Source organism: Salvelinus alpinus, chromosome 2, assembly GCF_045679555.1.
Source record: "Salvelinus alpinus chromosome 2, SLU_Salpinus.1, whole genome shotgun sequence".
Lineage (NCBI taxonomy): Eukaryota > Metazoa > Chordata > Actinopteri > Salmoniformes > Salmonidae > Salvelinus > Salvelinus alpinus.
The window spans coordinates 117697842-117769930 of NC_092087.1; the positions used below are offsets into that span (position 1 = coordinate 117697842).

General features: G+C 43.9%; 3 protein-coding genes across 6 annotated transcripts; all 3 read right to left on the minus strand.

Annotated features, from left to right (window-relative positions):
• Positions 1 to 2395: 2395 nt before the first annotated feature.
• Positions 2396 to 23550, minus strand: fbxl18 (F-box and leucine-rich repeat protein 18). Of its 4 annotated transcripts, XR_011673608.1 has the most exons (8): positions 23143 to 23313; positions 18987 to 19190; positions 17196 to 17581; positions 17011 to 17110; positions 15149 to 16230; positions 13079 to 13297; positions 3043 to 4033; positions 2396 to 2987 (listed from the first exon to the last, which is right to left on the minus strand). XR_011673608.1 is itself a non-coding variant. In XM_071390267.1 (7 exons), the coding sequence occupies exons 1-7, from the start codon at positions 23200 to 23202 to the stop codon at positions 3823 to 3825; spliced, it is 2262 nt and encodes a 753-aa protein (XP_071246368.1). In that variant the 5' UTR covers positions 23203 to 23313; the 3' UTR covers positions 2396 to 3822. The 4 variants fall into 4 exon arrangements, 3 of the variants coding, with proteins under 3 accessions (XP_071246368.1, XP_071246369.1, XP_071246370.1); XM_071390267.1 differs by having other exon boundaries at positions 2396 to 4033; XM_071390268.1 differs by lacking the exon at positions 13079 to 13297 and having other exon boundaries at positions 2396 to 4033; positions 23143 to 23547.
• A 5366-nt stretch (positions 23551 to 28916) lies between these two features.
• Positions 28917 to 33999, minus strand: LOC139568447 (actin, cytoplasmic 1-like). The gene is made up of 6 exons (XM_071390270.1): positions 33874 to 33999; positions 32007 to 32131; positions 31441 to 31680; positions 30364 to 30802; positions 30076 to 30257; positions 28917 to 29717 (listed from the first exon to the last, which is right to left on the minus strand). The coding sequence occupies exons 2-6, from the start codon at positions 32127 to 32129 to the stop codon at positions 29574 to 29576; spliced, it is 1128 nt and encodes a 375-aa protein (XP_071246371.1). The 5' UTR covers positions 32130 to 32131; positions 33874 to 33999; the 3' UTR covers positions 28917 to 29573.
• A 23774-nt stretch (positions 34000 to 57773) lies between these two features.
• On the minus strand, positions 57774 to 60777 carry LOC139568448 (putative nuclease HARBI1). Its single transcript, XM_071390271.1, has 5 exons — positions 60438 to 60777; positions 60286 to 60347; positions 58978 to 60203; positions 58585 to 58696; positions 57774 to 58490 (listed from the first exon to the last, which is right to left on the minus strand). The coding sequence occupies exons 3-5, from the start codon at positions 59044 to 59046 to the stop codon at positions 58120 to 58122; spliced, it is 552 nt and encodes a 183-aa protein (XP_071246372.1). The 5' UTR covers positions 59047 to 60203; positions 60286 to 60347; positions 60438 to 60777; the 3' UTR covers positions 57774 to 58119.
• Positions 60778 to 72089: the final 11312 nt, after the last annotated feature.

Here is a 72089-nt window from a genome sequence, read left to right on the forward strand (position 1 = left end):
TCAATGCTGAGACCAAGGTGTCTTTATTTAGACAGGGAGTCAATGCTGAGACCAAGGTGTCTTTATTTAGACAGGGAGTCAATGCTGAGACCAAGGTGTCTTTATGGAGACAGGGAGTCAATGCTGAGACCAAGGTGTCTTTATTTAGACAGGGAGTCAATGTAGAGACCAAGGTGTCTTTATTTAGACAGGGAGTCAATGCTGAGACCAAGGTGTCTTTATTTAGACAGGGAGTCAATGCTGAGACCAAGGTGTCTTTATTTAGACAGGGAGTCAATGCTGAGACCAAGGTGTCTTTATTTAGACAGTGAGTCAATGCTGAGACCAAGGTGTCTTTATTTAGACAGGGAGTCAATGCTGAGACCAAGGTGTCTTTATTTAGACAGGGAGTCAATGCTGAGACCAAGGTGTCTTTATTTAGACAGGGAGTCAATGCTGAGACCAAGGTGTCTTTATTTAGACAGGGAGTCAATGCTGAGACCAAGGTGTCTTTATTTAGACAGGGAGTCAATGCTGAGACCAAGGTGTCTTTATTTAGACAGGGAGTCAATGCTGAGACCAAGGTGTCTTTATTTAGACAGGGAGTCAATGCTGAGACCAAGGTGTCTTTATTCAGACAGGGAGTCAATGCCGAGACCAAGGTGTCTTTATTTAGACAGGGAGTCAATGCTGAGACCAAGGTGTCTTTATTTAGACAGGGAGTCAATGCTGAGACCAAGGTGTCTTTATTTAGACAGGGAGTCAATGCCGAGACCAAGGTGTCTTTATTTAGACAGGGAGTCAATGCTGAGACTAAGGTGTCTTTATTTAGACAGGGAGTCAATGCTGAGACCAAGGTGTCTTTATTTAGACAGGGAGTCAATGCTGAGACCAAGGTGTCTTTATTTAGACAGGGAGTCAATGCTGAGACCAAGGAGTCTTTATTTAGACATGGAGTCAATACTGAGACCAAGGTGTCTTTATTTAGACAGGGAGTCAATGCTGAGACCAAGGTGTCTATATTTAGACAGGGAGTCAATGCAGAGACCAAGGTGTCTTTATTTAGACAGGGAGTCAATGCTGAGACCAAGGTGTCTTTATTTAGACAGTGAGTCAATGCTGAGACCAAGGTGTCTTTATTTAGACAGGGAGTCAATGCTGAGACCAAGGTGTCTTTATTTAGACAGGGAGTCAATGCTGAGACCAAGGTGTCTTTATTTAGACAGGGAGTCAATGCTGAGACCAAGGTGTCTTTATTTAGACAGGGAGTCAATGCTGAGACCAAGGTGTCTTTATTTAGACAGGGAGTCAATGCTGAGACCAAGGTGTCTTTATTTAGACAGGGAGTCAATGCTGAGACCAGGGTGTCTTTATTTAGACAGGGAGTCAATGCTGAGACCAAGGTGTCTTTATTTAGACAGGGAGTCAATGCTGAGACCAAGGTGTCTTTATGGAGACAGGGAGTCAATGCTGAGACCAAGGTGTCTTTATTTAGACAGGGAGTCAATGTAGAGACCAAGGTGTCTTTATTTAGACAGGGAGTCAATGCTGAGACCAAGGTGTCTTTATTTAGACAGGGAGTCAATGCTGAGACCAAGGTGTCTTTATTTAGACAGGGAGTCAATGCTGAGACCAAGGTGTCTTTATTTAGACAGTGAGTCAATGCTGAGACCAAGGTGTCTTTATTTAGACAGGGAGTCAATGCTGAGACCAAGGTGTCTTTATTTAGACGGGGAGTCAATGCTGAGACCAAGGTGTCTTTATTTAGACAGGGAGTCAATGCTGAGACCAAGGTGTCTTTATTTAGACAGGGAGTCAATGCTGAGACCAAGGTGTCTTTATTTAGACAGGGAGTCAATGCCGAGACCAAGGTGTCTTTATTTAGACAGGGAGTCAATGCTGAGACCAAGGTGTCTTTATTTAGACAGGGAGTCAATGCTGAGACCAAGGTGTCTTTATTTAGACAGGGAGTCAATGTCAATGCTGAGACCAAGGTGTCTTTATTTAGACAGGGAGTCAATGCTGAGACCAAGGTGTCTTTATTTAGACAGGGAGTCAATGCTGAGACCAAGGTGTCTTTATTTAGACAGGGAGTCAATGCCGAGACCAAGGTGTCTTTATTTAGACAGGGAGTCAATGCAGAGACCAAGGTGTCTTTATTTAGACAGGGAGTCAATGCAGAGACCAAGGTGTCTTTATTTAGACAGGGAGTCAATGCTGAGACCAAGGTGTCTTTATGGAGACGGAGTCAATGCTGAGACCAAGGTGTCTTTATTTAGACAGGGAGTCAATGTCAATGCTGAGACCAAGGTGTCTTTATTTAGACAGGGAGTCAATGCTGAGACCAAGGTGTCTTTATTTAGACAGGGAGTCAATGCCGAGACCAAGGTGTCTTTATTTAGACAGGGAGTCAATGCTGAGACCAAGGAGTCTTTATTTAGACAGGGAGTCAATGCTGAGACCAAGATCTCTGTTCCAGATGAGTCCTGTTCTGCACCACAATAAAACACAACCTACAGATTCATAAACACAATAAAATGCACGTTATTTATACAGATCATGAAAACATTTGTTGTTACACCATGACATATATTGAGGCAAAAATGACAGACTCCAAAAGTTATCTAAATATAACTGAGTTTATTGAACACTAAAATGTACTTCAATATGATTGAATTTACAGGCCGATCCTGTAGGCATCATGTAATGAGATCACATCTCCGCTTTCATTTGAAGTTTCATTTCCTTTTCCCTTCGCATGTTTGGAACAATCACAAAGACATTGGCAACTTTGCATTTGTAGTCAATTTGGTAAAAAACAAGCGTTTCCAGGACAACGTTAATATAATGATGGTTTTGGGAAAACAGCTAAGGAGATTTAATGATGCTCCTAACGAAGGTTTTAACGATGAACTGAGTCTTAAGATGCTCCTGAAAACTAACCAGGAGTTGTAATCATTCGCCAAACACTCTGGCAACTAAAACAAGTGATCAGTAACCATAACAACCTCGATCCGTAACCATAACAAAACACACAAACCTGAGATCAATAACCATAACAACCGTGATCCGTAACCATAACAGAACACACAAACCTAAGATCGGTAACCATAACAACAGAATATACAGATGATATGGAACAGAGACGTGACAACAGACCTAGAACCAGTTGGTTCTGTGTTTGTCTCTCTGGGTCTCCTGTTCTCTCACCCAGAGGATTATGGTTGTATCCTAGGACCAGTTGGTTCTGTGTTTCAGTCTCTCTGGGTCTCCTGTTCTCTCACCCAGAGGATTATGGTTGTATCCTAGGACCAGTTGGTTCTGTGTTTCAGTCTCTCTGGGTCTCCTGTTCTCTCACCCAGAGGATTATGGTTGTATCCTAGAACCAGTTGGTTCTGTGTTTCAGTCTCTCTGGGTCTCCTGTTCTCTCACCCAGAGGATTATGGTTGTATCCTAGGACCAGTTGGTTCTGTGTTTCAGTCTCTCTGGGTCTCCTGTTCTCTCACCCAGAGGATTATGGTTGTATCTGTGTTGGGTTGTATCTGGGTAGGATCTGATATGATTGGTGCCTCTCCCTGCTAGAGGCACCTCTCTCTCCAACCGCTCACATTTCATCAGCTCCGATTAATAAAGTAGTTTTAAAAAATGACTTTTCTGATATTTTTCCCCTCACTCAGATCGGGTCTGGATCCAACCATGTCTATATGGAACGGGTCTAGTTGTCCTCGGATCAGGTCTCTATATTAAACAAAATAATTTATGCACTTCGGGTCTGGGTGGGACCCGTGAAGACCTCTAGTCTGAGGGGCTGTGATTGGCTAGATGCTTCTTCCCTCTCTGGCATCACCACGGTGACGAGGGGCTCTGATTGGATAGTTGCCTCTTTGCTCTCTGGTGTCCCAACTGTGAGGAGGGCGGGGCCTGGGCAACGCGGCTCTGGAAGAGGGTCAGCTGATCGAGCAGTGGGAGGGGCATGTCTCTGATGACCAATGGAAGGTCTTCATGGAGCAGAGGGTAGATGACCACACTGAGGGCTGGACGCTCCACAGAGAAACTAGAGGAAGGAGAGGAACCATCATTACTACTACTACCACTAGGACTACTATAGGAGAGGGACCATCATTACTACTACTACCATTAGGACTACTATAGGAGAGGGACCATCATTACTACTACTACCATTAGGACTACTATAGGAGAGGGACCATCATTACTACTACTACCATTAGGACTACTATAGGAGAGGGACCATCATTACTACTACTACCATTAGGACTACTATAGGAGAGGGCCCATCATTACTACTACTACCATTAGGACTACTATAGGAGAGGGACCATCATTACTACTACTACCATTAGGACTACTATAGGAGAGGGACCATCATTACTACTACTACCATTAGGACTACTATAGGAGAGGGACCATCATTACTACTACTACCACTAGGGCTACTATAGGAGAGGGACCATCATTACTACTACTACCATTAGGACTACTATAGGAGAGGGACCACCATTACTACTACTACCACTAGGACTACTATAGGAGAGGGACCATCATTACTACTACTACCATTAGGACTACTATAGGAGAGGGACCACCATTACTACTACTACCACTAGGACTACTATAGGAGAGGGACCATCATTACTATTACTACCATTAGGACTACTATAGGAGAGGGACCATCATTACTACTACTACCATTAGGACTACTATAGGAGAGGGACCATCATTACTACTACTACCATTAGGACTACTATAGGAGAGGGACCATCATTACTACTACTACCATTAGGACTACTATAGGAGAGGGACCATCATTACTACTACTACCATTAGGACTACTATAGGAGAGGGACCACCATTACTACTACTACCATTAGGATTACTATAGGAGAGGGACCATCATTACTACTACTACCATTAGGACTACTATAGGAGAGGAACCATCATTACTACTACTACCACTAGGACTACTATAGGAGAGGAACCATCATTACTACTACTACCACTAGGACTACTATAGGAGAGGGACCATCATTACTACTACTACCACCATTAGGACTACTATAGGAGAGGGACCATCATTACTACTACTACCACTAGGACTACTATAGGAGAGGGACCATCATTACTACTACTACCATTAGGACTACTATAGGAGAGGGACCATCATTACTACTACTACCATTAGGACTACTATAGGAGAGGGACCATCATTACTACTACTACCATTAGGACTACTATAGGAGAGGGACCATCATTACTACTACTACCACTAGGACTACTATAGGAGAGGGACCACCATTACTACTACTACCATTAGGACTACTATAGGAGAGGGACCACCATTACTACTACTACCATTAGGACTACTATAGGAGAGGGACCATCATTACTACTACTACCATTAGGACTACTATAGGAGAGGGACCATCATTACTACTACTACCACTAGGACTACTATAGGAGAGGGACCATCATTACTACTACTACCACTAGGACTACTATAGGAGAGGGACCATCATTACTACTACTACCATTAGGACTACTATAGGAGAGGGACCATCATTACTACTACTACCATTAGGACTACTATAGGAGAGGGACCATCATTACTACTACTACCATTAGGACTACTATAGGAGAGGGACCATCATTACTACTACTACCATTAGGACTACTATAGGAGAGGGACCATCATTACTACTACTACCATTAGGACTACTATAGGAGAGGGACCATCATTACTACTACTACCACCATTAGGACTACTATAGGAGAGGGACCATCATTACTACTACTACCATTAGGACTACTATAGGAGAGGGACCATCATTACTACTACTACTACCATTAGGACTACTATAGGAGAGGGACCATCATTACTACTACTACTACCATTAGGACTACTATAGGAGAGGGACCATCATTACTACTACTACCATTAGGACTACTATAGGAGAGGGACCATCATTACTACTACTACCATTAGGACTACTATAGGAGAGGGACCATCATTACTACTACTACCATTAGGACTACTATAGGAGAGGGACCACCATTACTACTACTACCATTAGGACTACTATAGGAGAGGGACCATCATTACTACTACTACCATTAGGACTACTATAGGAGAGGGACCATCATTACTACTACTACCATTAGGACTACTATAGGAGAGGGACCATCATTACTACTACTACCATTAGGACTACTATAGGAGAGGGACCATCATTACTACTACTACCATTAGGACTACTATAGGAGAGGGACCATCATTACTACTACTACCATTAGGACTACTATAGGAGAGGGACCATCATTACTACTACTACCATTAGGACTACTATAGGAGAGGGACCATCATTACTACTACTACCATTAGGACTACTATAGGAGAGGGCCGGACGCTCCACAGAGAAACTAGAGGAAGGAGAGGAACCATTAGGAGAGGGACTACCATTACTACCACTACTATCATTACTAGAGGAAGGAGAGGAACCATCATTACTACTACTACCATTAGGACAGGGACTACCACTACTACCACTACTATCATTACTAGAGGAAGGAGAGGAACCATTAGGAGAGGGACTACCATTACTAGAGGAGAGGGACCATTAGGACTACTATAGGAGAGGGACTACCATTAGGACTACTATAGGAGAGGGACTACCATTAGGACTACTATAGGAGAGGGACTACCATTAGGACTACTATAGGAGAGGGACTACCATTAGGACTACTATAGGAGAGGGACTACCATTAGGACTACTATAGGAGAGGGACCACCATTAGGACTACTATAGGAGAGGGACCACCATTAGGACTACTATAGGAGAGGGAGTACCATTAGGATTACTATAGGAGAGGGAGTACCATTAGGACTACTATAGGAGAGGGAGTACCATTAGGACTACTATAGGAGAGGGACTACCATTAGGACTACTATAGGAGAGGGACTACCATTAGGACTACTATAGGAGAGGGACTACCATTAGGACTACTATAGGAGAGGGACCATTAGGACTACTAGAGGAGAGGGACTACCATTAGGACTACTAGAGGAGAGGGACTACCATTAGGACTACTATAGGAGAGGGACCATTAGGACTACTATAGGAGAGGGACCATTAGGACTACTATAGGAGAGGGACTACCATTAGGACTACTATAGGAGAGGGACTACCATTAGGACTACTATAGGAGAGGGACTACCATTAGGACTACTATAGGAGAGGGACTACCATTAGGACTACTAAAGGAGAGGAACCATTAGGACTACTATAGGAGAGGGACCATTAGGACTACTAGAGGAGAGGGACTACCATTAGGACTACTATAGGAGAGGGACTACCATTAGGACTACTATAGGAGAGGGACTACCATTAGGACTACTATAGGAGAGGGACTACCATTAGGACTACTATAGGAGAGGGACTACCATTAGGACTACTATAGGAGAGGGACTACCATTAGGACTACTATAGGAGAGGGACTACCATTAGGACTACTATAGGAGAGGGACTACCATTAGGACTACTATAGGAGAGGGACTACCATTAGGACTACTATAGGAGAGGGACTACCATTAGGACTACTATAGGAGAGGGACCACCATTAGGACTACTATAGGAGAGGGAGTACCATTAGGACTACTATAGGAGAGGGACCATTAGGACTACTATAGGAGAGGGACCACCATTAGGACTACTATAGGAGAGGGACCACCATTAGGACTACTATAGGAGAGGGACTACCATTAGGACTACTATAGGAGAGGGACCATTAGGACTACTATAGGAGAGGGACCATTAGGAATACTATAGGAGAGGGACTACCATTAGGACTACTATAGGAGAGGGACCATTAGGACTACTATAGGAGAGGGACCATTAGGACTACTATAGGAGAGGGACCATTAGGACTACTATAGGAGAGGGACCATTAGGACTACTATAGGAGAGGGACCATTAGGACTACTATAGGAGAGGGACCATTAGGACTACTATAGGAGAGGGACCATTAGGACTACTATAGGAGAGGAACCATTAGGACTACTATAGGAGAGGGACCATTAGGACTACTATAGGAGAGGGACCATTAGGACTACTATAGGGGAGGGACTACCATTAGGACTACTATAGGAGAGGGACCATTAGGACTACTATAGGAGAGGGACCATTAGGACTACTATAGGAGAGGGACTACCATTAGGACTACTATAGGAGAGGGACCATTAGGACTACTATAGGAGAGGGACCATTAGGACTACTATAGGAGAGGAACCATTAGGACTACTATAGGAGAGGGACCATTAGGACAGGGCTTCATTACATAGAACTATCATTATATAGAACTACCATTATATAATCATTATATAGAACTATCATTATATAATCATTATATAGAACTATAATTATATATAACTATCATTACATAGAAATAACATTATATAGAACTATCATTATATAATCATTATATAGAAATAACATTATATAGAACTATCATTATATAATCATTATATGGAACAATCATTATATAGAACAATCCTCATATAGAACTATCCTCATATAGAACTATCATTACATAGAACTATCATTACATAGAACTGTCATTACATAGAACTGTCATTACATAGAACTATCATTATATAGAACAATCATTATATAGAACAATCATTATATAGAACAATCATTACATAGAACTATCATTACATAGAACTATCATTACATAGAACTATCATTACATAGAACTATCATTACATAGAACTATCATTACATAGAACTATCATTACATAGAACTATCATTACATAGAACTATCATTACATAGAACTATCATTATATAGAACTATCCTCATATAGAACTATCCTCATATAGAACTATCCTCATATAGAACTATCCTCATATAGAACTAACATTACATAAAACTATCATTATATAGAACTATCCTAATATAGAACTATCATTATATAGAATCACCATTACATAGAACTATCATTATATAGAACTATCATTATATAGAACTATCATTATATAATCATTACATAGAACTATCCTTATATAGAACTATCCTCATATAGAACTATCATTATATAGAACTATCCTGATATAGAACTATCATTATATAGAACTATCATTATATAGAACTATCATTATATAGAACTATCATTATATTACTATCCTCATATAGAACTATCATTACATAGAACTATCATTACATAAAACTATCATTACATAAAACTATCATTACATAATCATTACATAGAACTATCATTACATAGAACTATCATTATATATTACTATCCTCATATACAACTATCCTCATATAGAACTATCATTATATAGAACTATCATTACATAATCATTACATAGAACTATCATTACATAGAACTATCCTCATATAGAACTATCATTATATAAAACTATCCTCATATAGAACTATCATTATATAGAACTATCATTATATATTAGTATCCTCATATAGAGCTATCATTATATAGAACTATCCTCATATATAACTATCATTATATAATCATTATATAGAACTATCATTGTATAGAACTATCATTGTATAGAACTATCATTATATAGAACTATCATTATATAGAACTATCATTATATAATCATTATATAGAACTATCATTATATAGAACTATCATGACATAGAACTGTCATTATATAGAACTATCCTCATATAGAACTATCATTATATATTAGTATCATCATATAGAGCTATCATTATATAGAACTATCCTCATATAGAACTATCATTACATAGAACTATCATTATATAATCATTATATAGAACTATCATTATATAGAACTATCCTCATATAGAACTATCATTACATAGAACTATCATTATATAGAACTATCATTATATAGAACTATCATTATATAATCATTATATAGAACTATCATTATATAATCACTATATAGAACTATCATTATATAATCATTATATAGAACTATAATTATATAGAACTATCATTATATAGAACTATCATTATATAATCATTATATAGAACTATCATTATATAGAACTATCATTATATAGTCATTATATAGAACTATCATTATATAATCATTATATAGAACTATCATTATATAGAACTATCATTATATAATCATTATATAGAACTATCATTATATAATCATTACATAGAACTATCATTATATAGAACTATCCTCATATAGAACGATCCTTATATAGAACTATCATTATATAGAACTATCATTACATAGAACTATCATTACATAGAACTATCATTACATAGAACTATCCTCATATAGAACTATCATTATATAGAAATATCATTATATAATCACTATATAGAACTATCATTATATAATCATTATATAGAACTATAATTATATAGAACTATCATTATATAGAACTATCATTATATAGAACTATCATTATATAATCATTATATAGAACTATCATTATATAGAACTATCATTATATAATCATTACATAGAACTATCATTATATAGAACGATCCTTATATAGAACTATCATTATATAGAACTATCATTATATAGAACTATCATTATATAGAACTATCATTACATAGAACTATCCTCATATAGAACTATCATTATATAATCATTAAATAATCATTATATAGAAATATCCTCATATAGAACTATCATTATATAGAACTATCATTACATAATCATTATATAGAACTATCATTATATAGAACTATCATTATATAGAACTATCATCATATTATCATTATATAGAACTATCCTCATATAGAACTACCATTATATAGAACTACCATTATATAGAACTATCATTACATAATCATTATATAGAACTATCATTATATAGAACTATCATTATATAGAACTATCATTATATAATCATTAAATAGAACTATCATTATATAGAACTATCATTATATAATCATTATATAGAGCTATCATTATATAGAACTATCATTATTATATAGAACTATCATTATATAGAACTATCATTATATAGAACTATCATTATATAATCATTATATAGAACTATCATTATATAGAACTATCATGACATAGAACTGTCATTATATAGAACTATCCTCATATAGAACTATCATTATATATTAGTATCATCATATAGAGCTATCATTATATAGAACTATCCTCATATAGAACTATCATTACATAGAACTATCATTATATAATCATTATATAGAACTATCATTATATAGAACTATCCTCATATAGAACTATCATTACATAGAACTATCATTATATAGAACTATCATTATATAGAACTATCATTATATAATCATTATATAGAACTATCATTATATAATCACTATATAGAACTATCATTATATAATCATTATATAGAACTATAATTATATAGAACTATCATTATATAATCATTATATAGAACTATCATTATATAGAACTATCATTATATAGTCATTATATAGAACTATCATTATATAATCATTATATAGAACTATCATTATATAGAACTATCATTATATAGAACTATCATTATATAATCATTATATAGAACTATCATTATATAATCATTACATAGAACTATCATTATATAGAACTATCCTCATATAGAACGATCCTTATATAGAACTATCATTATATAGAACTATCATTACATAGAACTATCATTACATAGAACTATCATTACATAGAACTATCCTCATATAGAACTATCATTATATAGAAATATCATTATATAATCACTATATAGAACTATCATTATATAATCATTATATAGAACTATAATTATATAGAACTATCATTATATAGAACTATCATTATATAGAACTATCATTATATAATCATTATATAGAACTATCATTATATAGAACTATCATTATATAATCATTATATAGAACTATCATTATATAGAACTATCATTATATACTCATTATATAGAACTATCATTATATAATCATTACATAGAACTATCATTATATAGAACGATCCTTATATAGAACTATGATTATATAGAACTATCATTACATAGAACTATCCTCATATAGAACTATCATTATATAATCATTAAATAATCATTATATAGAAATATCCTCATATAGAACTATCATTATATAGAACTATCATTACATAATCATTATATAGAACTATCATTATATAGAACTATCATTATATAGAACTATCATCATATTATCATTATATAGAACTATCCTCATATAGAACTACCATTATATAGAACTACCATTATATAGAACTATCATTATATAGAACTATCATTATATAGAACTATCATTATATAATCATTAAATAGAACTATCATTATATAGAACTATCATTATATAATCATTATATAGAACTATCATTATATAATCATTACATAGAACTATCATTATATAGAACTATCATTATATAGAACTATCATTATATAATCATTATATAGAACTATCATTATATAATCATTATATAGAACTATCATTATATAATCATTATATAGAACTATCCTCATATAGAACTATCATTATATAAAACTATCCTCATATAGAACTATCATTATATAATCATTATATAGAACTACCGGTCAGACAGAGAGACAGACTCACCGGTCAGACAGAGAGACAGACTCACCGGTCAGACAGAGAGACAGACTCACCGGTCAGACAGAGAGAGACAGACTCACCGGTCAGACAGAGAGAGACAGACTCACCGGTCAGACAGAGAGAGACAGACTCACCGGTCAGACAGAGAGACAGACTCACCGATCAGACAGAGAGAGACAGACTCACCGGTCAGACAGAGAGAGACAGACTCACCGGTCAGACAGAGAGAGACAGACTCACCGGTCAGACAGAGAGAGACAGACTCACCGGTCAGACAGAGAGACAGACTCACCGGTCAGACAGAGAGACAGACTCACCGGTCAGACAGAGAGACAGACTCACCGGTCAGACAGAGAGACAGACTCACCGGTCAGACAGAGAGACAGACTCACCGGTCAGACAGAGAGACAGACTCACCGGTCAGACAGAGAGACAGACTCACCGATCAGACAGAGAGACAGACTCACCGGTCAGACGGAGAGACAGACTCACCGGTCAGACGGAGAGACAGACTCACCGATCTAGCAGTGTTTTCTGTAGCGCGCGACACGCCACCAGAGTTCCGCCCAAGAACATGTGACACACCATGACGTCACGGCAACACTCCATGAAGGTAACCACGGCAGCGGGGTGGAAGGTTCCGTTCCGCGAGATGAGACAGAGGCGGCGGAGACGAGAGCAGCATGACAACGCCTCCCAGAATGCACCGTTACACACCAGGTAGGGCTGCTCCAACCTACCCACACACACATTATATACAGTACCAGTCAAAAGTTCGGACACACCTCCTCATTCAAGGGTTTTTCTTTATTTTTACTATTTTCTACTTAGTAGAATAATAGTGAAGACATCAAAACTATGAAATAACACATATGGAATCATGTAGTAACCAAAAAAAGTGTTAAACAAATCAAAATATATTTTAGATTTGAGAATCTTCAAATTGCCACCCTTTGCCTTGATGACAGCTTTGCACACTCTTGGCATTCTCTCAACCAGCTTCATGAGGTAGTCACCTGGAATGCATTTCAGTTAACAGGTTTGCCTTATTAAAAGTTAAAATGTGGAATTTCTTTCCTTCTTAATGCGTTTGAGCCAATCAGTTGTGTTGTGACAAGGTAGGGGTGGTATACAGAAGAGAGCCATATTTGGTAAAAGACAGAGTCCATATTATGGCAAGAACAGGTTAAATTCAGCAAAGAGAAACGACAGTCCATCATTACTTTAAGACACGAAGGTCAGTCAATACGGAATATTTCAAGAACTTTAAAAGTTCCTTCAAGCTATATAATATATATAATGTGCATATATAATGTGTATAATAGTATATATAATGTATTTAATGTGTATAATGTTTATAACAGTTTGTGGCTAATAAAGAACAGCAGTAAAGAACAGAAAGGCCCGTTTATATATATATATAATGTGTATATATTACGTATATAATGTGTATATATAATGTGTGTGTATATAATGTGTATATATAATGTGTATAATAGTATATATAATGTATATAATGTGTATATATAATGTGTATAATGTGTATAATAGTATATATAATGTATTTAATGTGTATAATGTTTATAACAGTTTGTGGCTAATAAAGAACAGCAGTAAAGAACAGAAAGGCCCGTTTATATATATATATATACACATCATGTATAATATATATATAATGTATATAATGTGTATAATAGTATATATAATGTATTTAATGTGTATAATGTTTATAACAGTTTGTGGCTAATAAAGAACAGCAGTAAAGAACAGAAAGGCCCGTTTATATATATATATATAATGTGTATAATGTATATATAATGTGTATAATGTATATTTAATGTGTATAATGTATATTTAATGTGTATAATGTATATTTAATGTGTATAATGTGTGTATAATGTATCTTTAATGTGTATAATGTATATTTAATGTGTATAATGTATCTAATGTGTATAATGTATCTAATGTGTATAATGTATCTAATGTGTATATGTGTATAATGTATAAATTGTGTATAATGTATCTAGTGTGTATATAATGTGTATAACGTGTATATATAATGTGTATAATGTATATCATGTGTATAACATATATAATGTGTATAACGTATATATAATGTGTATAATGTATATATAATGTGTATAACGTGTATATAATGTGTATAATGTATATATAATGTGTATAACGTATAAATAATGTGTATAATGTATCTAATGTGTATATAATGTGTATATGTGTATAATGTATATCATGTGTATAATGTATAAATTGTGTATAATGTATCTAATGTGTGTATAACGTGTATACAATGTGTATATAATGATTATAATGTGTATATAATGATTATAATGTGTATATAATGATTATAATGTGTATATATAATAGTAAATAATATAATAATGTATAGAACAGTTTGTGGCTAATAAAGAACATAAAGGCCTGTTGATGTATATATATATATATATATATCATGTATATTATAATATTGTAGTAATATAGTATTATAATATAGTAATACTTGTGTGCAGTTCCTCAGTGTGTATATGGTGTGTGTATGGTGTGTGTGTATGGTAGTGTGTAGTCTCACCGTAGCTGGGTGAGCTGGGTGCAGTTCCTCAGTGTGTCCAGCAGGGCGGCGCTGTAGTTCCAGGTCTTTAAGGACCCCAGGTTGGCCAGAGATAATGCCCGTAGGTCCCTGCAGTGTTCAGCCACCTGTACCAGCCCGGTCCCCTTCAGGACCCCCGGCAGCCCCGCCAGCGTCAGCCTCCGCAGCCCCCGGAAACCCCGCAGAGCGGCGACGTGCGTGTCCCCGACCCCGCGGGCGTTCACACACGTCCTCTGATCCACACACACCCTGGCGCAGGGCTCCAGACGCGGCAGGGCGGAGATGAAGCCCGGTCCTGTTAACTCCAGAACTTCCAGACAGGGGCAGCCGGCCAGCAGGGTACCCAGCCCAGAGGTGCCCTCCCTGGGGAGAGAGTCCTCGGAGCCTGGCCTGTAGGTCTGGAGCCCAACGCGGGACGGCTTCCTCAGCCCCAGCAGCAGCGAGGACGGGGACGGGGAAAGGGACGGTGTGTGTGAACCGTCCGACAGGGCGCAGGCGGGCAGCGCCAGCGACCTGAGGTGTGTGAGTTTGGCCAGGCTGGTACACAGGTGTGTGTTGGCCTCCAGGCCAGGAGTGTGTGTGTTGTCGTGGTGATAGTGCGTGTGTAACAGGTTGAGGTGTGACAGATTGGGACAGCCAATAACCAGCCGGCTCATCGCCTCGGCAACAAGCTCCTCCTCTCCCCGCGCTCTACTGCACTCTGGATAATTGGAGGTGTGGCCTATACCACTAAGATTCAAGCTGACCAATCGCGTCGAGTCTCTCACTCCGGTGCCAGTCAGTGATTGGATGACAGTTTGTCGTAACGTGGGGCAACGGGAGAAGTTCAGGTGCTTGGGAGCGTTGCTAAGAAGGACCCGTCCTAGCGACGTGGCGTCCAACCAGGAGCGTGGCAACTGCAGGGCTTCCAGGTCGCCATGCTGAACGAGGCTATGGGCCAATGAGGACGCAGAAGGCCAGTGGGCGGGGTTTGGACCAGGAACTGAAACCAGGAAGGAGCGGAGACGCTCCGGAACACGAACGCTGAACACAGCGAGGTAGAGGAGGAGTAGAGTCTGGTTCACCTAAACACACACACACACACATTACAAACACATACACACCTGAACACAGCGAGGTAGAGGAGGAGTAGAGTCTGGTTCACCTAAACACACACACATTACAAACACACACACCTGAACACAGCGAGGTAGAGGAGGAGTAGAGTCTGGTTCACCTAAACACACAGCGAGGTAGAGGAGGAGTAGAGTCTGGTTCACCTAAACACACACACACATTACAAACACACACACACCTGAACACAGCGAGGTAGAGGAGGAGTAGAGTCTGGTTCACCACACACACATAAACACACACACACCTGAACACAGCGAGGTAGAGGAGGAGTAGAGTCTGGTTCACCTAAACACACACACACACACACACACACACACACACCTGAACACAGCGAGGTAGAGGAGGAGTAGAGTCTGGTTCACCTAAACACACACACACACACATTACAAACACACACACCTGAACACAGCGAGGTAGAGGAGGAGTAGAGTCTGGTTCACCTAAACACACACACACACACACACACACATTACAAACACACACACACCTGAACACAGCGAGGTAGAGGAGGAGTAGAGTCTGGTTCACCTAAACACACACACACACACACATTACAAACACACACACCTGAACACAGCGAGGTAGAGGAGGAGTAGAGTCTGGTTCACCTAAACACAGCGAGGTAGGAGTAGAGTCTGGTTCACCTAAACGCACACACACACACACACCTGAACACAGCGAGGTAGAGGAGGAGTAGAGTCTGGTTCACCTAAACACCCTGACCTTACCTCTCCAGGCGCCAGGCGGGCAGTAAACTCCTCCAACTGTTGGTAGTGAGGGACACTGCTCTGACCCATCATCAACTGGCAAGACATACCGGTACCCTCCCTACACACACACACACATACACACACACACACACACGAGGTCAAACCAAAGAAGTTCTAGTTGAACCGTGTCAGGTGCGTCTCACCTGGTGACGTCAGGTATGTCCAGCTGCAGCTGTAGACTGAAGAGGCCGGAGCAGCAGGGGACAACGCCGTAACTGGGCGTCAACACCGTCTGTCTCAGCTCCGACAGCCGAGACAGCGAATCACGGGCCTCGCCACTCAGCTGGGCGGAATCGAAGCCGGGCGCCACGTCAAAAGAGAGAGATCGGAGGAGGGGGAGGGAGGAGAGGAGACGGGACAGACGCAGGGAGGTCACCCGACAACCTGATAGGTCCAGACGCACCAGGGAGCGACAGCGAATCACACGGTCGATGGTAGAACCCGACAGCCAATAGCAGCCGCTGAGGCTGAGGGACTGCACGTGATTGGATAGATGCTTCAGCACCTGGCGAATAGCGCCGTCATCTGCCTAAAGAGGGAGGGGTCAGAGAATTTGTTACAGTGTGTGTGTGTGTGTGTGTGTGTGCGTGAGCGTGTGCGTGTATGTGTGTGTGTGTGTATGTGTGTGTGTATGAGCGTGTGTGAGCGTGTGCGTGTGTGAGCGTGTGTGTGTGTGTGAGCGTGTGCGTGTATGAGCGTGTGTGTGTGTGTGAGCGTGTGTGTGTGTGCGTGTGCGTATGAGCGTGTGTGTTACCGTGTATTCTTCAGACAGTGTGACCGTGGTCAGCAGTGTCTTGTCGTAGCAGAGCGTGTGTAGCTTGTCCTCTGATGTAGTGTGTGTGTGTGTGTGTTACCGTGTATTCTTCAGACAGTGTGACCGTGGTCAGCAGTGTCTTGTCGTAGCAGAGCGTGTGTAGCTTGTCCTCTGATGTAGTGTGTGTGTGTTACCGTGTATTCTTCAGACAGTGTGACCGTGGTCAGCAGTGTCTTGTCATAGCAGAGCGTGTGTAGCTTGTCCTCTGATGTAGTGTGTGTGTGTTACCGTGTATTCTTCAGACAGTGTGACCGTGGTCAGCAGTGTCTTGTCATAGCAGAGCGTGTGTAGCTTGTCCTCTGATGTAGTGTGTGTGTGTGTGTGTTACCGTGTATTCTTCAGACAGTGTGACCGTGGTCAGCAGTGTCTTGTCGTAGCAGAGCGTGTGTAGCTTGTCCTCTGATGTAGTGTGTGTGTGTGTGTGTTACCGTGTATTCTTCAGACAGTGTGACCGTGGTCAGCAGTGTCTTGTCGTAGCAGAGCGTGTGTAGCTTGTCCTCTGATGTAGTGTGTGTGTGTGTGTGTTACCGTGTATTCTTCAGACAGTGTGACCGTGGTCAGCAGTGTCTTGTCATAGCAGAGCGTGTGTAGCTTGTCCTCTGATGTAGTGTGTGTGTGTGTGTGTTACCGTGTATTCTTCAGACAGTGTGACCGTGGTCAGCAGTGTCTTGTCATAGCAGAGCGTGTGTAGCTTGTCCTCTGATGTAGTGTGTGTGTGTGTGTGTTACCGTGTATTCTTCAGACAGTGTGACCGTGGTCAGCAGTGTCTTGTCATAGCAGAGCGTGTGTAGCTTGTCCTCTGATGTAGTGTGTGTGTGTGTGTGTTACCGTGTATTCTTCAGACAGTGTGACCGTGGTCAGCAGTGTCTTGTCGTAGCAGAGCGTGTGTAGCTTGTCCTCTGATGTAGTGTGTGTGTGTGTGTGTTACCGTGTATTCTTCAGACAGTGTGACCGTGGTCAGCAGTGTCTTGTCATAGCAGAGCGTGTGTAGCTTGTCCTCTGATGTAGTGTGTGTGTGTGTGTTACCGTGTATTCTTCAGACAGTGTGACCGTGGTCAGCAGTGTCTTGTCATAGCAGAGCGTGTGTAGCTTGTCCTCTGATGTAGTGTGTGTGTGTTACCGTGTATTCTTCAGACAGTGTGACCGTGGTCAGCAGTGTCTTGTCATAGCAGAGCGTGTGTAGCTTGCGGCAGGTCCGGGAAACGTTATTCACAAGGTCAGAGGTGGAGACATAGACCAGGATACTTAACAAGATCTCATCGGAGAAGTCTGACATCCCGATCGACCCCGACACCCCCCCTATCCCATCCTCTACACACACAGCCTGGAGAGAGAGAGAGGGAGGGAGAGGGAGAGAGAGAGACCGGTTAGAGGACTCCCTCCGCTAGGTCCGGTTACTAGACATCCCGATCCACCCCGACACCACCCCTATCCCATCCTCTACACACACAGCCTGGAGAGAGAGAGAGGGAGGGAGAGGGAGAGAGACCGGTTAGAGACACAGCCTGGAGAGAGAGGGAGGGAGGGAGAGGGAGAGAGACCGGTTAGAGGACTCCCTCCGCTAGGTCCGGTTACTAGACATCCCGATCGACCCCGACACCACCCCTATCCCATCCTCTACACACACAGCCTGGAGAGAGAGGGAGGGAGGGAGAGAGAGAGAGAGAGAGAGAGACCGGTTAGAGGACTCCCTCCGCTAGGTCCGGTTACTAGACATCCCGATCCACCCCGACACCATCCCTATCCCATCCTCTACACACACAGCCTGGAGAGAGAGAGAGGGAGGGAGAGGGAGAGAGACCGGTTAGAGACACAGCCTGGAGAGAGAGGGAGGGAGGGAGAGGGAGAGAGACCGGTTAGAGGACTCCCTCCGCTAGGTCCGGTTACTAGACATCCCGATCGACCCCGACACCACCCCTATCCCATCCTCTACACACACAGCCTGGAGAGAGAGGGAGGGAGGGAGAGGGAGAGAGAGAGACCGGTTAGAGGACTCCCTCCGCTAGGTCCGGTTACTAGACATCCCGATCCACCCCGACACCACCCCTATCCCATCCTCTACACACACAGCCTGGAGAGAGAGGGAGGGAGGGAGAGGGAGAGAGACCGGTTAGAGACACAGCCTGGAGAGAGAGGGAGGGAGGGAGAGGGAGAGAGACCGGTTAGAGACACAGCCTGGAGAGAGAGGGAGGGAGGGAGAGGGACCGGTTAGAGACACAGCCTGGAGAGAGAGGGAGGGAGGGAGAGGGAGAGAGACCGGTTAGAGGACTCCCTCCACTAGGTCCGGTTACTAGACATCCCGATCCACCCCGACACCACCCCTATCCCATCCTCTACACACACAGCCTGGAGAGAGAGGGAGGGAGGGAGAGGGAGAGAGACCGGTTAGAGACACAGCCTGGAGAGAGAGGGAGGGAGGGAGAGGGAGAGAGACCGGTTAGAGACACAGCCTGGAGAGAGAGGGAGGGAGGGAGAGGGAGAGGGACCGGTTAGAGACACAGCCTGGAGAGAGAGGGAGGGAGGGAGAGGGAGAGAGACCGGTTAGAGACACAGCCTGGAGAGAGAGGGAGGGAGGGAGAGGGACCGGTTAGAGACACAGCCTGGAGAGAGAGGGAGGGAGGGAGAGGGAGAGAGACCGGTTAGAGACACAGCCTGGAGAGAGAGGGAGGGAGGGAGAGGGAGAGAGACCGGTTAGAGGACTCCCTCCGCTAGGTCCGGTTACTAGACATCCCGATCGACCCCGACACCACCCCTATCCCATCCTCTACACACACAGCCTGGAGAGAGAGGGAGGGAGGGAGAGGGAGAGAGAGAGACCGGTTAGAGGACTCCCTCCGCTAGGTCCGGTTACTAGACATCCCGATCGACCCCGACACCACCCCTATCCCATCCTCTACACACACAGCCTGGAGAGAGAGAGAGGGAGGGAGAGGGAGAGAGACCGGTTAGAGACACAGCCTGGAGAGAGAGGGAGGGAGGGAGAGGGAGAGAGACCGGTTAGAGACACAGCCTGGAGAGAGAGGGAGGGAGGGAGAGGGACCGGTTAGAGACACAGCCTGGAGAGAGAGGGAGGGAGGGAGAGGGAGAGAGACCGGTTAGAGACACAGCCTGGAGAGAGAGGGAGGGAGGGAGGGAGAGAGACCGGTTAGAGACACAGCCTGGAGAGAGAGGGAGGGAGGGAGAGGGAGAGAGACCGGTTAGAGACACAGCCTGGAGAGAGAGGGAGGGAGGGAGAGGGAGAGAGACCGGTTAGAGGACTCCCTCCGCTAGGTCCGGTTACTAGACATCCCGATCCACCCCGACACCACCCCTATCCCATCCTCTACACACACAGCCTGGAGAGAGAGGGAGGGAGGGAGAGGGAGAGAGACCGGTTAGAGGACTCCCTCCGCTAGGTCCGGTTACTAGACATCCCGATCGACCCCGACACCACCCCTATCCCATCCTCTACACACACAGCCTGGAGAGAGAGGGAGGGAGGGAGAGGGAGAGAGACCGGTTAGAGGACTCCCTCCGCTAGGTCCGGTTACTAGACATCCCGATCGACCCCGACACCACCCCTATCCCATCCTCTACACACACAGCCTGGAGAGAGAGGGAGAGAGACAGAAATACTCAGACCTAAGAGAATATTTCTTTCACAAATGTATAATTCAATACAAAGAATTTGAAACTATATTTAACCTTTATTTAACTAGGCAAGTCAGTTAAGAACAAATTCTTATTTACAATGACGGCCTACCGGGGAACAGTGGGTTAACTGCCTTGTTCAGGGCAGAACGACAGATTTTTACCTTTCAATCTAGCAACCTTTCGGTTACTGGCCCAACGCTCTAACCACTAGGCTACCTGCCGCCCCTACACTCTAACCACTAGGCTACCTGCCGCCCCTACACTCTAACCACTAGGCTACCTGCCGCCCCTACGCTCTAACCACTAGGCTACCTGCCGCCCCTACGCTCTAACCACTAGGCTACCTGCCGCCCCAAAATCATTGAATCCATTTTAGAAAAAGGCTGTAATGTAACAAAATGTGGAAAAAGTCAAGGGGGCTGAATACTTTCTCGAAGGCACTGTATGTTTCTTTAACAGTACATTCTTGGGCTAATCTTGGGCTACCGTCACAAGTCTAGCTAGTCCATGGGGTAACAGTTGGCTACTAGTAGTCTGATTAAATCAGGCTGTAATACACAATTCATTGGTATATACAGCCTGACACTAATGCCTTAAAAAATCATGTAAAATGTTCCTTACAAGCAAAGAGAATGATGAATAAAAATCTATTTAAAACGTACTCTACAGGTTGTCTTTGCGGTTGTCCTTCAGCTGCTCGAAAGTTTTTACAAAATATCCACAGGAAAGTTTTGTTTACCCAACTTCTTATTGTTATTATTGTATTGTTTACCCAACTTTTTATTGTTGTTTACTTTTTAGAGCCGGTAGGTATTGCGTCTATAGAAAGTCTACACCCCCTTAAATATAAAAACGGAGGCGGCATCATGTTATGGGTGTTATGCTTGTCACCTGGGGAGTTTGTCAGGATCAAAGGAAATATGAACAAAGCACAGGTAAAAAGTTGGAGGAAAACCCACTTCAGTCCTCTGAAAACCGAACATCTGGGACGGGGCTTGTATTATTCTGCAAGACAGAACGGCTTTCCAAGACATGTTGAGTGTTCCTCAGTGGTGTTGCGACATCTAGTGGAAAGCCTTCCCAGAAAAGAGGAGGCTGTTATAGCAACAAAGGGGAACCAACTCCATATTAATGCCCATCGACGAGCAGGTGTCCACATACTTTTGGTCATGTAGTGTACATACCAGCTCTCTAAAAACTCGGGTAAACAATACTTTCCTATGGATCATTTTCCATCAAAATTTCGACAAGTTAAAGGACAAACCACAGACAACCGGTAGCGTAAGTTTAAATGTAATTTTATTTCACCTTCTGGCTAGTAAGGAACATTTTAACGATTTAAGGCATTCGTTTCAGGCTGTAGCTAACTTATACATATACATGAATTGCTTATTACAGCCTGATTAAACCGACTAGCTAGCTACCGACTATCAACAGTACACTTTCATCCAAATATCATACTCACGCAATGCCTTTATTGCCATTTGACAACCGATAAAAATGAAATAAAATCAGACATTGAGTTCGCTGACAAGACAGCACCGGAGTAGGCTAACGTTAGATAGCTAACAAGCTAACACCGGTAGACAGCTAACAGTAAGCTAGCTCGTTTAACTAACGTTACACTGGTTTGTTCTACCAACCTGTACAATTTGATTGTCCATATCTTCATCCAATACTCTTCCGTTTACAGACGAAGTCATAGTTTTTGAGTGTTTTTAATCAGTGCATGTCTAACAGCAGACAACTAGCTTCATGTGACAGCTGGGACTACAGGAAGTAAAACGCTCGTCAGTTTGCTGCGTTTCACCCGGAACATTTTCCGGAAGCCGCACCTACAAAGTCTTCCCCCAACCCCCAGAGAGGGTTGTCTTCCCAATAAAAAAAAATGAATGTAATTTTCACTCTGAAATGGTTCATTCTAGCTAATAAAATACATAACTGACTTGACTTCTCCTGTAGCACCTCAATTGGCAGTTTATAATGTTTTCATTATGGTAAACAAGTTCCTCTTTAAGAGGAAAGGTCCTATCTTGTCTTGCCCATAGAGATGGAAAGCTGTGACATCTGTGTATCCGTGCCGTTATGACGTCATGACAGAACGGGCATCGCCAGTGACGCCCCGTCATTCAGGGCAGGTCCCTGTATTGAGCCCCACATTTGTTTTTTGGGGCTTGCCTGTTTTGGCATTAAAACGCGTCACATATCAGTTTGTAAACAACTTTTAAAAAATGTAAATAAAGCCACATACAAACATGGTCTCTTTCTTGTTTTCTTGAGTATGGCAGCTCCAAAATGCAGGTGTTTCAGCCTAGCTCAGTGCTTTCTGTGGTGGAGGGGTAGCCAGCAGAAAATATGAAGCGTTGCGCCATGATTGGCTCGTTGTTCTGTCACTCATGGGGACACTACGTCACCGCCAAGTCTAAGGGTAGAGCTCGAAAAAAATCAAGCCCCCTTGGGTGCTGCCATAGAGTTACATTAGAAGTGCCCATCCAAGAAGGCTCAAGGCCATTGGCCACAGATAAAATGACATCAAATCACGTTATATCTACAGTAGCTTTGATTGGACGTGATGCAGCCTGGATGATTTGAAGCATGGTGTGTGCCTCGTTCAAAACTACTGTTAACTCCGAACTGCAAACTCTGACTTTAGTGAGTTCAAGACAACTGTTAACTCCGAACTGCAAACTCTGACTTTAGTGAGTTCAAGACAACTGTTAACTCCGAACCTCAAACTCTGACTTTAGTGAGTTCAAGACAACTGTTAACTCCGAACCGCAAACTCTGACTTTAGTGAGTTCAAGACAACTGTTAACTCCGAACCGCAAACTCTGACTTTAGTGAGTTCAAGACAACTGTTAACTCCGAACCGCAAACTCTGACTTTAGTGAGTTCAAGACAACTGTTAACTCCGAACCGCAAACTCTGACTTTAGTGAGTTCAAGACAACTGTTAACTCCGAACCGCAAACTCTGACTTTAGTGAGTTCAAGACAACTGTTAACTCCGAACCGCAAACTCTGACTTTAGTGAGTTCAAGACAACTGTTAACTCCGAACTGCAAACTCTGACTTTAGTGAGTTCAAGACAACTGTTAACTCCGAACTGCAAACTCTGACTTTAGTGAGTTCAAGACAACTGTTAACTCCGAACCGCAAACTCTGACTTTAGTGAGTTCAAAACAACTGGGAACTCGGGGGGGGGAAAACGAGCTACGACGATGAAAATACGTTTTGAACTTTCATTCAACTCAGAATTGTAAATCCGTAACTCGGGCCTCTTTTCTAGAACGACGTCCTGAAGATCACTGACGTCGTCATGATTCAACCTTTTTGGAGCACCGCCACGCCACCTTCCTGTTCAAGTGACCACAAGGTGAGTCCAAAAATGTCTTGTCTGCTGCTGTATAAATGATGTAATATGCCAGGGAGATATGTATACTGTAGCTGAGAAAGTAATACTAAGTGTATGTTGTGTAGTAAGCTGTTAGTAACCCATGTGCCTCACCCTAATAATTTGGCCTGTTTTCACCTCTTATTAACTTAGCCTACTGTTCTGACTTGGTGGTGCACATGTGGCCTATAGCCTATTTATGAGAAATGTCATCTAATATTGTAAGAGCTTAAATCTTCTGCTTATACGCCCCCTTTATTTATCCTACGGTTCTGACTTGGTGTACAGGGAGAATACTGTAAGAACGGCCCATGTTTTGAATTCTGTCGCTGTACGTTTTCAAAAGTGCTCAACAAATAGTTATATTGACTACGTCCGTCCTAGCTCGCTCATTAATGTCTTAATCGAAATTACGTATTGCCTCTTCACCCTTGACCCAAATCTAACTGCCTGTAGCTCAGGACCTGAAGCAGGGATATGCATATTATTGATACCATTTGAAAGGAAACACTTTGAAGTTTGTGGAAATATTAAATTAATGTAGGAGAATATAACACATTAGATCTGGTAAAAGATAATACAAAGAAAAAAACACTTTTTTTTTTCATCATCTTTGAAATGCAAGAGAAAGGTCATGATGTACTATTCCAGCCCAGGTGCAATTTAGATGTTGGTCACTAGATGGCAGCAGTGTATGTGCAAAGTTTTATACTGCTCCAATGAACCATTGCATATCTGTTCAAAATGTTGTATCAAGACTGCCCAAACGTGTCTAATTTGTTTAGTAATAACTTTTCATGTTCGTAATTGTGCACTCTCAAACAATAGCGTGGTATTCTTTCACTGTAATAGCTACTGTAAATTGGACAGTGCAGTTAGGTTAACAAGAATTTAAGCTCTCTACCCATATCAGATATGTCTATGTCCTGGGAAATGCTGTTACTTACAACCTCATGCTAATCACGTTTGCTCAACCGTTCCACGGGGGACACAAACACACCGATCCTGTTTAAAGTGCACGGTGATGACACTCCTTACCAATAAATATCGAGGGTCTTATTCTGGTGACATGAGCGATGCTTGTGTAATAAATGATGTTTTTATGTGACTTTAACCCATAGCTACAATGCTGACATAATGCCTTTTTACTAAAGTAGATTTTGTTGTAATACTTTGCTGCACCCCACAGATGAACTCGTTCTGCCTGTGCCAGATACTAACCACACTCCCACACACACACAGAGAGAGATGGCTGACACAAACCATTGATGAGCACTGATAAGGCAGGGGGGCGCTCTGACCTCAGGGGGGCGCCCGGACCTCAGGCGCCAGTTGCCGGGTGTCTGCATAAACATCTTGTCAATAGAGGAGACAACCCAGACCAGCATGGCACTCAACGAGCACGCGCATGCATACACACACACACACACAAACCCCTGTTTCAGGCGGGAGTTCCACGAACAAAGAACATTACCATGAACCAATGAGACATTGATATCAGCCTGAAGGGGACGATCCTCCACTACCGACGACCAGTCAGCAGCACGAGCTGCCAGAATCTACCTACGTCATTACCTGTATAAAATGTATTGGACACTATGTATGTGGACTCCTTTTTGATAGTTCGCTAGGAACTTGACAAACGGATCCGTGCAGCACGATTTGTCAGATATCATTTACCAATAATAAAACTGTCTTATTATATACCGATCCACCCTGTCCAGCGTTTTAACTTCGTCTCATTTCTCTAGTAACTGTTACATCAACTTTTGTCACTTGGTTGTCGTTTGACAAATAAAGATAACCTGTCTTTTTCCATCCATACTAATCTCATCATGTAGTCTATATATCTGCAAGCTGTTGGCTAGACAGCAAGTGCCAAGACTAGAGTGCGCACATTCGCTATGGTAACGCAACAGTATTTGTGGCCAATGCCTCAGTAAAGTTGAATATGGAAACCCATTTAACTTGTATATTTTAGTTGGTACACGGGAATTCAATCTTAAAAAGGTATTTTTTTTATATGCATTGTCATCACGCACAGCCTTTTTCATCAGCAACATATTAATTTGGAAACATTTCCGGTAGGAAAAATGCACTTAATGTTTTTAGAATATTTGCATTTAAGGTTTCCATCCAATTGGCGATAGATTTCAGTGAATATTCTCAAATCTGCATAAATCAAAATCTGGGCATTTTCACCAAACTGACTTGTTGCAGATAAAAATCAGTGGGTGATGAGTTACTGTACATATGTATAGTTTGTCCATTAAAGTTGTCATGTACCTAAATACAAATCTAAAGTTAAATGTTCAACTCCCAATAGTGGTCACAGAAACCGTCGCTTTAAATAGTGTGTCTAGTCTGGTTTTTGGTACATACGCGCTGGTCAACAGGTCGCAGACAGTGCGGGTAGGCTCGTCGACATGGAGATCACGGAAAAGAGAATAAAGATAGAGGCAGTCAAGCATCGATCTTTAGATGTACCACAGAAAACCGAAATGAAGAGCGACACCACGGCTGTATTTTACGCAGATCTGCAGTGGGGTTATGAAGAGACCGGAATGAATCAGTCAAATTGTGTCCTCAGACTCCGCCGCTACGGGTAGTACCAGGGTGTAGGAAACACCGATTAAATATAATGAAACGTTAATACCATCCAGCTACTGTCGCTGGCTCACAGGCAGTCCTAATAGCGCCGCAAATTAAACCACAGTATAGTTCCTGGCGGTCTGATAACCCTTCTGCTGTCTGAACATTTGTTAGTGGGTTTTGGCCGTTAATCTTTAACCTGGATGTTGTGTATTAGTCTAACACTTAGATGGAAATGCACTTTCACCCTGTGAAGTTCAATTATTTAATCTGTGGTCCAATAACCTGCTTGGTTTCCCATGAGTCAGTGGGGGGACCACAACACACCGGGACCACCCCATTTAACAGCACGTCCCAGCTTGCGCTATGACCAAGCCTATAAATTAATACTGCCATTTTGCACTTCAAAATGGTCTTTGGATCAATAATGGCGCATACGGATTTGTCACTGCCATTTCTCATGCTGCCAAATAGATCCCATGTCAAACAGCAGTTATACATCTAGCCTGGATACCAGTCTGTTAGTCAACGGTCCACCCCTCTAGCAATCCATGTCAAACAGCAGTTATACATCTAGCCTGGATACCTGTCTGTTAGTCAACGGTCCACCCCTCTAGTAATCCATGTCAAACAGCAGTTATACATCTAGCCTGGATACCAGTCTGTTAGTCAACGGTCCACCTCCTCTAGTAATCCATGTCAAACAGCAGTTATACATCTAGCCTGGATACCAGTCTGTTAGTCAACGGTCCACCTCCTCTAGTAATCCACGTCAAACAGCAGTTATACATCTAGCCTGGATACCTGTCTGTTAGTCAACGGTCCACCCCTCTAGTAATCCATGTCAAACAGCAGTTATACATCTAGCCTGGATACCAGTCTGTTAGTCAACGGTCCACCTCCTCTAGTAATCCACGTCAAACAGCAGTTATACATCTAGCCTGGATACCAGTCTGTTAGTCAACGGTCCACCTCCTCTAGTAATCCATGTCAAACAGCAGTTATACATCTAGCCTGGATACCAGTCTGTTAGTCAACGGTCCACCTCCTCTAGTAATCCATGTCAAACAGCAGTTATACATCTAGCCTGGATACCAGTCTGTTAGTCAACGGTCCACCCCTCTAGTAATCCACATCAAACAGCAGTTATACATCTAGCCTGGATACCAGTCTGTTAGTCAACGGTCCACCTCCTCTAGTAATCCACGTCAAACAGCAGTTATACATCTAGCCTGGATACCAGTCTGTTAGTCAACGGTCCACCCCTCTAGTAATCCACGTCAAACAGCAGTTATACATCTAGCCTGGATACCAGTCTGTTAGTCAACGGTCCACCCCTCTAGTAATCCATGTCAAACGAAACAGACCTGGTATCCAGGCTAGGAAGTAACCAGCTCAACACATTGATGCAGGAAGACAAGAGAATACAACCATTTCAATAGACATGTGCACTTTATTGGTTTTGTATTGGTCAGTGTCCACAACAGGAGCCACCTGCCCCCCCCCCCCACCCAGAGAGAGAGGGGGGAACACCTTTAACTCTCAGGAATGGTCAAGCCTCCTCTCATAACAAAACAAACTGGACCATGTATCTATAAGACTGAAAATACAAAAACAAAAACTGTTTTTATATCAATAACATCATTTACATTAAGCTTTATTTCCCCCCTCCCTCCACACAGAGCCCAGAGTCAAGGTCCCAAATACAGCCCTATCCCCTAGGTAACGCACTAGATCCCTATGGGCCCTGGTCAATAGTGCACTAGGTAGGGGATAGGGTGGACAGATACACCTCCATAGAGGTCAATAAGGTGGCGGGAACATAAACATGAAGACTGTAACTGACAAGGACGTGTGGAGTCGTGCCCGTCAACATGGTCTGCCGTCAGACAACGACATCACATCCTGTCCATCCAGCCAAATAGGGAAGGCTCTCAGACAGACTGACAGCAGGAGAAGACACGCCAGAGTCTGACGGGAGCTCTGCAGCGCAACGCCGAGTCGGCGTGTCGAGACAGAGTCTTGGTTGGAATGGGAAGGAGAGTCTTGGTTGGAATGGGAAGGAGAGAGAGTCTGTACGGGTCGGTGGTTTAGAAGCATTTACGGTGGACGATGGAGGGACCAGACTCGTCGTATTCCTGCTTGCTGATCCACATCTGCTGGAAGGTGGAGAGAGACGCCAGGATGGAGCCTCCGATCCAGACGGAGTATTTACGCTCTGGAGGGGCGATGATCTGGAGGAGAGACAGGAGGGGGGGACATTAACACGAGTACAGACGTTCACACTGTCGTTCTAGCATCTGACCGCAACAGGTAACGCTGTTAACTACAGGAGGAAGCGGATCACCAACGGATCAGAGACATATCTACACCCGGCACAGCCAGAAGAGGACTGGCCACTCCTCATAGCCTGGTTCCTCTCTAGGTTTCTTCCTAGGTTCTGGTCTTTCTAGGGAGTTTTTCCTAGCCACCGTGCTTCTACACCTGCATTGCTTGCTGTTTGGGGTTTTAGGCTGGGTTTCTGTACAGCACTTTGAGATATCAGCTGATGTAAAAAGGGCTTTATAAATACATTTGATAATTTATAGTCACCTTGATCTTCATGGTGGACGGGGCCAGAGAGGTGATCTCCTTCTGCATCCTGTCAGCGATGCCGGGGTACATGGTGGTTCCTCCGGACAGCACCGTGTTGGCGTACAGGTCCTTACGGATGTCCACGTCACACTTCATGATGGAGTTGAAGGTGGTCTCGTGGATGCCGCAAGACTCCATACCTGGAGAGAGAGAGGAGACGGCCGTCACTACGGGGCACCGCAACACAAGATGGCTGCCAGACTGACACGGATCAGCTGTTCCAGAGAGTTTAGTTCAGAGACTCACCGAGGAAGGAAGGCTGGAAGAGGGCCTCTGGGCAGCGGAACCTCTCGTTGCCGATGGTGATGACCTGTCCGTCAGGCAGCTCGTAGCTCTTCTCCAGGGAGGAAGAGGAGGCGGCGGTGCCCATCTCCTGCTCAAAGTCCAGCGCCACGTAGCACAGCTTCTCCTTGATGTCGCGCACGATTTCCCTCTCGGCCGTGGTGGTGAAGCTGTAACCTCGCTCCGTCAGGATCTTCATCAGGTAGTCTGTGAGGTCGCGGCCGGCCAGATCCAGACGCAGGATGGCGTGGGGCAGAGCGTAGCCCTCGTAGATGGGCACCGTGTGGGTCACACCGTCACCGGAGTCCATGACGATACCGGTGGTACGGCCGGAGGCGTACAGGGACAACACGGCCTGGATGGCCACGTACATGGCAGGGGTGTTGAAGGTCTCAAACATGATCTGGGGAGAGAGAAGGGGGATGTGAGTCACGGTGCTGGAGGACTACGGTCTACAGTAGAGGACAGGAGTCACAGCACACCATGCTGTCCAGTGAGTCAGAGGGAAAACAACCAATACATTAGTGGAGAAACACAGCAATATTAGAACTGTTGCTGTCCTACATAATGTAACTTCAATATAAACCACTACAGCTCATTCACAGCACTGTCCGAGGTCATCAATATTAGTACTGTTCCTGTCCTACAGGTTAGTCTAGTCAGTCCTAGATCATTAAATCACTGTCCTACAGGTTAGTCTAGTCAGTCCTAGATCATTAAATCACTGTCCTACAGGTTAGCCTAGTCCTAGCTAGCAGCCAGCAGGATGCAGAGGCAGAACAGACCGACAAAAGACCTTTAGCTTCCAGAGGGGTGACAGATCAGCAGTAAGGACAGAGGGCCTGGAGGAGAGGAGGAGAGTGAGCAGGAGAGGAACTGAACTACAGTGAAGGTAGAGGAAGAAGAAGGCAGAACTGTAAAGGTAGAGGAAGAAGAGAGGGCAGAACTGTACAGTGAAGGTAGAGGAAGAAGAAGGCAGAACTGTAAAGGTAGAGGAGGAAGAGGGCAGAACTGTAAAGGTAGAGGAGGAGAGTGACGTACCTGGGTCATCTTCTCCCTGTTGGCCTTGGGGTTGAGGGGGGCCTCTGTGAGCAGGACGGGGTGCTCCTCTGGAGCCACTCTCAGCTCGTTGTAGAAGGTGTGATGCCAGATCTTCTCCATGTCGTCCCAGTTGGTGACGATGCCGTGCTCGATGGGGTACTTCAGAGTCAGGATACCCCTCTTGCTCTGAGCCTCATCTCCCACGTAGCTGTCCTTCTGGCCCATGCCAACCATCACTCCCTGCAGACAGATACAGGTCAGTGACAATGTACTCAATGGAATGTTATGGCTAATTTACACTATTAATGATGTTGATTAGACTTAACAGGTCAGTTCCAATGATGTTGCATAGCAACACAGAACATACTAAATGACATAGTGTAATATTCTGTAAGTACCCTTTACTAGTGTACTACACCACAAAAGTCAGTGTAATATTGACTAGAGACAAAGTCAAATGGCTACAAAACATTAAAGTCCCAATAGCAATGTAACAGTATCAACATTCAGTTTAGCAGATAGTGATATTTCAGTAATTAGATGACAGACGAGGAGTTAATTATTACCTGATGTCTGGGGCGACCCACGATGGACGGGAACACCGCCCGAGGAGCATCATCTCCGGCGAACCCGGCCTTGCACATACCGGAGCCGTTATCAACGACCAGGGCGGCGATTTCATCTTCCATTTCTGCACCGGGAAGAATAAAAACAAGGAATGAGACTAACGTCTTTACCGGGTGCGCTGCCGGTCACTATTGAGCCAGCGTACTATCAGTGAACGGCCGCTAGGTGGCGCTGAACAGCAACAGTACAGACCGTTCAGTCACTCAGCGTTTCCACAACCAGTCCATTTGCTTTACCGTAAAAATGCATTAATACAATTGGCTAGGGGCTTAATTCAAGGTTAGACGTGTAGTCAGGTTATAAAATAGAGAAGTCGTAGAAACAGGCGTAGTAGATGACTGTGCCACCTCGTACGCCCCAGACAGCGCCGCCAGACAAAAGGCTGGCTGTATTCGGCCGAGGCATCACCATATAAGGCAATAGTAGGAGCGCCCCCTGACATGTGTTAGTCTATGACAGCGGCCACTCCCTGGACCGGGATAAACACCCAGACAGTAACCCAGGCAAGGTCAGTTATCCTGAATATAGTTTAGAAAGGAGAGGACACTCCCTGGACCGGGATAAACAGCCAGACAGTAACCCAGGATAGGTCAGTTATCCTGAATATAGTTTAGAAAGGAGAGGACACTCCCTGGACCGGGATAAACAGCCAGACAGTAACCCAGGCTAGGTCAGTTATCCTGAATATAGTTTAGAAAGGAGAGGACACTCCCTGGACCGGGATAAACAGCCAGACAGTAACCCAGGCTAGGTCAGTTATCCTGAATATAGTTTAGAAAGGAGCAGCCACTCCCTGGACCGGGATAAACAGCCAGACAGTAACCCAGGACAAATCAGTTATCCTGAATATAGTTTAGAAAGGAGCAGCCACTCCCTGGACCGGGATAAACAGCCAGACAGTAACCCAGGCTAGGTCAGTTATCCTGAATATAGTTTAGAAAGGAGCGGACACTCCCTGGACCGGGATAAACAGCCAGACAGTAACCCAGGCTAGGTCAGTTATCCTGAATATAGTTTATAAAGGAGGACACTCCCTGGACCGGGATAAACACCCAGACTAACCAAGGCGAGGTCACAGTTTCACATCTATCCTTGAAATAGTTTGAAAAGGAGCGTCTTCCGTGCTATCAGATTACACTAATGTCTACATGTTAAAGCTTGTAACTTGGGCTGGGTGTGGAATGTAACCTATTAAAAACAGTGACACATTGACCACATAAAGCACTGACTCATCTGTTGAGCAAAACAGTCATAAAATATTTGACAAGTTACGCAACCTACCGTCATTAAAACATAGGAAGTCATTTCCCTAACTTTAACAGCCTGATTAATGCTAGTGGAATTTGCCAGACATCCTTGAACACTCAGAGCGAGTTTACGGTCAAACTCCATTTTGGGAAACAAACTCCGATGTAAAATGTTTTGTACATCCGGTAACAGTCATTCGAACTGTTGACGCCCGTCATGCTAACGATTTAATTTATCCTACTGTCAATGTCAACGATAAGACACCGGTTGGCACACCCACTCGGAGATGTTAATTAACTAGCTAGATAAATCAACTAGTTACCTACATTTAAAATGACCAGAAAGCACATTTAAACCTGTGTAAACTCTGACCAACGATAACTAGCTGCCCAGGGAAAACACCGTACACCAATAACGTTATGAGCATTCTGAAAACGAGTTGGCCAGATAACTATCTTAACATCAAATTGCCCCCAACTACAAATTATTAACTTCGACACAAATATAATAATGACAGATGAACTTTTTTTTAAAATCACACAATATTCCATCTCTTACCTGTGTTTTAGTGGGGACGAGTTACCGGCGTTAAGAGAAACTGGCTGTATACTCCTTTCCCTGCGCAGTGACAAACGTACTGATTAAAGCGTTGCCAAGGCTCCGGGTTTTATATCCGCATTCACCGCAACCCCCCTGTCCATATAAGGCGAACTTTCTGCAGCGCGGCTCCTGATTGGTCGAGGGCGTATCCACTTGGCTTGTCGCATTGAGCCACACCGGGCCTCTGCTTTGACAGCCCTTGTTATAAGGCGGCTAATAAAGTGTAGGCACTAATATAAGGTTAACTACTATACACACAATATAACGTCCTAGCTAACATAACAAGTTCATTGATTAGGATAGGTGTCATCCTATTCAATGATTGGCATAATATATGTATTATCGATAGTTTCTGTCATGGCCACTGTGATTATGGTTTAAACTAAGATTATAGTGTTGTGTTAGATATCTAACGTAGAGAGGGATCTTCCTTTGAAATGTAAGTAGGTTTGTATTGGTAACCTACTTAAAGATTTGACGTTACAGCAACAAGGTAACTATAGTCAGGTCGTGATGGGGGGGGGGACGGCAATGCAAGGCCCAGCTAAGATGTGAGGAATGGTGTTGGTGTAATTTGAGTAAGTGTAAATCTTTGTGTTGTATATACGGACATTCCAGAGGCCAGGGTCATTAGGCCCCGCTGCCCGCTAGCCTGATAATTAGTTTAACTATGTTATATACAGATCTCACATCCCCCACCAGACTGAGACAACACACATCCCCCACCAGAAATACTGGTCCTACACAGGTCGGCCTAGAGCAGAGTAGCTGGCTAAAAGGCACAAACAGATCTGTTGACCATATTGATATCAAACAGACAGTGGGACTCATGTAGTCCTGTAGTAGGGGTAGGCCTAGGGGTAGGCCTTACCGGGGTGGGCCTGTTACAATCGCCTCCCCCAAAAAGAGTGAACCCTTATTGGAGCCGTGGTCAACAGGTCTGCCTGCGCTGCTGGGAGGACCGGGATGGAGACCCACGAAGGGTGCTACTCTGTCGTTGTTCACTAAAATCATTACAGTACAGTATGGTAGGATGAGGTCAGGGCTCAGAGGTCAGAGGTTAATAAATCATTACAGTACAGGTAGAGGGCTTATGGTTGGATGTGGTCAGGGGTCAGAGGTTAATAAATCATTACAGTACAGGTCCCACCATGAGTACAGAGGGATTATGGTAGGATGAGGTCAGGGGTCAGAGGTTAATAAATCATTACAGTACAGGTCCCACCATGAGTACAGAGGGCTTATGATAGGATGAGGTCAGGGGTCAGAGGTCAGAGGTTAATAAATCATTACAGTACAGGTCCCACCATGAGTACAGAGGGATTATGGTAGGATGAGGTCAGGGGTCAGAGGTTAATAAATCATTACAGTACAGGTCCCACCATGAGTACAGAGGGCTTATGGTAGGATGAGGTCAGAGGTCAGAGGTTAATAAATCATTACAGTACAGGTCCCACCATGAGTAGAGAGGGCTTATGGTAGGATGAGGTCAGGGGTCAGAGGTCAGAGGTTAATAAATCATTACAGTACAGGTCCCACCATGAGTACAGAGGGCTTATGGTAGGATGAGGTCAGGGGTCAGAGGTTAATAAATCATTACAGTACAGGTCCCACCATGAGTACAGAGGGCTTATGGTAGGATGAGGTCAGGGGTCAGAGGTTAATAAATCATTACAGTACAGGTCCCACCATGAGTACAGAGGGCTTATGGTAGGATGAGGTCAGGGGTCAGAGGTTAATAAATCATTACAGTACAGGTCCCACCATGAGTACAGAGGGCTTATGGTAGGATGAGGTCAGGGGTCAGAGGTTAATAAATCATTACAGTACTGGTCCCACCATGAGTACAGAGGGCTTATGGTAGGATGAGGTCAGGGGTCAGAGGTCAGAGGTTAATAAATCATTACAGTACAGGTCCCACCATGAGTACAGAGGGATTATGGTAGGATGAGGTCAGAGGTCAGAGGTTAATAAAACATTACAGTACAGGTCCCACCATGAGTACAGAGGGATTATGGTAGGATGAGGTCAGAGGTCAGAGGTTAATAAATCATTACAGTACAGGTCCCACCATGAGTACAGAGGGCTTATGGTAGGATGAGGTCAGGGGTCAGAGGTTAATAAATCATTACAGTACTGGTCCCACCATGAGTACAGAGGGCTTATGGTAGGATGAGGTCAGGGGTCAGAGGTTAATAAATCATTACAGTACTGGTCCCACCATGAGTACAGAGGGCTTATGGTAGGATGAGGTCAGGGGTCAGAGGTCAGAGGTTAATAAATCATTACAGTACAAGTCCCACCATGAGTACAGAGGGCTTATGGTTGGATGTGGTCAGGGGTCAGAGGTTAATAAATCATTACAGTACTGGTCCCACCATGAGTACAGAGGGCTTATGGTAGGATGAGGTCAGGGGTCAGGGGTCAGAGGTTAATAAATCATTACAGTACTGGTCCCACCATGAGTACAGAGGGCTTATGGTAGGATGAGGTCAGGGGTCAGAGGTTAATAAATCATTACAGTACAGGTCCCACCATGAGTACAGAGGGCTTATGGTAGGATGAGGTCAGGGGTCAGAGGTTAATAAATCATTACAGTACAGGTCCCACCATGAGTACAGAGGGCTTATGGTAGGATGAGGTCAGGGGTCAGAGGTTAATAAATCATTACAGTACAGGTCCCACCATGAGTACAGAGGGCTTATGGTAGGATGAGGTCAGGGGTCAGAGGTTAATAAATCATTACAGTACAGGTCCCACCATGAGTAGAGAGGGCTTATGGTAGGATGAGGTCAGAGGTCAGAGGTTAATAAATCATTACAGTACAGGTCCCACCATGAGTACAGAGGGCTTATGGTAGGATGAAGTCAGGGGTCAGAGGTTAATAAATCATTACAGTACAGGTCCCACCATGAGTACAGAGGGCTTATGGTAGGATGAGGTCAGGGGTCAGAGGTTAATAAATCATTACAGTACAGGTCCCACCATGAGTACAGAGGGTTTATGGTAGGATGAGGTCAGGGGTCAGAGGTTAATAAATCATTACAGTACAGGTCCCACCATGAGTACAGAGGGCTTATGGTAGGATGAGGTCAGGGGTCAGAGGTTAATAAATCATTACAGTACAGGTCCCACCATGAGTACAGAGGGCTTATGGTAGGATGAGGTCAGGGGTCAGAGGTTAATAAATCATTACAGTACAGGTCCCACCATGAGTACAGAGGGCTTATGGTAGGATGAGGTCAGGGGTCAGAGGTTAATAAATCATTACAGTACAGGTCCCACCATGAGTACAGAGGGCTTATGGTAGGATGAGGTCAGGGGTCAGAGGTTAATAAATCATTACAGTACAGGTCCCACCATGAGTACAGAGGGCTTATGGTAGGATGAGGTCAGGGGTCAGAGGTTAATAAATCATTACAGTACAGGTCCCACCATGAGTACAGAGGGCTTATGGTAGGATGAGGTCAGGGGTCAGAGGTCAGAGGTTAATAAATCATTACAGTACTGGTCCCACCATGAGTACAGAGGGCTTATGGTAGGATGAGGTCAGGGGTCAAAGGTTAATAAATCATTACAGTACAGGTCCCACCATGAGTAGAGAGGGCTTATGGTAGGATGAGGTCAGAGGTCAGAGGTTAATAAATCATTACAGTACAGGTCCCACCATGAGTACAGAGGGCTTATGGTAGGATGAGGTCAGGGGTCAGAGGTTAATAAATCATTACAGTACAGGTCCCACCATGAGTACAGAGGGCTTATGGTAGGATGAGGTCAGGGGTCAGAGGTTAATAAATCATTACAGTACAGGTCCCACCATGAGTACAGAGGGCTTATGGTAGGATGAGGTCAGGGGTCAGAGGTTAATAAATCATTACAGTACAGGTCCCACCATGAGTACAGAGGGCTTATGGTAGGATGAGGTCAGGGGGTCAGAGGTTAATAATTCATTACAGTACTGGTCCCACCATGAGTACATCCACACCACATACCATCCTGTCTGACACATCCACAACACACACCATCCTGTCTGACACATCCACACCACACACCATCCTGTCTGACACATCCACACCACATACCATCCTGTCTGACACAACCACACCACATACCATCCTGTCTGACACATCCATACCACATACCATCCTGTCTGACACATCCACACCACATACCATCCTGTCTGACACATCCATACCACACACCATCCTGTCTGACACATCCACACCACATACCATCCTGTCTGACACAACCACACCACATACCATCCTGTCTGACACATCCATACCACATACCATCCTGTCTGACACATCCACACCACATACCATCCTGTCTGACACATCCATACCACACACCATCCTGTCTGACACATCCACACCACATACCATCCTGTCTGACACATCCACATCCATACCATCCTGTCTGACACATCCACACCACATACCATCCTGTCTGACACATCCACACCACATACCATCCTGTCTGACACATCCATACCACACACCATCCTGTCTGACACATCCACACCACATACCATCCTGTCTGACACATCCACACCACATACCATCCTGTCTGACACATCCATACCACACACCATCCTGTCTGACACATCCACACCACATACCATCCTGTCTGACACATCCACACCACACACCATCCTGTCTGACACATCCACACCACACACCATCCTGTCTGACACATCCACACCACATACCATCCTGTCTGACACATCCACACCACACACCATCCTGTCTGACACATCCACACCACACACCATCCTGTCTGACACATCCACACCACACACCATCCTGTCTGACACATCCACACCACACACCATCCTGTCTGACACATCCACACCACACACCATCCTGTCTGACACATCCACACCACATACCATCCTGTCTGACACATCCACACCATCCTGTCTGACACATCCACACCATCCTGTCTGACACATCCACACCATCCTGTCTGACACATCCACACCATCCTGTCTGACACATCCATACCACACACCATACTGTCTGACACATCCACACCACATACCATCCTGTCTGACACATCCACACCATCCTGTCTGACACATCCACACCATCCTGTCTGACACATCCACACCATCCTGTCTGACACATCCATACCATCCTGTCTGACACATCCACACCACATACCATCCTGTCTGACACATCCATACCACATACCATCCTGTCTGACACATCCACACCATCCTGTCTGACACATCCACACCATCCTGTCTGACACATCCACACCATCCTGTCTGACACATCCACACCACATACCATCCTATCTGACACATCCACACCACATACCATCCTGTCTGACACATCCACACCACATACCATCCTGTCTGACACATCCATACCACATACCATCCTGTCTGACACATCCACACCACATACCATCCTGTCTGACACATCCATACCACACACCATCCTGTCTGACACATCCACACCACACACCATCCTGTCTGACACATCCACACCATCCTGTCTGACACATCCACACCACATACCATCCTATCTGACACATCCACACCACATACCATCCTGTCTGACACATCCACACCACATACCATCCTGTCTGACACATCCACACCACATACCATCCTGTCTGACACATCCACACCACATACCATCCTGTCTGACACATCCATACCACACACCATCCTGTCTGACACATCCACACCATTCTGTCTGACACATCCATACCACATACCATCCTGTCTGACACACCACATACCATCCTGTCTGACACATCCACACCACATACCATCCTGTCTGACACATCCATACCACACACCATCCTGTCTGACACATCCATACCACATACCATCCTGTCTGACACATCCATTCCACATACTATCCTGTCTGACACATCCACACCACATACCATCCTGTCTGACACATCCATACCACATACCATCCTGTCTGACACATCCACACCACATACCATCCTGTCTGACACATCCACACCACATACCATCCTGTCTGACACATCCACACCACACACCATCCTGTCTGACACATCCACACCACATACCATCCTGTCTGACACATACACACCACATACCATCCTGTCTGACACATCCACACCACATACCATCCTGTCTGACACATCCACACCACATACCATCCTGTCTGACACATCCTGTCTGACACATCCACACCACACACCATCCTGTCTGACACATCCACACCACATACCATCCTGTCTGACACATCCATACCACACACCATCCTGTCTGACACATCCACACCATCCTGTCTGACACATCCACACCACACACCATCCTGTCTGACACATCCACACCACACACCATCCTGTCTGACACATCCACACCACACACCATCCTGTCTGACACATCCACACCACACACCATCCTGTCTGACACATCCACACCACACACCATCCTGTCTGACACATCCACACCACACACCATCCTGTCTGACACATCCACACCACATACCATCCTGTCTGACACATCCACACCACACTGCATCCTGTCTGACACACCCACACCACATACCATCCTGTCTGACACATCCATACCACATACCATCCTGTCTGACACATCCACACCACATACCATCCTGTCTGACACATCCACACCACATACCATCCTGTCTTACACATCCACACCACACACCATCCTGCCTGACACATCCACACCACACACCATCCTGTCTGACACATCCACACCACATACCATCCTGTCTGACACATCCACACCACACACCATCCTGTCTGACACATCCACACCACATACCATCCTGTCTGACACATCCATACCACACACCATCCTGTCTGACACATCCACACCATCCTGTCTGACACATCCACACCACACACCATCCTGTCTGACACATCCACACCACACACCATCCTGTCTGACACATCCACACCACACACCATCCTGTCTGACACATCCACACCACACACCATCCTGTCTGACACATCCACACCACACACCATCCTGTCTGACACATCCATACCACATACCATCCTGTCTGACACATCCACACCACACACCATCCTGTCTGACACATCCACACCACATACCATCCTGTCTGACACATCCATACCACATACCATCCTGTCTGACACATCCATACCACATACCATCCTGTCTGACACATCCACACCACATACCATCCTGTCTGACACATCCACACCACATACCATCCTGTCTGACACATCCATACCACATACCATCCTGTCTGACACATCCACACCACATACCATCCTGTCTGACATATCCACACCACATACCATCCTGTCTGACACATCCACACCATCCTGTCTGACACATCCACACCACACACCATCCTGTCTGACACATCCACACCACACACCATCCTGTCTGACACATCCACACCACATACCATCCTGTCTGACACATCCATACCACATACCATACTGTCTGACACATCCACACCACATACCATACTGTCTGACACATCCACACCACATACCATCCTGTCTGACACATCCATACCACATACCATCCTGTCTGACACATCCACACCACATACCATCCTGTCTGACACATCCACACCACACACCATCCTGTCTGACACACATCCACACCACATACCATCCTGTCTGACACATCCATACCACACACCATCCTGTCTGACACATCCATACCACATACCATCCTGTCTGACACATCCACACCACACACCACCCTGTCTGACACATCTTATATCACTGTGGTGTGTGTGTGTGTGTGCTTGCTCTCTGGGCTATGCCTCTCAAACACAGCCCTGGTTGTCATGGTGATGTAGAGAGGTGTGAGCTGTACCTGTGGATCCTGTCTGTGTGACTCACCTGGGGTACAGGTACAGTCAGCATGGATCTATCTGGTCATACAGGTCTCCTGATTCTACCTGGATTGGAGAGGTTTCCATTAAAGAACACCGTCTGTGTTCTGTTAGACAGGTAACTCTTTATCCACATCATAGCAGGGGGTGTAAAGCCACAAAACTGGACCCTCACTACTCCACTGGTACCAAACTGGACCCTCACTACTCCACTGGTACCAAACTGGTACCCTGGACCCTCACTACTCCACTGGTACCAAACTGGACCCTCACTACTCCACTGGTACCAAACTGGTACCCTGGACCCTCACTACTCCACTGGTACCAAACTGGACCCTCACTACTCCACTGGTACCAAACTGGTACCCTGGACCCTCACTACTCCACTGGTACCAAACTGGTACCCTGGACCCTCACTACTCCACTGATACCAAACTGGTACCCTCACTACTCCACTGATACCAAACTGGACCCTCACTTCTCCACTGGTACCAAACTGGACCCTCACTACTCCACTGATACCAAACTGGACCCTCACTACTCCACTGGTACCAAACTGGTACCCTGGACCCTCACTACTCCACTGATACCAAACTGGTACCCTGGACCCTCACTACTCCACTGATACCAAACTGGACCCTCACTACTCCACTGGTACCAAACTGGACCCTCACTACTCCACTGATAGCAAACTGGACCCTCACTTCTCCACTGATGCCAAACTGGTACCCTGGACCCTCACTACTCCACTGATAGCAAACTGGACCCTCACTACTCCACTGATAGCAAACTGGACCCTCACTACTCCACTGATAGCAAACTGGACCCTGGACCCTCACTACTCCACTGATAGCAAACTGGACCCTCACTACTCCACTGATAGCAAACTGGACCCTGGACCCTCACTTCTCCACTGATGCCAAACTGGTACCCTGGACCCTCACTACTCCACTGATAGCAAACTGGACCCTCACTACTCCACTGATAGCAAACTGGACCCTCACTACTCCACTGATAGCAAACTGGACCCTGGACCCTCACTACTCCACTGGTACCAAACTGGTACCCTGGACCCTCACTACTCCACTGATACCAAACTGGTACCCTGGACCCTCACTACTCCACTGATAGCAAACTGGACCCTCACTACTCCACTGATACCAAACTGGTACCCTGGACCCTCACTACTCCACTGATACCAAACTGGTACCCTGGACCCTCACTACTCCACTGATACCAAACTGGTACCCTGGACCCTCACTACTCCACTGATACCAAACTGGTACCCTGGACCCTCACTACTCCACTGATACCAAACTGGTACCCTGGACCCTCACTACTCCACTGATACCAAACTGGACCCTCACTACTCCACTGGTACCAAACTGGTACCCTGGACCCTCACTACTCCACTGATACCAAACTGGACCCTCACTACTCCACTGATACCAAACTGGTACCCTGGACCCTCACTACTCCACTGGTACCAAACTGGTACCCTGGACCCTCACTACTCCACTGATACCAAACTGGACCCTGGACCCTCCACTGATACCAAACTTAAACACCTGACTCCCTGTTCTCTACCTGTGACTGCCCGCTGCAGTAGGCCTATATATGGGGTTTACAACATTCATCAATCAAAGTCCTGATTGTGACTCAGTCTTCCCCTACTCTAGTAAAACATACAGAGATAGAGAGAGAGAGAGAGAGAGAGAGAGAGAGAGAGAGAGAGAGAGAGAGAGAGAGAGAGAGAGAGAGAGAGAGAGAGAGAGAGAGAGAGAGAGAGAGAGAGAGAGAGAGAGAGAGAGAGAGACAGAGAGAGAGAGAGATATAGAGCGAGAGAGACAGCGAGAGAGAGAGACAGAGAGAGAGAGACAGAGAGAGAGAGAGACAGAGACAGAGACAGAGACAGAGAGACAGAGACAGAGACAGAGACAGAGACAGAGACAGAGACAGAGACAGAGACAGAGACAGATAGACAGAGACAGAGACAGAGACAGAGACAGCGACAGAGACAGAGACAGAGACAGAGACAGAGACAGAGACAGAGACAGAGAGACAGAGAGACAGAGAGAGACAGAGACAGAGACAGAGACAGAGACAGAGACAGAGACAGAGACAGAGAGACAGAGAGAGACAGAGACAGAGACAGAGACAGAGACAGAGACAGAGAGAGACAGAGAGAGACAGAGAGAGAGAGACAGAGCTGAAAGAGCTTTGTGTTCAGAATCACAGCCATGCTGTTGTACTCCAGGGGCTACATCAGTCTGCTACTATGAAGTTAACTTTAATAATTGTACACATTCTCCGGTGTGAGAAGAGACTACTACACGGGGGGAGGGGGTTTTACAACGTGGGTGTGTTCTGTTACCAAGGTTACCAGGTTACCACAGAGGGTTACCAAGGCACTGACAAATACCCAAGGCTGATCACTTTGAGGAATGTACTGTGAATTCCGTATCTGTTTCTGACACACCCACACACACACAGCTGGCCTAATAAGGTCATCTGAGGAGACGAGAGACAGGAAGTTGGGTTCTCAGGGCCTCACACCTGATACACTTCAGGAAGTGTGCTTCTATCCCTTAAAAGCCTGAAAATAGCTAACAACACGGAAAGACTGCATCTTGTTTATATAGTCACGTTATACCATAAAGACTGGTGTAATGTTTACTAAACATCTTGTTTATATAGTCACGTTATACCATAAAGACTGGTGTAATGTTTACTAAACATCTTGTTTATATAGTCACGTTATACCATAAAGACTGGTGTAATGTTTACTAAACATCTTGTTTATATAGTCACGTTATACCATAAAGACTGGTGTAATGTTTACTAAACATCTTGTTTATATAGTCACGTTATACCATAAAGACTGGTGTAATGTTTACTAAACATCTTGTTTATATAGTCACGTTATACCATAAAGACTGGTGTAATGTTTACTAAACATCTTGTTTATATAGTCACGTTATACCATAAAGACTGGTGTAATGTTTACTAAACATCTTGTTTATATAGTCACGTTATACCATAAAGACTGAATAATCCCTTTACTACCCAGGAGGCCTTAACACAACCCTGATCCTACAGGAGGACCCCTCCAACCCCCACTCCAGCCTTAACACAACCCTGATCCTACAGGAGGACCCCTCCAACCCCCACTCCAGCCTTAACACAACCCTGATCCTACAGGAGGACCCCTCCAACCCCCACCCCAGCCTTAACACAACCCTGATCCTACAGGAGGACCCCTCCAACCCCCACTCCAGCCTTAACACAACCCTGATCCTACAGGAGGATCCCTCCAACCCCCACTCCAGCCTTAACACAACCCTGGTTTTACAGGAGGATCCCCACTCCAGCCTTAACACAACCCTGGTTTTACAGGAGGATCCCCACTCCAGCCTTAACACAACCCTGGTTTTACAGGAGGATCCCCACTCCAGCCTTAACACAACCCTGATCCTACAGGAGGACCCCTCCAACCCCCACTCCAGCCTTAACACAACCCTGATCCTACAGGAGGACCCCTCCAACCCCCACTCCAGCCTTAACACAACCCTGACCCTACAGGAGGACCCCTCCAACCCCCACTCCAGCCTTAACACAACCCTGATCCTACAGGAGGACCCCTCCAACCCCCACTCCAGCCGTAACACAACCCTGATCCTACAGGAGGACCCCTCCAACCCCCACTCCAGCCTTAACACAACCCTGATCCTACAGGAGGACCCCTCCAACCCCCACTCCAGCCATAACACAACCCTGATCCTACAGGAGGACCCCTCCACCCCCCACTCCAGCCTTAACACAACCCTGATCCTACAGGAGGACCCCTCCAACCCCCACTCCAGCCTTAACACAACCCTGATCCTACAGGAGGACCCCTCCAACCCCCACTCCAGCCTTAACACAACCCTGATCCTACAGGAGGACCCCTCCAACCCCCACCCCAGCCTTAACACAACCCTGATCCTACAGGAGGACCCCTCCAACCCCCACTCCAGCCTTAACACAACCCTGATCCTACAGGAGGACCCCTCCAACCCCCACTCCAGCCTTAACACAACCCTGATCCTACAGGAGGACCCCTCCAACCCCCACTCCAGCCGTAACACAACCCTGATCCTACAGGAGGACCCCTCCAACCCCCACCCCAGCCTTAACACAACCCTGATCCTACAGGAGGACCCCTCCAACCCCCACTCCAGACTTAACACAACCCTGATCCTACAGGAGGACCCCTCCAACCCCCACTCCAGCCATAACACAACCCTGATCCTACAGGAGGACCCCTCCACCCCCCACTCCAGCCTTAACACAACCCTGACCCTACAGGAGGATCCCCACTCCAGCCTTAACACAACCCTGACCCTACAGGAGGAAGTCTTGGTCTTGGTTATGACTCAATAACACTTCCTCACACAACAACCCCAAACCAAACACACAAAAAAAGGCTTCTCTTGTCTCATTGACTTAAACCGAGAGAGAGAGAAAGCACACACCCTAGGCAAGGAGAGAGAGAAAGAGAGAGAGAGAGAGAGAGAGAGAGAGAGAGAGAGAGAGAGAGAGAGAGAGAGAGAGAGAGAGAGAGAGAGAGAGAGAGCACACACCCTAGGCAAGGAGAGAGAGAAAGAGAGAAAGAGAGAGAGAGAGAGAGAGAGAGAGAGAGAGAGAGAGAGAGAGAGAGAGAGAGAGAGAGAGAGCACACACCCTAGGCAAGACCTAGCAGGGTAATATTGTAGTAATTGCGTAACCGTCCCTTTAAGGTTCCCCGGCTGAGGCCCTTATAAGGAGATGTTGGGTCGAGTCACATGGAGGAAGAATGTTCAGCCTGGTCATGTGACCAGGGAGAGGAAGCCAACTCAATGAATGAGGATCTCCCCGAGAGACAGTCAGTCAGTGTGTGTGTGTGTGTGTGTGTGTGTGTGTGTGTGTGTGTGTGTGTGTGTGTGTGTGTGTGTGTGTGTGTGTGTGTGTGTGTGTGTGTGTGTGTGTGTGTGTGTGTGTGTGTGTGTGTGTGTGTGTGTGTGTGTGTGTGGGGGGAGAGGGGGGGAGAGAGAGAGAGAGAGAGAGAGAGAGAGAGAGAGAGAGAGAGAGAGAGAGAGAGAGAGAGAGAGAGGGAGAGAGAGGGAGGGAGAGAGGGAGAGAGAGAGGGAGAGAGGGAGAGAGAGGTGATGTCAAGAGATGAAACCAGAGAAGAGTCCCCTCAGCCAGCTGGTTCTGAGGCTCAGTTCACCAACCCCATAGAGCCTCGGGACAACACTCAGAAAATCTGACCCAACCAAATCATCACAAAACAAAAAGAAAAATATATAACCTATTGGAAAGACACCACAAAAAATCAAAGTAAACTTCAATGCTATTTGGCTCTAAACAGACAGTACATGGTGGCAGACTATCTGACCACTGTGACTGATAGAAAACTGAGGAAAACATTGGCTAGGTACAGACTCAGTGAGCACAGTCTGGCTATAGAGACCGGTCGTCACAGACAAACCTGGCTGCCCAGGGAGGACAGGCTGTGCTCACTCTGCTCCAGGGGAGAGGTAGAGACAGAAGTGCATTTCCTACTACACTGTGACAAATACTCAGACCTAAGAGCATATTTCTTTCCCAAAATTATAATTCAATACAAAGAATTTGAAACTATAAAAGATGAAGAAAAATTCAAATATTTGTTGGGTGAAAAGCCAAAATGTGCAGTTTTGGCAGCCAAATATGTGTCCTCCTGCCACAGCCTGAGGGACAGCCAGTGAAAAATGCAAAGTAATGTTGATAATATTTCCCATTTAGCTTAGTTTTGTTTTGTCTTTCGTACCAGGTCATGTGTCTTCTCAGTCATGTTGACACTGGTCTACTACTGTTGCTTTAATGTATTGTTGTTCTGATTAATATTGTTGTTGTAGCTGTTATTAATGGTAATCCCATGTCCACTACTACTATTATTATTACTGTTAGTCCCACCATTTATTTATATATAAATATATATATATTTTGTGTATATATATACATATATATTTTATTTAAATTTTTCGATATGTATACTTTGACAATGTAAGTAATAATAACTTGCCATGTCAATAAAGTCAATTGAATTGAATTGAATTGAAATTGAGAGGGAGAGAGAGAGAGAGAGGGGTGACAGACTGAGATTAGTTGAGCTACCCACTTTACCACTGCAGTCAACAACTCAACACCCCCGACTCAACACACACACATAGACACACACACACACAGACACACACACACACACACACACACACACAGACACACACACACACAGACTACTCACCCCGATTTCTCCAAGGTACCCTTGTTTCATCCCTCGTCTTTCTGCAACACTCAGTGTCTCCCTCCCTCCCTCCCTCCCTCCCTCCCTCCCTCCCTCCCTCCCTCCCTCCCTCCCTCCGCCTCTCTCTCCCTCCCTCCCTTTCTCTCTCCGCCTCCCTCCCTCCCTCCGCCTCTCTCTCCCTCCCTCCCTTTCTCTCTCCGTCTCTCTCTCTCCCTCCACCTCTCCCTCTCTCTCATTTTTAAATTTCATTACATTCAAAGGGCAACAGCGATGAGACAGCCTATAGGGAGGAGGTCAGAGACCTGGCAGTATGGTGCCAGGACAACAACCTCTCCTTCAATGTGATCAAGACAAAGGAGCTGATCGTATATCCTTCCTGTTTTGGCCCTGTCCGGGGGTATCATCGGATGGGGCCACAGTGTCTCCTGACCCCTCCTGTCTCAGCCTCCAGTATTTATGCTGCAGTAGTTTATGTGTCGGGGGGCTAGGGTCAGTTGGTTATACCTGGAGTACTTCTCCTATCTTATCCAGTGTCCTGTGTGAATTTAAGTATGCTCTCTCTAATTCTCTCGTTCTCTCTTTCTTTCTCTCTCTCGGAGAACCTGAGCCCTAGGACCATACGTCACGGCAAACCGGGCATGATGACTCCTTGCTGTCCCCAGTCCACCTGGCCTTGCTGCTGTTCCAGTTTCAACTGTTCTGCCTGCTGTTATGGAACCCCTACCTGTTCAACTCTTAATGATCGGCTATGAAAAGCCAACTGACTTTTATTCCTGATTATTATTTGACCATGCTTGTCATTTATGAACATTTTGAAAATCTTGGCTCTCTCTAATTCTCTCCTTCTCTCTTTCTTTCTCTCTCTCGGAGGACCGGAGCCCTAGGACCATACGTCAGGACTACCGGGCATGATGACTCCTTGCTGTCCCCAGTTCGCCTGGCCCTGCTGCTATTCCAGTTTCAACTGTTCTGCCTGCGGTTATGGAACCCCTACCTGTCCCAGACCTGCTGTTTTCAACTCTTAATGATCGGCTATGAAAACCCAACTGAAAATTATTCATGATTATTATTTGACCATGCTTGTCACTTATGAACATTTTGAACATCTTGGCATAGTTCTGTTATAATCTCCACCCGGCACAGCCAGAAGAGGACTGGTCACCCCTCATAGCCTGGTTCCTCTCTAGGTTTCTTCCTAGGTTTTGGCCTTTCTAGGGAGTTTTTCCTAGCCACCGTGCTTCTTACCGGCATTGCTTGCTGTTTGGGGTTTTAGGCTGGGTGTCTGTACAGCACTTCGAGATATTAGCTGATGTACGAAGGGCTATATAAAATAAACTTGATTTGATTTGATTTGATGGTGAACTACAGGAAAAGGAGGGCCGAACAGACCCCCATTCACATCGACGGGGCTGAAGTGGAGCAGGTCGAGAGCTTCTTGCACATCACCAACAAACTATCATGGTCCAACCACACAAAGACAGTCGTGAAGAGGGCACTACAAAACGTTTTCCCCCTCAGGAGACTGAAAAGATTTGACATGGGGTCCTCAGATCCCCAGAAAGTTATACAGCATCCTGACTGGTTGCATCACCGCCTGGTATGGCAACTACTCAGCATCCGACCGTAAGGCGCTACAGAGGGTAGTGCGAACAGCCCAGTACATCACTGGGGCCAAGCTTCCTGCCATCCAGGACCTCTATACCAGGCGGTGTCAGAGGAAGGCCCTAAAAATTGTCAGAGACTCCAGTCACCCTAGTCATAGACTGTTCTCTCTGCTGCCGCACGGCAAGCGGTACCGGAGTGCCAAGTCTAGGTACAAAAGTCTCCTTAACAGCTTTTACCCCCAAGCCATAAGACTGGTGAACAATTAATCAAATGGCCAACCGGACAATGTACATTGACCCCCCCCTGCTGCTAATCGCTGTTATTATCTATGCATAGTCACTTCACCCCTACCTACATGTACAGATTACCTCTACTAACCTGTACCCCCGCACACTGACTCGGTACCGGTACCCCTGTATATAGCCTCCACACTGACTCTGTACCGGTACCCCCTGTATATAGCCTCCACATTGACTCTGTACCGGTACCCCCTGTATATAGTCTCCACATTGACTCTGTACCGTAACACCCTGTATATAGCCTCCACATTGACTCTGTACCGGTACCCCCCTGTATATAGCCTCCACATTGACTCTGTACCGTAACACCCTGTATATAGCCTCCACATTGACTCTGTACCGGTACCCCCCTGTATATAGCCTCCACATTGACTCTGTACCGGTACCCCCTGTATATAGCCTCCACATTGACTCTGTACCGTAACACCCTGTATATAGCCTCCACATTGACTCTGTACCGGTACCCCCCTGTATATAGCCTCCACATTGACTCTGTACCGGTACCCCCTGTATATAGCCTCCACATTGACTCTGTACCGTAACACCCTGTATATAGCCTCCACATTGACTCTGTACCGTAACACCCTGTATATAGCCTCCACATTGACTCTGTACCAGTACCCCCTGTATATAGCCTCCACATTGACTCTGTACCGGTACCCCCTGTATATAGCCTCCACATTGACTCTGTACCGGTACCTCCTGTATATAGCCTCCACATTGACTCTGTACCGGTACCCCCTGTATATAGCCTCCACATTGACTCTGTACCGGTACCCCCTGTATATAGCCTACACATTGACTCATTACCGGTACCTCCTGTATATAGCCTCCACATTGACTCTGTACCGGTACCCCCTGTATATAGCCTCCACATTGACTCTGTACCGGTACCCCCTGTATATAGCCTCCACATTGACTCTGTACCGGTACCCCCTGTATATAGCCTCCACATTGACTCTGTACCGGTACCCCCTGTATATAGCCTCCACATTGACTCTGTACCATAACACCCTGTATATAGCCTCCACATTGACTCTATACCGGTACCCCCTGTATATAGCCTCCACATTGACTCTGTACCGGTACCCCCCCTGTATATAGCCTCCACATTGACTCTGTACCGGTACCCCCTGTATATAGCCTCCACATTGACTCTGTACCGGTACCCCCTGTATATAGCCTACACATTGACTCATTACCGGTACCTCCTGTATATAGCCTCCACATTGACTCTGTACCGGTACCTCCTGTATATAGCCTCCACATTGACTCATTACCGGTACCTCCTGTATATAGCCTCCACATTGACTCTGTACCGTAATACCCTGTATATAGCCTCCACATTGACTCTGTACCGGTACCCCCTGTATATAGTCTCCACATTGACTCTGTACCGGTACCCCCTGTATATAACCTCCACATTGACTCTGTACCGGTACCCCCTGTATATAGCCTCCACATTGACTCTGTACCGGTACCCCCTGTATATAGCCTCCACATTGACTCTGTACCGTAATACCCTGTATATAGCCTCCACATTGACTCTGTACCGTAATACCCTGTATATAGCCTCCACATTGACTCTGTACCGGTACCCCCTGTATATAGTCTCCACATTGACTCTGTACCGGTACCCCCTGTATATAACCTCCACATTGACTCTGTACCGGTACCCCCTGTATATAGCCTCCACATTGACTCTGTACCGGTACCCCCTGTATATAGCCTCCACATTGACTCTGTACCGTAATACCCTGTATATAGCCTCCACATTGACTCTGTACCGTAATACCCTGTATATAGCCTCGTTATTGTTATTTTATTGTGTTACTTTTGATTATATTTTTTATTTAGTTTATTTATTAACTCTATTTCTTGAACTGTATTGTTGGTTAAGGGCTCGTAAGAAAGCATTTCATTGTAAGGTCTACTACATCAGTTGTATTCAGCGCATGTGACAAATAACATTTGATTAGATTTTATTAGATTTTATTGACATGGCAAACCTTATGTTAACGTTGCCAAAGCAAGTGAAACAGATAATAAACAAAAGTGAAATAAACAATTTAAAAATAAATAAACAATAAACATTACACTCACAAAAGTTCCAAAAGGAATAGACACATTTCCAAAATGTCATATTTAGGTTATGTACAGTGTTCTAACGATGTGCAAAAAGAGGGAAAATAAAATCTCTCTCTCTTTCTCTCTCCTCGCTGCATTTCTCACACAGTCAGTCAGTCAGAACCTATGAGGTCTGTTCTCTTCTCAGCCGAAGACTCCTTATATGGAAGAAGATGCAGTACCTTCAGAATGGATTCACACCCCCTTTCCTCTGTTTCTTGTTGTTGTTACAGGCTGAATTTAAAATAGATTCAAATTGAGATGTTGTGTCACCGGCCTACCCACAACATCCCATAATGTCATAGTGAATTATGGTTTTATGGTCTACCCACAACACCCCATAATGTCATAGTGAATGATGGTTTTATGGTCTACCCACAACACCCCATAATGTCATAGTGAATGATGGTTTTATGGTCTACCCACAACACCCCATAATGTCATAGTGAATTATGGTTTTATGGTCTACCCACAACACCCCATAATGTCATAGTGAATGATGGTTTTATGGTCTACCCACAACACCCCATAATGTCATAGTGAATGATGGTTTTATGGTCTAACCACAACACCCCATAATGTCATAGTGAATGATGGTTTTATGGTCTACCCACAACACCCCATAATGTCATAGTGAATTATGGTTTTATGGTCTACCCACAACACCCCATAATGTCATAGTGAATGATGGTTTTATGGTCTACCCACAACACCCCATAATGTCATAGTGAATTATGGTTTTATGGTCTACCCACAACACCCCATAATGTCATAGTGAATTATGGTTTTATGGTCTACCCACAACACCCCATAATGTCATAGTGAATTATGGTTTTATGGTCTACCCACAACACCCCATAATGTCATAGTGAATTATGGTTTTATGGTCTACCCACAACACCCCATAATGTCATAGTGAATTATGGTTTTATGGTCTACCCACAACACCCCATAATGTCATAGTGAATTATGGTTTTTAGAATATTTTACAAATGAATAAATAATGAAAAAGCTGAAATGTCTTGAGTCAATAGATATTCAATCCCTTTGTTATGGTCTAAATAAGTTCAGGATTAAAAATGTGTTTAATAAATTACATAGTAAGTTGAATGGACTCTGAATTATTGAATACCTCATCTCTGTATCCCACACATACAATTATCTGTGAGGTCCCTCAGTCCAGCAGTGGATTTCAAACACAGATTCAACCACAAAGACCAGGGAGGTTTTCCCAAAGAAGGTAATCTATCCATCTCTTCATTCAAAGACTCAATCATGGACACTCTTACTGACAGGTGTGGCTGCTTTGTGTGATGTGTTGTTGTCTCTACCTTCTTGGCCTTTGTGCTGTTGTCTTTGCCCAATAATGTTTGTACCCTGTTTTGTGCTGCTACCATGTTGTGTTGCTACCATGTTGTGTTGCTACCATGTTGTTGTCATGTTGTGTTGCTACCATGTTGTGTTGCTACCATGTTGTTGTCATGTTGTGTTGCTACCATGTTGTGTTGCTACCATGTTGTTGTCATGTTGTGTTGCTACCATGTTGTTGTCATGTTGTGTTGCTACCATGTTGTTGTCATGTTGTGTTGCTGCCATGTTGTTGTCATGTTGTGTTGCTACCATGTTGTTGTCATGTTGTGTTGCTACCATGTTGTTGTCATGTTGTGTTGCTACCATGTTGTTGTCATGTTGTGTTGCTGCCATGTTGTTGTCATGTTGTGTTGCTACCATGTTGTTGTCATGTTGTGTTGCTGCCATGTTGTTGTCATGTTGTGTTGCTACCATGTTGTTGTCATGTTGTGTTGCTACCATGTTGTTGTCATGTTGTGTTGCTACCATGTTGTTGTCATGTTGTGTTGCTACCATGTTGTTGTCATGTTGTGTTGCTACCATGTTGTTGTCATGTTGTGTTGCTACCATGTTGTTGTCATGTTGTGTTGCTACCATGTTGTTGTCATGTTGTGTTGCTACCATGTTGTTGTCATGTTGTGTTGCTACCATGTTGTTGTCATGTTGTGTTGCTACCATGTTGTTGTCATGTTGTGTTGCTACCATGTTGTGTTGCTACCATGTTGTGTTGCTACCATGTTGTGTTGCTACCATGTTGTTGTCATGTTGTGTTGCTACCATGTTGTTGTCATGTTGTGTTGCTACCATGTTGTTGTCATGTTGTGTTGCTACCATGTTGTTGTCATGTTGTGTTGCTACCATGTTGTTGTCGTGTTGTGTTGCTACCATGTTGTTGTCATGTTGTGTTTCTACCATGTTGTGTTGCTACCATGTTGTGTTGCTACCATGTTGTTGTCATGTTGTGTTGCTACCATGTTGTTGTCATGTTGTGTTGCTACCATGTTGTTGTCATGTTGTGTTGCTACCATGTTGTTGTCATGTTGTGTTGCTACCATGTTGTGTTGCTACCATGTTGTTGTCATGTTGTGTTGCTACCATGTTGTTGTCATGTTGTGTTGCTGCCATGTTGTTGTCATGTTGTGTTGCTACCATGTTGTTGTCATGTTGTGTTGCTACCATGTTGTGTTGCTACCATGTTGTTGTCATGTTGTGTTGCTGCCATGTTGTTGTCATGTTGTGTTGCTACCATGTTGTTGTCATGTTGTGTTGCTACCATGTTGTTGTCATGTTGTGTTGCTGCCATGTTGTGTTGCTACCATGTTGTGTTGCTACCATGTTGTTGTCATGTTGTGTTGCTACCATGTTGTTGTCATGTTGTGTTGCTACCATGTTGTTGTCATGTTGTGTTGCTACCATGTTGTGTTGCTACCATGTTGTTGTCATGTTGTGTTGCTACCATGTTGTTGTCATGTTGTGTTGCTGCCATGTTGTTGTCATGTTGTGTTGCTACCATGTTGTTGTCATGTTGTGTTGCTACCATGTTGTTGTCATGTTGTGTTGCTGCCATGTTGTTGTCATGTTGTGTTGCTACCATGTTGTTGTCATGTTGTGTTGCTACCATGTTGTTGTCATGTTGTGTTGCTACCATGTTGTTGTCATGTTGTGTTGCTACCATGTTGTTGTCATGTTGTGTTGCTACCATGTTATGTTGTTGTCGTAGGTCTCTCTTGTTGTGATGTGTGTTTTGTCCTATATTTTTATTTTTAATCCCAGTCCCCCGTCCCTGCAGGAGGCCTTTTGGTAGGCAGTCATTGTAAATAAGAATTTGTTCTTAACTGACTTGCCTAAAGGTTAAATAAAATAAAATAAATATTGGTAGATGGGTAAAAATCAGATAAAGCAGACAGTCAATATCCCTTCTCTCTATTTTACTCCCCCCTCTCTGTCTCTCTCTCTCTCTCTCTCTCTCTCTGTCTCTCTCTCTCCCTCGCTCTCTCTCTCTCTTTATCCCTTTCTGCTCTCTCTCTCTCTTTCTCTATCCCTTTCTGCTCTCTCTCTCTCTTTCTCTATCCCTGTCTGCTCTTTCTCTCTCTCTCTCCCTTTCTCTCTCTTTTTTGTTTCTTGTTGATGGTGTTGTGATTTTAAGAGCACTTTAAATAAAGATTGATTTGATTTACATTTACATTTACATTTAAGTCATTTAGCAGACGCTCTTATCCAGAGCGACTTACAAATTTAATCTCTCTCTCCTCTTTTCACGCGGATGTGACTCTGCATTTTTAAAACAGCGTCAATGTTCCCTTTAATAAACTGCGCGTGTGCGCGCAGGGGGGCGTGCACCTCCCCTTCGGACTGAGCATGCGCAGAGAAGAACGAGATTGGAGTAGAGTTTTACCCCTCTTTAGTTAAAAACTATCAACGTGTTGCTCTTCTGTAGGGAATTGCGATCGAATTTAACACAATATTAGTCACTTTCAATGTAACATATCGAAAGAAAAACGAACTATGCAAGACTTTAGTATGTAAAACTAACTTTGTAAGTGACGTTATTGTAGGCAGAGCGAAATGGAGTAGGATTCCATTGCGTTGATGGGACCAGTACCCAGACCGGTGCGCCATAACCAATCAGAGCTGCAGTTCGGCCTGTGTTTACAGACGGGGTGCGCCATAACCAATCAGAGCTGCAGTTCGGCCTGTGTTTACAGACGGGGTGCGCCATAACCAATCAGAGCTGCAGTTCGGCCTGTGTTTACAGACGGGGTGCGCCATAACCAATCAGAGCTGCAGTTCGGCCTGTGTTTACAGACGGGGTGCGCCATAACCAATCAGAGCTGCAGTTCGGCCTGTGTTTACAGACGGGGTGCGCCATAACCAATCAGAGCTGCAGTTCGGCCTGTGTTTACAGACGGGGTGCGCCATAACCAATCAGAGCTGCAGTTCGGCCTGTGTTTACAGACGGGGTGCGCCATAACCAATCAGAGCTGCAGTTCGGCCTGTGTTTACAGACGGGGTGCGCCATAACCAATCAGAGCTGCAGTTCGGCCTGTGTTTACAGACGGGGTGCGCCATAACCAATCAGAGCTGCAGTTCGGCCTGTGTTTACAGACGGGGTGTGCCATAACCAATCAGAGCTGCAGTTCGGCCTGTGTTTACAGACGGGGTGCGCCATAACCAATCAGAGCTGCAGTTCGGCCTGTGTTTACAGACGGGGTGCGCCATAACCAATCAGAGCTGCAGTTCGGCCTGTGTTTACAGACGGGGTGTGCCATAACCAATCAGAGCTGCAGTTCGGCCTGTGTTTACAGACGGGGTGCGCCATAACCAATCAGAGCTGCAGTTCGGCCTGTGTTTACAGACGGGGTGCGCCATAACCAATCAGAGCTGCAGTTCGGCCTGTGTTTACAGACGGGGTGCGCCATAACCAATCAGAGCTGCAGTTCGGCCTGTGTTTACAGACGGGGTGCGCCATAACCAATCAGAGCTGCAGTTCGGCCTGTGTTTACAGCATGAGCGGTCCGGAAGTAAACTTGTATTGAGATCAAAGTGAGAGCTGGGGCCTGTTGCACAAAACTAGGATAAGGGATTAAGCCAGGATATCTTGGTGATCCTGGCTCAATTGATCCGTAATCCGGTTGCACTAAAGATGGATAGGGGGCAGGAGGATATGTTATGGTATAAATTACCATGGAGATTTATTCTGTGGAGCTAGCCTGCTCCAGACCAGGCTAAATTCCAGGATCTATTTAATCTCATCCCTAATGTCAGTCAGCAGTCACCACAAATGGAAACCAATAGTTATTTCACTGCTCACTATACATTGTTATCACATATAACTAGACCCACTGTTATTATTTAAACGTTTGTGATCATTAATTTCAATGATTTTGGATAAAAAATGATTTTTAGATGATGTTGCTATCATTAGATAATTTACAGTTTCCCATAGACTATAAGGCTATATATAAAATGATAGAATATTAGGGCCACAGAGGGGAAAAAAACACAAGTCATAATATTGTAACCAGTTGTTTTAAAGGAGGACAGTTGTTAAAATGACAGATGTGGGGCATTTCGTGAAATTGTACTTCAGTATGGTTTCATAAACAAAGACATGCTGATGTGCCAGAATATTAAGTATCACATTGTCATAAGTATCAAAACTGTAAAAACAATATGTAGCTTTTCTGCAGAAAGAACCAGCCTCATAAATTTATGACTTTATCCTTTTTCTTCAGTGTGGCCCTAGTACTCTGTCATATAAACAAATACACATTCCATATGAATATAAAAACACAATGTGTAACATTATGTTCCTTTATTGAATAAGGACAAAACAAAGCAGGTAAACCATCAGCTCCTTTCGAAACTGAAGTCACAGTGACTCTACAAGATGGAAAGCACAGAATCCAAGCATATTATACAAAATGATACATACACATTCAAAGGTCTGTATATAACACACCCTGCATGTCTGCACACTAAAATAAATGCAGGACAAATCCATACACATCAACTGAACAGACAAATGAATGGATGCAGTAGCCTCCCTGCAGCCTTGTATTACACACAGTATACCGCACAAACATCATAAGAGGCCAAATTCGTCAAAAAACGAACCCAAAAAAACCCAAATTCCTCTGCCACCGCAGGACATATTTAACCAAAATTGAAAGCACACATACTAACTAAAATAATTCAACACATATTGGTCCCTCAGCAGCCGACCACTGTCGTCATCAGGGAAGATTGCCGGATTGTCCCAGTCCATGGCTGGTGGCACTCTGGGGGCCCTCTCCTTCCTCAGGCAGGCCACATTGTGGAGGACAGCACAAGCCACAGTAATATCACATGCCCTAACAGGGCTGACCCTTAATTTGTGAAGGCAGTGAAAGCGTGCCTTCAGGAGGCCAAAGGTCATTTCAACTCTGGCCCTGGTCCTGGCATGGGCATGGTTGTAGGCCTGCTGTGCTTCCTGGGGGTCTGTGAAAGGTGTCAGGAGAAAAGGCTGGCAGCCATACCCCCTGTCTCCCAGCAACACACCAGAGAATTCACCTGTCAACACAAAATCTCATCATTACTACCTCATAAACACAGTGATATTCTTGACACAGCCATGATGGTTATAAATAGGGGTTGTGTGGCTTACCTTGTGATAGGCACTGATAGATTTCAGAGGCCCGAAAGATTCTGGAGTCATGGACTGAGCCAGGCCATTTTGCCACAACATTGCTGATCACACAGTCAGCATTGCAGACCATCTGAAATCATAAGATGAGGAATATTACACCAATCAATGCACATCACTGGCAATGCAGAGTGTTCGTCAATGGACAATATCAAAAAGTTATGTTCACCTGAACATTAATGCTGTGAAAGGATTTCCTATTCACAAAATCGGCCTCATGGGCACCTGAGGGGGCTTTTATCCTTATGTGTGTGCAGTCCACTGCACCAATGACATTGGGGAAACCTGTCACACAAAGTAATGAGTATCCTACTATGTGTTAACAGTTGTCCTGTAATTTGTAGATCCTCTTACCTGCAATCCTATAGAACTCCTCTTTGATGTCACAGAGTCTTCTGTGGCCAGGGAAGGAGATGAAGACATCTGCTAATGCTTTGATAGCCAGACACACACTCCTTATTGTGCGGCAAATTGTGGCCTTGTTCAGCTGTTCTGCATCCCCCACTGAGTACAGGAAGGCTCCACTAGCAAAAAAGCGCAAGGCCACACAAACCATTTGCTCCACACTCAGTGCATGGCTCCGTGCAGTGCGGTGCTTAATCCTGGGACCCAGTAGTCTGCATAGATACCTGATGCCATCTGCAGAAAACCTGTATCTTTCATATAGATGGTCATCAGGGAAGGCCAGTGGGTCCAACCGGTCCCTGAAGACCCTTTCTCGCCTGAAGGCTCTCCTCAGCACAAGTGCTTCTTCATCCACCACATCTCGCACGAATGGGCATGCCATTGTCAGAGCAGAAAGGAACACACAATTTTGGGCCTTCATATAGGCTAGTGGCCACACCTGGTGCTGGGGGGGTGGGCAAAAGAGGGCGATGCCTTATAACGATGACTTGGTTGTACTGATTGCTGGGAAAATAAAAAAAACCTTAGAAAGATGCCACCGTCCTGTGTGCTCACAATAAGAGCTCATATGTCATGGCTCACTTGACTTTACGAGAATATACCTAATTTTTATTTTGAGCTGTGTCATCTTCTTGGAGCTGGGGGAGGAAAGAAAAATAATGATTAATACATTTGTGTTACAGTTAGCATACAGTGTACATTGAAGGCATATCTCACCTCCCTCTCAAGTTTTTTTATTTCAAGGTCCAGTTTCCTAATTGTCCTCTTTTTTATTTCGGACTCCAGTGCAAGATTTTCCATCTTTTTCTTCTTGTACTGAATGTCTATGTCTGCCAGTTCTATTTGGCGCCGGAGGTGGTTGCCATACAACTTTCTGATAGCTTGTGAGCTCTGTGAACACAATACAATTAGCGCAGCTGGAATTTGGCAGGATGTGGTGTCCTTTTATTAATACGCACTATGTTGCCAGGCTGGTTTTCCCACTGTATAGCATCTGGGTCCTGTAAAAGAAATTAGATTTTTTGATTTTGATGAGGACTCCTCACCATTGTAGAGTAAATAGTACTTTCACAGTCTTAACATGATACCTCATGCCTTCTGGAATCCAGAGAGATGGTCTCCTCCTCATCATCGTCTCCATCATGTGCTGTTGCTGCTGCACTGGGGCCTTCACCCTATCACATTTAATCGGATTCATATTGAAGCTAGTAGACAAGACATGCCAGGCCTACAGTATGCCTTTGATGGAGTACTCACTGGATCAGCATCGTCTGGTGCTTGTGCTGGTGGCTCTAACAGGAACACAGTGCTGCCAGACACTGCAAGGCAATAGGTAAACCAAAGTCAGACAGTCCAAATTGATTCAATATGAATGTGGTTGTATCCCATGTAGAGATGGAAGGACATACCTTGAATGAAGCGGGTGGCATCTTGGGAGGAACCTATGCTCGTCTCTTTCCCCCCAGGGATCCCCTCTAAGACGGGCCTGCCTTTATTTAGCTCCAAGGCCATGTCCTCTGCTGGGGTAAGGTCAGCCTTTGGTGACCCACCACCCGTGCCTTGTCTGTGGGTATTCTTTTTCACTGCTAAAACAGTACAGACAATGTGTGAGCAGGCACCTTCTGGGTACAATATATGCTTGTGCTTTGTTAAATATTAGTCAGGGACCATACCATTCTGCAGAATGTTCTTGTATTTGATTTTGACCTGCTGCCATGTCCGTTTTGGCCCGTTCATGTTTAATCTACACACACTGTAGGAGTAGGTGACATATGTGGGTAGATATCACACTATTGGACAGTAGACAGGAGTATACTGGAAGGTAGTATAAGAGAGCAGATGTGAGTGCATTTGCCATTCTGGTAAATACAGGAAACCAAAGATTAGCAGATGGTGTAGTAGTGTAGTGGTAACATAAGATACATGGATAACATATAAATATAAATGATAGCTGAACATTAAAGTAACGAACCACATGTTAACATGGGTCATGGGACCGTGGTGATGGAGGTCTAATAAGGGACGTTTTGACCCTCTGACCCTTGTAGATTCTCCATTGTGCTGACATACATGTCAGACAGAGTGGCGCCTAAAAGCAATTGGACACTAGACATATGGTCTGACAATTCTATTACAAACATACATGTCAGACAGAGTGGCGCCTAGAGGTAATTGGACACACTGGGATAAAGGGTCCAGCCACTATTATAAACAAATTGAAAGCAGATGGTGGTGAATGACTTCAGAGGGGACGGACAATACTATGGGTGGATAAATAGAGTAGCTGGAGTTCTGAGAAAGTGTGTGTTCCGCGGGGTGTGTTCCGCGGGGACATGCCAGTGGGCTGTACAGTTGTAATAAAGAGCATGTTTGATTTTAAAAGTTCGGGTAAGCGTTGTATTTGAAAATGATTTTCCACGACATAATTGGCGAGCTTGCCAGGAGGGACAGGGACTGAGGAATGGCGTTCAGGGCTGGAGATAGTTTCTTTGGACAATCTGGCAAACAAGGGTGGCCGCCCAACTAGACGGTAAGCAAGTTCTTACAATAGTTGAACTGTTTGTGTAAGATTGCTTCAGAGATACTGTCTCAGCGAGAGGAGCGCCACGTAAGTCTCTCTTTCAAATTTCCTAAAATGAAACCAGTAAATACAAAATAACTTTTAAATTCAATGAATTTGCATGTATGTGTAATTTGGGGAATGGTATTAAATATAAATGTATGCGCATGTATAGAGACTGAGTGAATAGGTGCTGTGAACTTTGCTTGTGTTAGATGTAGAGTGGGCATGCATGCGCTCGTTCTGATCAGACCGTTCGAATGTGTAGCTTAAATGATGCGCTTGTTTGCGCCATCTGGCTGAGATGGCTGGCTATAATGTGGGACAGCCCATACGGTAAAAACAGATAATGTAGGTAGAAAATCCTGTAATACCTCTTCAATAAAATTAGTAGAAGGAACGCTTGGACAGGTTACTTATGGATGCGGCTCTAAAAAGAGAGAGCTGCATAAATAAGTATGTAGGAAGCCATGATACCGCTCTTTAAAAAAGGAACATTTTTGAAGAGGTCTGCTTGGGTGGGATATTCACGGCGCGGCAGAAGGGTCTGTTGGTGAATATTTAGTAGTTAAATTAATATTTCATGGTTACCGCTTTGAAAGAAGGACTGAACGGATGAAATATTTAGAAGGCAGGAGAACGTTAGCCCGATTGTGCGACGTTCAACTGCAAAAGTAGCTTATACAGTCAAAGCATAAAACAGTAGGTTGTAGGAAAACGTTAGCCCGATTGTGCGACGTTCAACTGCAAAAGTAGCTTATACAGTCAAAGCATAAAACAGTAGGTTGTAGGAAAACGTTAGCCCGATTGTGCGGCGTTCAACTGCAAAAGTAGCTTATACAGTCAAAGCATAAAACAGTAGGTTGTAGGAAAACGTTAGCCCGATTGTGCGGCGTTCAACTGCAAAAGTAGCTTATACAGTCAAAGCATAAAACAGTAGGTTGTAGGAAAACGTTAGCCCGATTGTGCGGCGTTCAACTGCAAAAGTAGCTTATACAGTCAAAGCATAAAACAGTAGGTTGTAGGAAAACGTTAGCCCGATTGTGCGGCGTTCAACTGCAAAAGTAACTTATACGGTCAAAGCATAAATCGGTAGGTTGTAGGAAAACGTTGGCCCGATTGTGCGGCGTTCAACTGCAAAAGTAACTTATACGGTCAAAACATAAATCAGTAGTTAAATAAATATTCATAGTTTCCGCTCTGAAAGGAGGACTGTATGAGTGAAGTAGTAGGTGCAGGAAAAACGTTGGCCCGATTGTGCGGCGTTCAAATGCAAAAGAAATCCTGCGAATAAAAAACCGCTCTGTCTAGCTACCAGGGTTTGGTAATTCAGTAGGTCACGCCATAATACTACTCTAATAATAGAAGAAAAGATAAGTATTGGGGGTTGAATAGAATATGAAGACAAGCTGATCCGATTAGACAGTAGTCTCGTCATATTGTAGAAGTCTAGGCTTATGTAGGTGGAAGTGAATTAAGTCAATAAGGAAAGACAAGTTGTGTGTGTATGTAGGCAGAACGTCCAGGAGAGGGAGCGCGCAGCTCTCCTGTGACAGAGTAGAGTTGATGAAGGGTGTCGTTAACTGCTATTAGGCAGAGGGAAAGAAGTTAAGAAACATCGAAGTAAAATAAGTTATAAGCAAGGATAAAAACACTGATGTGATAAAGTAGTAAGCGACCATAGTAAAATTACTAAAAAGGTATCAAAATAAAGTATAGACAAAATAAATAACTAAAGGTAAAAGTAAGACGTTAGATAGAGATCTTAATGGAACAGGCAGTGGACCTGTGTGGCTCAGTTGGTAGAGCATGGTGCTTACAAACGCCTGGGTTGAGTGTTCAATTCCCACGGGGGGACCAGGATGAATATGTATGAACTTTCCAATTTGTAAGTCGCTCTGGATAAGAGCATCTGCTAAATGACTTAAATGTAACGTAAATGTAATATTAACAATATGTACACTTTCTTTTCCAGAAAGAATAAGGGAAAAAAAGGTTTTTTTAATCTTCTCTGGTCAACAATGTCATTGGAGACTGCATTACTGTGGAAAGCAGTTAATTAAAGTCAGCCGCTTTAAAAATAAAAATATCTGGATAAGGCTAAAACATGGAGTTCTGGATGAGTGAGTCCAGTCCCTTTGCGATTATTGGCTTATGATTCACTAGTGAGTACACCATGTACTGGGAATGAATATGCATTAGTAGATATATTGGAAGGGTTTTTTCCAATTCAGTTTCAAATTGGGTATGCAAAAGGATGAACATGTTTTTGAAAAATGTATTTAAGTTGCTCCTAAAGAAAGGGGGAGTGGAAACATATTAATGGTCTCAAAATGCCCTGAATCCTAGGAATTTCTTGTGAAAGACTGATCACCTTTTACTAGAAATTGTTGGAACAGGTGGGATATACTTATAAAATGTTTAAGACACTAGACTCTATTCAAACTGTATAATATTATCAGGCCACTCATGAGAGAAACTGAGACAAAAGGGCTATTGGGAAAATAGAAAGTACTGGTATTTAAAGTGTTTAGTATAAATGTTAATTATTAAAGGGATGTTGTGTATTGAATAGATAAGGTCAAATTTGAGTTAAAGTAAACACTAAGGATTGTTATCATGAATATTGGGTTGGAAAATGTATAAAATAAAAAATATAACTGTTTAGTTATTTAGATATAGAACTGTTTAACGTTAATAGGCTTAGGGAAGCTCTGGAAACTAATCCTGAGACAAGGAGGTTGACAGAACTTACAGAATTTTAGATTAAAGGTTTTTTGTTTCTTTCGTTTTATAATGTCATTGGAATTGGGATGATAAAATGTAATGTTCAATTGAATAAATAGGTAGTCTGTTGTGCGAAGATACCCATGAATGAAGAAGAAAGAGACCAACAATAACATTGGCATAGAATGAAACGGATGGACGTTTTCCATTACATTACAAATAGTGGTAATATTGCAAATGTGCAATTATTATTATTATTATTTTTTTTATTTTTTTATTTTTTTTTTATTTTAATTTCTCTTTTTCTCGTTTGGTCAATTTATTTTTGTTTTGAGGAACATAAGGTTGTGTATATGTTCCTGAGGAGGGACTGATATAAATGATATATAAATTGACTTAAGGATGTTTTAAGTATGTATCAAACAATGGCAGTTATGGGTTAGGGGACTTATAAATGAAGGTAATGGTAGTAAAGGGGTGTTATTTCTAGAAATATGTATAAAAATAGAGATAATTCACAGAAAAGGAAAGATAGCTGGCTGTGTAAAATATAGGGACAATTCTAAAAGTAAATAGAACAATTCACATATCTAAAGATATGGTAAAAAGAATAAGTGGTGGCATTTTGAACACTAGAGCAAAAGTTTAAGAAACTTATTACTTAGTTTTGATAGGATTGGATATTAATCCAACTGGAAGACATTTGACTGATTACATGTTATTGTACAGCAGTTGATGTAGGGAACATCATTTGACTATCATTGAATATTTCTGTGGCAGGAGGCCAGGTATTTGAGGCAGAATGGTTACATAGGGCTGTTATTAAAAATTAAGATTTAGTGATCTTGCTAATGTTGTCAGGAAATAACCCATGTGTTAGTGTGTATGTCCTCAGGAAAAAACAGCCAGAAATGGAAGGGCTTGGGCTGCATTCTGGAGACTGAGTGTACATCAAGATACACCAGGCTGGTGGTATACTTCTTACAACACTGCAGTGGTAAAGTTCTTTATGTCTCTCTTTGGTGGGTGCATAAGTCTCACGAGAAGTAAGGTCCAGCTGAATAATGGGTGAGCTTGAAAACACCATGACAGAGGATGTGGAATCAGAGAGAGAAAGAGAGAGAGATTAGATTCCACTATAGACATACTGGGTTGAGTTTGGAGGCTACTTGTTTTATTTTTAATACATCATGTGAAAGAGAATGGATAATAGGATATTATACTCTAAACAAACATGTTAAAGGGATTGATATGAAAGCATATACAGTGTTGAATTAATTCAAGAAGAGAGAATGTTAATTGTAGGTTATGCACATGAGTATCAGTTGAAATGGAGTAGATGGGAAACTAAGTAAAAATGACATGATTTGGGAACACCTCTCAGAACCTGTGGCCGAAAGGGGAAGACTGGGTGGAAGCATGAGGAAGCTTTTTAGGGCTTTTATTTTTGTGGAGTCCAGCAGAAAAGTATCCTGGAGGCATAGAGTCAGGTAAAGAGAGAGTGGGAATTGTCATGGTCTCAGATTTCAGTTTGCATGAATATATTTATGCATAACACATAACATTGTCAATGCTGTTATGTTTTGTCTGTTGTTTTCCAAGTCTTATGTTTAGGAAACCAGAAGGAGAGGGGTTCGCCAGCTTCAGCTGGAATGTCTGTTTGTTGTGTGATGAGTGATGGAAGTAAGAGGATGTATGGTGCAATCTTAGAACAGAGGCCATAAGTCTCTAAGTATGAATGCTTCACAGAAAGTAGGCAGAAACCTGAACCAGGATGAGAGGTTCTGCGTCTGATGATCCAAGGGGACCAGAAGGACCTCTCTCAGTGGTACCAGGAGATCTAGTCCACGTTGGAGGGATCCGGAGGAAGTGGGATCAACCGAGGAGAGATGGACCCTATGAGGTGGCCAAAGCAACAAGAACGGCCGTCCAAGTGAAAAGAAGCCAGACGTGGTACCATCTGAACCACTGCAGCTGAGTCCCAACAGAGAGAAGGATACAACCACATAGAGATGAGGACACTGAGGATGCTGATTCACCAGGAGGGAGCCTGGAGGGAGCAGGAGCAGCGGAAACGATTGAGATGCCAGGGAGGAGCCAAGAAAACAGTAAATCAAGTGAAAGCCAAAATATGACACGTGCACCGACTAATGCACCCAGAAGAGGAGGAGAGGCCTCACAAGGAACAGAATAAGAACGTTTCTTTCCTAAAATTGAAACCCTTCCAGATGGAAGCTAAGTCCGGCCTGAGGAGGGAGCTTCAGGTGAAGAAAGAGGAGGAAAAGTCCCGCAAGCTGAAGAAAATGGGGATTACCCCACAATTGACTTTTAAACTTTTGAATGGCCTCCTTTACAGACAATTGATGTTAGAACAACAAAAGAATAATGACATTGACATAACAGAAGCAACAGTGAATGCTAGTATAGAAACAACAGACTAATGCACAATCAAGATGTATGGTGGGAGCAGGAAGAGAAGAATGGAATCAGCCGAACAATCCAAAAAGACTGACAAGGTTAGAATCTATGTTCCACCTCAATGTATAACAGAAGCAGGAGAACTGAAGTCTATCTCAATCATAAGGATCAAACCCTTATCGGAGATTGCACTCTGTGGATGGACACATCACCAAACAAAGGGAGAAGTCGTTTGGGACCCGAAAGGATGTGACCTGACATGAATCAAAGAAAAAGACGAGTAGGTGCTCATCATGAACAAGATTGAACCAGTGGAAGGTGAAGACCTACCCCTGCACCTAAACAGGAAGAACCTGTGACAACAACAAGGGTGGCGGCTGCTGTGACGACCACAGTAGCTACCACTAGATGACATCGACTGCCCTTACCAAGCAGACCACCGTGCCAACAAAGCAACCTGAGACATCAGTCAGGAGAGTTTTTACTGATATTTGAAACTTTCTGATAAACTCTAATGATCTACCTCAAGATAAGAACATTGAAAAAGCAACAGAATTAGATATATCAGAATCAGAACCACTTAAGGACACTACATGAGAAGAAGTAGTGAAGAAGGAGTGATACGAATGGGCTAAGTATATGGCAAACAGACACAGAATGGACAATTGTATTTTGTGAAGAAAATCACCTTTGTCTGATCTTTTAATCTCTTTTAATGGTTAATCTCTGAACCAGCATCATGTAAAAACTGTGTAAGTTGTAAAAATGACTATTGTATCAATAGAAAGTATTCTATTCCCTTGTGTGACATAAAATGTAGGATTGTTCTGGGTAAGTGCTAGGGGTAAAACTATGTTGAATGAGACCATGCTGGGAGACAATGATTGTGTTGCCTATAATATTAGAACTGAATTAAATGTACCTCAATTAGACAGAGGTACCGTGGTTAAAGGAAAATATGAATGTTTTTACAGCCATGACACCGAAGGAATTGATGTAGGAAACACCACTGTAGAATGTGATACTATTTGGGTTTTAGAGAATGTGGGAGTTCGTAAAAATAATGATAAAGGGTTGTGTGGTCACATAACTCAGGTTGCGTCATCTCTTAATATGTTGAAAGATCAAGACAAAGGTATTGCTGATAGTTTCTGGATGTGTGGAAAAAACTAACTGTTGAATGTATTGCCTGATGGATGGATTGGTCTTTGTGCCTTAGTTAGAGCAATTAAATAGGTTACTATTATTGAATCACTCCATGATGACTATGTTAAAACCTAGAGTTAAAAGGGTTTATGATAAGGATCCTGAGGTATACCTTAATGCAATTGGACTGCTTAGAGGTCTACTTAGGGATTTCAAGGCCAGAGAGGAGGTTAAATCAGGATTTGAATCTATATTTCTGTGGATAACACCAAATCTGAACTTAGAATGGATTAATTATATATGATATAATCAACAGGGATTCATTAACTATACTTAATTGGCTCTTAGTGGAGAAGGGTGGAGTTTGTGTCATGTTTGCTAGGATGACCATCATGTTAGGAGGAGGGTTGTTGGCTTTGGGTATTGCATTTTGTTGTGTTATACCCCTGGTAAAGTCAATTGTGGTTCAGACAGCAGTTAAATAGATGTCTGTAAGGAGAGATGACCCTCCTGTGGTGATTGATCCTGTACCGAGTAGCCCAGGCAAGTATACTAATAAGTATGGAAAGCCTTGTAATGCGGTCAGTGGACCTTTGGACTGCCCCTTTGGGAATCCAAACTGTCTATATAGAGTAGTTCCTGGAGGTGGTTATGCTTGCCATGATTTTTGTAAGGATGGTCTACCTGTATATGCTGTATTTCCAAATTCATGTCTGCAAGGAGGATCATGTTGAAATGCTTAAATTTAGAATGATGTTGTGTCAATTTTCTTTTGTAACTGCATGTAGGTCTTTGATTTTCTCATTCAATTTCTTATTATATTCATTGTATTATTTTTATTTTTTATTAATGTTTCTAATTAGATCTTTTACTCTTATGTCAACTGGAGATGTTTGGTCTAGTTCGGTTTTTATTAATGTTTCTAATTTGATAAGTGATTTGTAAGTGATTTGTAAGCTTTATTTTGATAATGTTTTAGTCAATTGTTGGTATTGATATCTACTCTCTATATGTCATTTTTAGTATGGTTTTTGAGGTTAATACCCTCAAGAGGAGGGATTATGTAGGAGTAGGTGACATATGTGGGTAGATATCACACTATTGGACAGTAGACAGGAGTATACTGGAAGGTAGTATAAGAGAGCAGATGTGAGTGCATTTGCCATTCTGGTAAATACAGGAAACCAAAGATTAGCAGATGGTGTAGTAGTGTAGTGGTAACATAAGATACATGGATAACATATAAATATAAATGATAGCTGAACATTAAAGTAACGAACCACATGTTAACATGGGTCATGGGACCGTGGTGATGGAGGTCTACTAAGGGACGTTTTGACCCTCTGACCCTTGTAGATTCTCCATTGTGCTGACATACATGTCAGACAGAGTGGCGCCTAAAAGCAATTGGACACTAGACATATGGTCTGACAATTCTATTACAAACATACATGTCAGACAGAGTGGCGCCTAGAGGTAATTGGACACACTGGGATAAAGGGTCCAGCCACTATTATAAACAAATTGAAAGCAGATGGTGGTGAATGACTTCAGAGGGGACGGACAATACTATGGGTGGATAAATAGAGTAGCTGGAGTTCTGAGAAAGTGTGTGTTCCGCGGGGTGTGTTCCGCGGGGACATGCCAGTGGGCTGTACAGTTGTAATAAAGAGCATGTTTAATTTTAAAAGTTCGGGTAAGCGTTGTATTTGAAAATGATTTTCCACGACAACACACACACACACACACACACACACACACACACACACACACACACACATTTAATGGAGTCACACTGCAAAAAATTACTTGGTATTTTTGTCTTGTTTTCAGTAAAAATATCAAAAAATTTATCATAGCTTTATACAGTGTGATGGAGTTACTTTACACAATTTCACTCATATCTGCAGTGCATTTCAATTAAAAATTTAACCGTTTCATAATTACAGTACAACTGCATTTTTGGAGATGTGAATTAAATATTTGAATTGTAATTGTGATGTTTCAGCGGAGCGGTGAGTGTGTAATTGTGCACTACTTACGCATTCAGGCGGTCTGCAATACTTTGCCACGCTTTTTCTCTTTGCTTTATCACTGTGGCGGTGTTGCCTTTCTTCTTAATTATATCTTTTACCTCCTCGTATGCCTCCATGAGGATTTGTGCTTCCGACGGGGAAAAGTACGCGGCTCTAGTTGCCATGGTAAATCAGTTAATCTGTGATCTGTGGCGGGGTCTATTTGAGTGAGCCGTGAGCGCGCACCTATCCAGGATTGGTTTCACCTGGCTTAATGAATCCGTGTCTGCTCATCCTGGCTTGGTCTTTGTGCAACCAATTAAGCCTGGACGCACATGTTTTGGCTTCATTGAGCTCAGCTGAGTCATTTATCCCGGATGTCTTAATTCTACTTTTGTGCAACAGGCCCCTGCATGTGGCCACATGTGAACATTTCTTCATATTCCTCGCTAGTTAATGAGTTATTAGCCCAGTTATAGCTAATTTCTAGTCATCAATGAGGGACTGGTTGCTTCCTACAAAACGTGTTCATTTCTAGCCATCAATGAGGGACTGGTTGCTTCCTACAAAACGTGTTCATTTCTAGTCATCAATGAGGGACTGGTTGCTTCCTACAAAACGTGTTCATTTCTAGTCATCAATGAGGGACTGGTTGCTTCCTACAAAACGTGTTCATTTCTAGTCATCTTTGAAAAACCAGTCAGGCAAAGATCTTTTCATGTCTTAAAGGGGCGTACACTTATATCTATACAGCGGTATGTGGACACCCCTTCAAATTAGTGGATTCTGCTATTTCAGCCACACCTGTTGCTGACAGGTGTAAAACATTGAGCACACCGCCATGCAATCTCCATAGACAAACATTGGCAGTAGAATGGCCTTTCTGAAGAGCTCAGTGACTTTCAACGTGGCACCGTTATACTGTAGGATGCCTCCTTTCCAACAAGTCAGTCCGTCAAATTTCTTCCCCGCTAGAGCTGCCCCCCAGGTCAACTATAAGTCTTGTTATTGTGACGTGGAAACGTCTAGGAGCAACAACGGCTCAGCCGGACAAGTGGTAGGCCACACAAGCTCACAGAACGAGACCGCCGAGTGCTGAAGCGCACAGCGCGTAAAAAAACGTCTGTCCTCGGTTGCAAACACTCACTACCGAGTTCCACACTGCTTCTGGAAACAACCTCAGTACAATGACTGTTAATCGGGAGCTTCGTGCCTAAGATCCCCAATACGCAACGCCAAGCGTCGGCTGGAGTGGTGTAAAAGCTCGCCGCTATTGGACTCTGGAAACGCGTTTTCTGGAGTGATGAATCACATCTGGGTTTGGCGGATTCCACGAGGACGCTACCTGCCCAAATACATAGTGCCAACTGTAAAGTTTGGTGGAGGAGGAATAACACACACACACACGGTTAAGATCTTAAGAGGGCCACTAACCGAAGGGTAGCTGGTTGAAATCCCCAAGGAGGAAATATCTGCCATTCTGCAGTTTGTATTTATTATGGATCCTCATTAGTTCCTGCCAAAGCAGCAGCTACTCTTCCTGGGGTTTATTATGGATCCCCATTAGTTCCTGCCAAGGCAGCAGCTACTCTTCCTGGGGTTTATTATGGATCCCCATTAGTTCCTGCCAAGGCAGCAGCTACTCTTCCTGGGGTTTATTATGGATCCCCATTAGTTCCTGCCAAGGCAGCAGCTACTCTTCCTGGGGTTTATTATGGATCCCCATTAGTTCCTGCCAAGGCAGCAGCTACTCTTCCTGGGGTTTATTATGGATCCCCATTAGTTCCTGCCAGGGCAGCAGCTACTCTTCCTGGGGTTTATTATGGATCCCCATTAGTTCCTGCCAGGGCAGCAGCTACTCTTCCTGGGGTTTATTATGGATCCCCATTAGTTCCTGTCAAGGCAGCAGCTACTCTTCCTGGGGTTTATTATGGATCCCCATTAGTTCCTGCCAAGGCAGCAGCTACTCTTCCTGGGGTTTATTATGGATCCCCATTAGTTCCTGCCAAGGCAGCAGCTACTCTTCCTGGGGTTTATTATGGATCCCCATTAGTTCCTGTCAAGGCAGCAGCTACTCTTCCTGGGGTTTATTATGGATCCCCATTAGTTCCTGCCAAGGCAGCAGCTACTCTTCCTGGGGTTTATTATGGATCCCCATTAGTTCCTGCCAAGGCAGCAGCTACTCTTCCTGGTGT

Coding starts and splice junctions, on each gene's coding strand:
- fbxl18 (XM_071390267.1), bottom strand. CDS start 23,202: ATGACTTCGTCTGTAAACGGAAGAGTATTGGATGAAGATATGGACAAT. Junction 13,298..15,148: donor ACCCAGCTCACCCAGCTACG/GTGAGACTACAC, acceptor GTGTGTGGGTAG/GTTGGAGCAGCCCTACCTGG. Junction 4,034..13,078: donor CAGAAAACACTGCTAGATCG/GTGAGTCTGTCT, acceptor TCCTTCCTCTAG/TTTCTCTGTGGAGCGTCCAG.
- LOC139568447 (XM_071390270.1), bottom strand. CDS start 32,129: ATGGAAGATGAAATCGCCGCCCTGGTCGTTGATAACGGCTCCGGTATG. Junction 30,803..31,440: donor ACAGGGAGAAGATGACCCAG/GTACGTCACTCT, acceptor CTCTCTCCCCAG/ATCATGTTTGAGACCTTCAA. Junction 30,258..30,363: donor CTTCCAGCCTTCCTTCCTCG/GTGAGTCTCTGA, acceptor CTCTCTCTCCAG/GTATGGAGTCTTGCGGCATC.
- LOC139568448 (XM_071390271.1), bottom strand. CDS start 59,046: ATGTCTTCATCTCCTTCCCTGGCCACAGAAGACTCTGTGACATCAAAG. Junction 58,697..58,977: donor GGAGTTCTATAGGATTGCAG/GTAAGAGGATCT, acceptor TTATGATTTCAG/ATGGTCTGCAATGCTGACTG. Junction 58,491..58,584: donor CTATCAGTGCCTATCACAAG/GTAAGCCACACA, acceptor TTGTGTTGACAG/GTGAATTCTCTGGTGTGTTG.